Source organism: Belonocnema kinseyi, chromosome 2, assembly GCF_010883055.1.
Source record: "Belonocnema kinseyi isolate 2016_QV_RU_SX_M_011 chromosome 2, B_treatae_v1, whole genome shotgun sequence".
NCBI classification, from domain to species: Eukaryota; Metazoa; Arthropoda; class Insecta; order Hymenoptera; family Cynipidae; genus Belonocnema; species Belonocnema kinseyi.
In genome coordinates this window covers 102,609,983-102,678,815 of record NC_046658.1, presented here as the reverse complement: position 1 = coordinate 102,678,815, position 68,833 = coordinate 102,609,983, and the positions used below count along the sequence as shown (strand labels likewise).

At 27.4% G+C, this 68,833-nt stretch overlaps 1 protein-coding gene and 1 pseudogene across 3 annotated transcripts in view; one reads left to right on the top strand and one right to left on the bottom strand.

Moving 5' to 3' along the window:
- Positions 1 to 377, top strand: part of LOC117167948 (high affinity copper uptake protein 1-like) — a 15,283-nt gene extending 14,906 nt beyond the window's left edge. For all 3 annotated transcript variants that reach the window (XM_033353207.1, XM_033353210.1, XM_033353205.1), the window contains one exon: positions 223 to 377. The gene's annotated coding sequence lies outside the window, so the exon portion shown is untranslated. The remainder of the gene's footprint in view (positions 1 to 222) is intronic.
- A 24,549-nt stretch (positions 378 to 24,926) lies between these two features.
- On the bottom strand, positions 24,927 to 57,316 carry LOC117168020 (annotated as a pseudogene).
- Between the last annotated feature and the right edge of the window lie 11,517 nt (positions 57,317 to 68,833).

Genomic DNA, 68,833 nt, shown 5'->3' with positions numbered 1-68,833 from the left:
TTAAAAAGGTACTTTTAAATGTAAAGAATTATAATTTTCAAACTAACTCTGATTTACAGAGGGTAGCCCGATGTGGCCCCGAACATGTCCACAGCAGCAGCCACGATCAGGGCCAGATTGAGTTAATCCGATCGGGGCCACATCGGGAATCGAGATCAAATTAGGAAAATTCTCCACTGGATATATTAGTATAGAAAATTTTAATATATTATTGTTTCACAGAACATCCTCAGGATTTGAAATCCTTTTGTGGTCGAGATACTCCGTTGCTTCTTGAAGAGTTATACACTGCTAGGCACGTTAAAAAATCGTTCAAGAAGTGAAGGAAACATGAAGTGAATTTAAAAACTTAAATCTCTTTTATTTTAAATAAGGAAAAAGTTCAATTATGATAAGTGAATACATAATATTGTTCTTAAAACTTAATGTTTTTTATATAATTTATATTTGTATGATACATAATATTTATATTTATAGTAAATAATAGCAGACCAGATTCAAAATATAAAAACAAAATCAACATATTTTGAGAATTTTTCTCGAAATTTTTTTTTACTCATTAAAAATATTTACGATGTACATTAACGTTTGGTAGGAAAATTAATTTAATTTTATTTATTTAATGCTGTTTCCTTGTTTTAGTTATTATGATATTTTGAACTAATTATTTTAGCTAGGGGCCGTCCATAAAAGACGCGACATGGCACACTTTCCCCAATTGCCCTCTTTTCCCCATTTGAAAAGAATTATTTTTTCCCTGTTTTCAAGATACTTCCCATTTACCCCTTTCCTCTTTTTTCCGCTTAAAAGTTTAAAGTAGAACTAATTTGTTAAACATTTCTTTATTTTTTAAGAAGATTCATTTCTTTGTTGGGAAAGTGAATAATTTTTTTAAAAAATCGATTTATTTTTATTTGAAAATCAATTTTTTTAAATGAAAATTTAATTATTACATTTTTGGTGAAAAAAACTTATCCTTCTTGGTAGAAAATTGGTTTTTTTGGCAGAAAATCAATCTTCTGGATAAAAAAATATTGTCGGTTGCAAATTTAAAAATTCAATTGAATGTTGAACTCTTCTCTTTAAAATACTTTCTTTAAAATTCATACTTTTTAATAAAAATTTATCTTTTTAGTTGAGAATTGAAGTATTTTATGGAAAATTTTATTTTTGATTGTGGTTCAGAATTAATTTTTTGAAGTGAAAGTGTATTTTCTCTATATTTGGTTTCAAATGGACCAATCTGGCAGAAAATTAGGTGCTTTGGTTGAAAAGTGAACTTTTTTTTGTGAACATTCATATTTTCGTTTAAAAATTCAACTATTTTAGTTGAAAATATAACTATTTTGGTAAAAAATTCCATTTTTTGTTTGGAAGCTAAACTATTTATTTGAACATTTAACTATTTGGTGGAAAACTAACTTTCTTCTCGAAAAATCATATTTAATAGAAAATTTATCTTTTAGCTGAGGATTCGATTATTTTCTTGAAAATTCGTCTTTTTTGTTGAATTCAACTGTTTGAAAATTCGTTTTCTAACCATTTGAAAATTAACTTGCTAAACTGAAAAATTTAGCTCTAGTTCTTTTATTAAATTAATTTTTTAAATTGAAATTTAACTATTTCATTTTTGTTTGATTATTTTTTTAAATGAAAGATACAAATGTTTGTTTGAAATTCATATATTTTTATTTGAAAAATTCAGCAATTCAATTCAACATTATGCTCTTTTGTCAAAAATGTAACTATTTTGTTAAAATGTAACTATTTTGTTAAAAATGTAACTATTTTGTTACAAATTTAGCTATTTTGTTGAAGCCATATTTCCTGGTCGAAAATTGAAATGTTTTGTGGAAATTCGTCCTTTTAGATTGAAAATTGATCTTCTATTTTTGAAAACGACCTTTCTTGGTTACAAATATCACTATTTAGTTGAAAATGCATCTTTGTAGGTTGAAAATTCAACAATTCGATTAAAAATTCAACCAATTTGGTGATGTTATATTTTTTGGTCGAAAATTAAAATGTTTTGCAATTTCTGTTATTGAAGATTCTTAACTATATTTCTTTCTTGGTTTAAAATTCAACTATTCAGTTAAAAAATACATCTTTTTTGGTTGAAAATCTAACTATTTTTTTAACGAAGAGAAACGGTGCCGGCAAAAATAGTCCAAAATTGGTAACGTAGTTACGGATGGCCCGGTAGAAATGACTGCGAATTTTACATTTAGGTGTTACATATAGAATTGTATTAAAAGCCATAAACCATCCAGTTTTACATCATTATTTATCTTTGTTTAAAAATACCAAGTGAGTTTATTAGCATGAATAAATGAGAAAAACTAAAAAAGATACGAAAAATTGATACAAAAAAAAATTATTACAAGGAAAAATTATACTTTTCTGAAAAAAGATCTTCTCCTTCGCTCCGCTGAGAAACGAACGACAGAACTTCTTATTGCCGGTCGGCTGCTTTTCTAGTTAAGATATTAGAGAGTTCGAAAGAAAAATACTTTTCCAGAAATATACTCTATCTTAAGCCAGGTGTTATGTTAATAATGCGAGCAATTTAAATGAATCTGCATTATCATCAGAGGTCGTTATAAAAAAATATAATTTCTATTTGCACAGATTGTGGAATGACATCTACAATGATCCATAGTAACTTCCTCTGATGATAATAAAGATTCCTTTACATTTTTTTAAAAGCAATACAATGCATTCTAATATGCAAAATTAGTGCGATTTATTTATAAATTCACTCTGAATGTTTAATTTTTTAAAAGCTTTGTTTTGCATTATACATAGAATATACCTGTAAATCAGAATGATTATAATTTTGTCTAATTGAAATAAGTCCAAAGCGTTTTCTAATTTATTCATGTATGTAAAATAATTGATTTACCTAATTTAATGAATAATCAAGAAACTATACGTGTTTATAAATGAAAATTAATTGTTTTTCTTTTAATTTGCACTCATAATTAACGATTATTGCCTGAAGGTTGCATCATCCACTGTAGGGTGGATTCCCCTATTATAGAATTTATAACTTCAATATTGAACCGAATGTTATCTTGTAAATTCTATAGTATATAAATTTGAATCAATAAAATATCTTCTTTTGAACGAGGCTCATTGGAAAATGATAAATTTGAACAAAGTTTGGGATTTTGCAAAAGGTAAGCCTGCAGTGATACAGTTCAATAATAACTTTTCGTTGGGTGATTCTGAACCGACCTATATACATTATTACGTTTTCCAAATAGGAAAAGAAACAAACCGAAAATTTTAATTTTAATGCATTTATAAAATTGATAATATTTAAAACCTTCTTTTTACAAAAACCCGAATAAAAAGATTTATTTTAAGAAATTAAGGCAAACCTTGTTTGGACTCAATTAAACTGAATGATTTTATGTAAGTCATCTGTTCAGTACAAAATTCAACTACCTGACTGAAAGTTAATTTATTTGGAAGCAAACCCATTTTTTGTTAAAACTGCAACGGTTTGGTTAAAAATAAACTTTTTTCTGTTGAAAATTCATAGTTTTGGATAAAAATGAAACTAATTTCATAAAAATTAAACTATTTAGAAGAAAACTTACCTATTTTGTAGAAGATTTACTTTTTTATTGAAAAATTAGATTCTTGGGTTGACAATTTAACTTTTTTGTAGACTAATTAATCTTTTTTGCTTAAAAATTCGACAATTTGGTTAAAAATAAACTTTCTTCTTAAAAATTCATACCTTTAATTGAAAATGTTAATATAAGGTTAAAAATGAAACTAATTTCACACAAATTATATATTTGGAAGAAAATTTAATTATTTTGTAGAAGATTAACTTTTTTATTGAAAAATTATATTTTCGGGTCGAAAATTAAACCGTTTTGTGGATAATTTGCCATTTTCTCTATAAAATTCAACAACTCTGTTGAAAATTTGTTTTTTGGAAGATAGTTTATCTTCCTGGAGTAAAAGTCCATATGTATTAGTTATACATTTATATACCTGCTTGAAATTTGAATTTGTTAAAAATGCATATTATTTTGGTTGAAGATTTATCAGTTAAGTTGAAAATTAATATTTTTGGGTTAAAAATTGAACTGTTTTGTAGACAATTTCATTCTTTTGGCTTAAGAAAAACGCCTTGGTTAAAAAACAACTCTTTCGTAAAAATTCACATTTTTTATTTTAAATGTAAATATTTGGTAAAGAATAAAACTAGTTCAATACAAATTTTATTGTTTTGTAGAAAAATTAACTTCTTTATTGAAAATTTATATTTTTGGATTGAAAATTCAACTGTTTTGTAGATCATTTGCCTTTTTCTCTCTAAAATCCACCAACTTTATTGGAAATTCATGTTTCTGGAATAAACTTAATATTCCTGCTGAAAAAATCCATCTTTATTTGTTGAAAATGTAACTACCTGGTTAAAATTTGAAATTGTTAAAAATTTATTTTATTTTAATTCAATATTTCCCATATAAGTTGAAAACTTATATTATCGGGTAGAAAATTTCAACTTTGTGGCTTAAAAATGCAACACTTTGGTTGCGAATATAAATATTTAGTAAAAATTACACTATTTTTATTAAAATTAAAATTTTTGGAATAAAACTGAAATATTTTGCAGAAAATTTACATTTTTGTTGAAAAGTTATATTTTCGGAATGAAAATTTAACTGTTCTTTAGATGATTCGCCTTTCCCTCTATAAAATTAAACAACTTTGTTGAAAATTGCTGTATTTTATTTTTGGTTGAGAATTCCATTATTCTTTTAAAGCCTTATTTTTTGTTTAATTCAACTGGTTAAAACTTAACTTTTTGTTTGAAAATTCAACTCTTTAAAGATCAACTTCTGGGGTTGAAAATTTAACTGTTTTGTATCTAATTCGCCCTTTTTCTCTTAGAAATTCAACTTTTTTGAAAGGTAATTTCGGTTAAAAAGTCGTTGTTTTCATGAAAAATTAATTTTTGTATCTAAAAATTTAACTATTGCATTTTTAATGAGAAAATTACATTTTATGAGTTGAAAATTCAACTATTAGGCAGAAAATTCATTTTTTTTTTAATGCAACTATTTTGTTGAAAATTCGTTTTTTTGTTTAATTCCACTGGTTGAAAATTAATTTTTTGGTTAATAACTCAACTCTTGGGGTTAAAAATGTAACTTTTTGAGTCAAAAATTCTACAACTTTCTTGAAAATTAATGTATTTTGTTAAAACGTAATCTTCTTTTGTAGAAAATTAATCTTATCTGTAAAAAATTTCATGTTTTTCGTTGAAAATTTAATTTTCCGTTAAAAACTCTTTTTTGAAATTTGTTTTATCTGAATATTCCACTATTCCATTTTTCGTGAGAAATTAAAAATTTATAAGATGAAAATCCAACTACTTAGCAGAAAAATTAATTTTAGAAATTCATCTACTGTTTAAATATTCAATTATATTGTGACAAATTCGTAATTTTTTCTATATTAATTGAACACCTGTCTAAAAAACTGTTGCGTTTTGTTAAAAAAGCATGTTTTTTGTAAAAAAAATTAATCTTCTCTGTTGAAAAATCCGTGCTTTTCGTGAAGAATTTATTTTTTTGTCAAAAACTCTTTTTTTCAATTAATTTTTTTATCGAAAAATTCCACTGTGCTATTTTTTGTGTGAAATTTATAATTTAAAAGATGCAAATTTCAACTATTTAGAAGAAAAATTAATTTATTTTTTGGTAGAAAAGTCGTCTTTCAACTGTCTTCCTAACAATTCCTCTTTTTGTCTTGAAAATTCACTTGTTTTTAGTTGATTTTTAATATTTTTTTGCGAAAGATTCGACTATTTGACTTTTGACGCTTTTGACTGAAAAATCCATCATTTATAGTAGAAAAGTCACCTTTCTTGTTTGAAAATTTAACTGATTTCAATACTAATAGTCTTTTTATTTTGAAAATATAATTGTTAGGTTTAGAGAAAATTAACTTTTTGCGTTGAAAAATACTCTCTTTAATGGAAAATATTAATATCTTAAAAATTGTAATTCATTCTTATTGAAAACAATAGGGTATTAAAATTTATTTTAATAACAAGATTTATCCAAATATTTTTATGTATCTCTTTTTTTTTAAATCTAAAAATGCGAAATTTTTTTTTGTTCTTGATTTTCAACATAAAGTTTTCTGCCTCTGCTTTGTGTGGAAATTCAGTGATAATAGCAGGATTATAACGAACGTGCTCAGATCAATTCCAAACGAGGCGTCAGCAACTAAACTGGAATCTACAATCTACAATTCTACATATGTCATTAGCAACGAAATCCATGATTCAACAAAAGCCTCGACGTCTTTTATCCGGCTATTTCCAACAGAAAATACATGAACAATAGTAGTTTTGTCAGGGACATAAAATAAAACATTATTCAAATTATTTCGCTGCAGAATTTATTGTTCAACAAAATTAATTTTAAATAATTGCTCCAGTGAAAGTAACATTATAAACTTAAATGACGTTTAGTATGCTTCTTGATGATAAATTTCAAGAAAGTTTGCACCTTTAGCTTTTCCATATTCCCCTTTCTCACTTTCTTCATTCCAATTTTAAATATTTGATTGAAAATGCAACTTTTGTGTTAACAACTCATCTTTTTTAATAAAATATGCAACAACTTGAACGAAACTTGTACTGATTCGTTAAAAAAATTATTTTTTTAGTTGAAGATTTATCTCTTTGGTGAAAAACTGAATTATTTCGTTGATAATTCGATTAGTTTTTGGTTAAAAATTATAATTTTTTAACACAAAATTTAACTATTAAATATGTAGTTAAAAATGTATATTTTTTTTTACTGATTTAAATATTTAGTTAAAAATTTAGATTTTTTAGTGGAAAATTCATCTTCTCAGTTAAAAACACCTTTTTTGTCGAAAATTCATTTCTTTGCTTTAAACTTGAACTATTTCATGAAATATTTGTGCTTTTTTGCTGTATTCAATTGTTTTTTATTTTAAATTAAAATTGGTTGGTTTCAATATCATTACTTAAACTTTTAGTTGAAAATTCATATTGCTTATTTGAAAATCCAACTACCTGTTTGAAAGTTGAACGACTTTCTTAAAAATTGATTTCTTTGTCAAGATTCATCATTTTGATTTAAAATACATGTTGGAAGTGAAAAATTTAATTAGTTTTTTGTACTAAAAATATTACTATTTAATTATTGGTTAACAATTTATATTTTTAATTGAAAATTAATCTTTTATATTTGAAAATTAATCTATTTTGTTGAGTATTGAACTATTTTGTTGAAAGTTTGCCTTCTTTGGTTGAATTCTACTATATTTTATTTCTATTAAAACAGTTTTTTATTGAAATATCAAGTATTACGGGCTTCATTGACAATTTATTTCGTCGGTTCAAAAATGGAACTGGTTTGTAGAAAATTCGTCTTTTTGAATTGAAAATTCAACAATTTGGTAGAAAATCAAAATGTTTTTGTAGAGAAAACGTATTTTTAAAAATTATATCTTCATATATACCATCTTTTTTGGTAAAAAATTTTATTATTTGTATAAAAATTCATCTTTTTGCAAAAACTTCAACTATATGGCTAAAAATTAAACTACTTATTTCAAAACTTAACTACTTGGTATAAAAATTAGCTTTTTGTTAAAAATTAATAGTGTCGGTTTAAAAATACAACTATTTTGTGGAAAAATCATCTATTTTGTTGAAAATGTAACAATTCTATTATTATTTAAAAAAATATTACTTTATTTTCTTTAGAAAATTCAACTATTGAAAATTAATAATAATTGGAAATCCAACTATTTTTTAGAAAAATTCTACTGTTTTGGTAGAAAATTAAACTGCTTTTCTGAAAAATCAACTAATTAAAGAAAATCGACTTTTTTTAAAAATATTTTGGGTTGGAAAATGCATGTACTTTGTTGAAAACTTCTTTTTGGCCAGAAAATTAATCTTCTTTTTTGAGAAATCATAATTTTGGTTGATAATTCAACTTTGTTGATAAAAATTTGTGTTCTTAGTTGAATTCAACCAGTTGAAAATTAGTTCTTTTATTGAAAATCAATTTTTTAAACATTTTTGGTTAAAAACTTATATTTTTTGTTGACAATTCATTTTTCTTGATTGAAAATTAAATTCTTGGTGAAAATTCATCTTTGTAGGTTTAAATTCAACTATTTTGTTGAGAACTACGTTTTATCCAAAAATGTAACTACTTTGTTAAAAATTTAACTATTTTGTAGACAATTCAACTAATTTTTTAAAGCCTTCTTTGTGGTCGGAGTTAAAGGGTAAGCTACGAGTATCGACGTAGGGGACGGGGGAAAAATATTCCAAAATTGGTAACGTAATTTTTGGATGGTCCATATGGAAATAAATTTTCATTTTTGACTGCATTCAACTTACATCTCGCATACATTTTAATTGATATTTATAATGATAAATGTGATTATGATATTGTATAAAATTATTTAAAAGCTTTCTTATTATTTATAATATCTTCACTCTTTTAACTCTATACTGTACTATAATTTTTTTTAGTTCCTGGTAAATCTAGTAATTTCAATATAAGCCTTTGCATTTCAACCTGGGCTCAGTGACCTATAATCGATTTTTTCCGAGAAGTGCATGGGCAATTTTGCAGCGTTTATAAAACAAGTATTTAAAAGAAAATCTACTAGAAATATAATACTGCTTTCGGAAAAAAACTCAACGTCTTTTCATAATTTACTCATTTTAGTCCAGTTATTTATATGAGTCTACATTGTTAGTTAATGTAGACTGATGTATCAAATGTTCTGACAATTGCAAGAACGGTCGAACAGTTGTTGAACAGTTCTTATATTGTTTTGTTATACCTTTAGTGTATGTATATTTAATCTCTCCCTTTTACGGGTTTGAGCGCCTCCGCTCCCTGTACATAAAATTTACATTCCATCCTTAATCTAAGTTATCAGCTGCTTATCTTTTAATACTGCGCCTTACTTACAAATAAATTTGAAGAATAATAACAAAAAAAAAATACTAATAATTCTAGTAATTTGCTTTTTAATTTCCTTTTTCAGGATCAACCGTTTGGCTCTGCCCTATTCATTTGCTTTCCCTTACTTCTTCCAATTTCTTCATCCACATCACTCCCTGTCCAATACCATCCAAAATCCACCTTATATACTCATCAACACTCAACTGCCCATCTTCCCCTCCTGTGCACCTCTCTAAAACATGTGCCCATGAATCCAATTCGTATCCACATACTCTGCATAGATTCTCCTCTTTATCCATCCAATATCTATAAGCTCTCACTCCTTCTCCCATTCTAAACCGTATCACCCTACACCATTTGTCTTCCTTTTTTATTTTTTGCAGATATTCTGATTCCGTCAACTCTTTGACCACCATATACCATCTATCATACCTCGAATCTATAATCTTTGTCCATTTCTCTTCTCCTTCTTTAACTAATAGCTCTAAATCTATGTCCTGCCACTCCATAACCCCTTCTCGTATCTTACAAACCCTTATCATCTTTATCCTTTCTTCCTCCCATTTTGAATTTCCCAAATTTCCTCTTGCCTCATTGTTCCGAATTTCGCTCAAATATGCTTGAGTTATTCTGCTTCCCTCTCCCCTTTTTAGCTTCTCTTCAAACCTCTAGGCTCTCTTAATTTGTCCAGTAACCATTTTTGCCTTCCTAACTCTTCTCTTAACATGTATCCTGAGCAGCTCCAGCTAACCCCCATTACCCACCTCAGGAATCGCTCATGTAAGCTCCATAACACAACACCGCCCAAGTCAACGCATCAAACAACCAGACCCTCATTCTCCAATCGTTCTTGAACCTTCTCTTTCCTATGCCCCATACTTCACCCATTACTTTACTTGCACATTCAATTCTTTTCCTCACCTGAAGCTCGTTTCCACCTCCTGCCTCAAACCAAAAACATAAGTAACAGAATTCCTCCACCCTTTTCACTATTTGTCCGTTCATCTTCGAAACATAACCTATTATGGTGTTTCTCTTTCTGAAACACATCACCTTGGTCTTCTCTACGTTCACCGTCAGATCCTTGCTCCCACATACTCTTTGAAAATTCTCATCATTAGGTTCAAATTCTTCTCGTTGTCTGCTAACAAAACTACGTCTCCCATTTTCCTCTCTTCTTTAGCTTCTCCTTCAGATCTGACAACAGCATATTAAACAGTAGCGGACTCAAAAGCATCCTTGCCCTAAACCTCTTTCTATCCAAAATACCTCTCCTTTTTCCTTTCCTATCTTCACCCTAATCCTGGTTTCAGTAAAAATTTCCTTTATCCTCTCCACCAGCCTTCCTTCTATTCCCCTCTCTTTAATTGCCTGCCATAACACTTTTCTGTTTACTGAATCAAAAGCTGCTTTAAAATCCACGAATAACGTGATTAATTTGCCTCTCTATTTCCCTAGATTTCTGTTAACCTAATAATTCAGTATGTAAATGTTGTTTATGGTTCCCATACCTTTTCTAAAACTCGTCTGATTGTGTGGAATACTTTTTTATTCCTCTGTCTGACTGTCTAACCTTTGTCTTAAAATGTCTGCATATATTTTGTAGTCAACTGGTATGAGAGTGATCCCTCTGTACTCATCTACCTTCTTTCCTTCCCCTTTCTTGACAATTGATACCACCAACCCTGCCAACCACTCTTCTGGCCACCCTTCTCCATTCTATATCTTGTTGCAGATCTCCTACAGGCCTTCCCTTTTCCCTTCTCCCCTATACTTCAACGCTTCGTCTCCGTACCATCGTCTCCTGCAACCTTGTTCTTTTTAAATATATTTATTGCCTCATCTACTTCTTCTCTTGTTATTTTATTCCCTACCTCCCGTTCTCTTTGTCAGAACTTTCTATTTTCCCCTATTATTCTATTTTGTTCTCTCCCTAACAGACCCTTGACGCAGTCTGTCCACTCACCCAATTCTATTTCTTCATTTACGCCCTTCTTTTCTCCTATTTCCTTATTTACCACATCCCAAACCTTACCTTCTTTGATCGCTTTTTCTACTTCTTTCTTGTACTTTTCCTTTCCCCTTTGCGTTTTCCTTTCTAGCAACCTCCCATATTCCTGTTTTCTCCTAGTTTACTCCCCCTTCTCCATTTCCCCGATTCTCCATTTTCTTACACACCTTTTCATTCTCTATTTACTCACCTAACATTCCTCGTCCCACTAGCCTCTCTTTTGCTCTTCTCTTTCTGTTTATGTACCTATTTCATCCCTTACTTTTTCAATCGACCATTTACATCTTTCCATTAACGAGTCTGCTCCCTCGTCTTCTATAAACCTAGCCTTTTCCATTGTTTCTTTAAACTCCTTCAGTTTATCTACCTCTCAGGCTCCTATTTTCTTTTTCCTTTCTCTCACTCTTACTTTTCTCCAAATGCCTCGCTTCTGGCCACCACATTTCAATGTAGCTATTACCGGAAAATGCTCAGACCCAATCTCATTACCTACTTTCATGAAACTTATAAAATTCCTCATTCTTTCTTCCGCAAGGATGTAGTCTATCACTGTTTCTCTCTTCTCTACAAAAGTGATCTCTCCTTCCACATCTCCTTTCATATTGCTATTACATATAGACCACCCTGTTTCTTCTATTAAGTCTAGTAACCTCCTCCCCTCCCTGTCTATTTCCCTATTTCTGGAATTCCTTACATATGCTTATTTTTATCCACCTCAAGTCCTTCCCCTTGTTCGCTGTTTCATACATTCAAATCACCTCCTATCAAAACTAACTCTTCTTTCTTTTCCTCCATCCATTTCTTAATTACTCTCCAAACATGCTCTTCCCCTCTTCTTCTATATGCACAAACCACCGCTATTCTTACTTTTCCAACTATAACTCTTCTTACTATTGTACCATCTTTTTCGTTCCTACCCCCCTCTTTTATCTCTTTTACTGCCAATTCTTTCCTCACATCTGAGACCATTCCGCCCATCCCTCTCCGTTTAACGTGTCCCTTTCTTGCTTCTTTCATCGTCAACACATAACCTTCCAGTAACATTCTTTTCATCCCCTTCCAGTCTTTCTCATCCGCCCATGTTTCACTTATCATTATTACATCCCATTTTGTCAGTTCCCCCAAAAACCCCCTGTCCTTGCTTTTTAATCCTAAACATTCCAGAATGCCACCTTCACATGCCCATCTTCTCCTCCTGTTCCTCCTGTCCTCATATTTAGCCCTTTTTTTGTTTTGTTAACCCCGACGCATTTCTTTCCTTCTTATTTACCTGTTCTTTATTCTTCTCTTTTCCTTGCGTTGCTTTCCAAGTTCTCCATTCTTTTATTTCTTCGTCCCAGATCCACATCACTCCATTTACTCAAATTCTATCTCCCCCTTTTATTACCTTTTTACCTTTCCTTTTTTCCGCCCATGCCCTCTGCTTAATCAACCATTTTCTTCTCCTTTCCTGTCACGTCAGATCTTCATCAATTCTCTCTGATCTTCCCTTCAACAACTTCTTTTTGTCCATAACTTCAAACCTCTCTTCATTATACCCTAATGTTACTAAAAACATGCCTTCCCTCCCTTCCCTCATTCTTCCTATCCTCTTTACCCCTTCAAAGCTAATTTTCGCTCCTATATCTTTCATCAACTTCTTAACCTCTTCCTCTCCCATTTCACTATTCACTTTCAGCCCTTTGACTATCACGTTCGTTTCCCTCTTTGCTCCCCTTCTATTCATTTTTCGGTCTGTGACAATCCATGAAGCAGTCTCTTCCTCTTTCCAAAATTCTTCCCACTTATCCCATTTCTTTCGTATTTTTTGTACCTCCTCCTTTAGCTCCCGCCCATTGCCTCTTCATAACTTCCAGCATCCCACATGCCTCGTCTCTAAAACCTGTTAACATTTCTTGAATTTTTGTCAGCAAGTTCCCCTTTCCCTTCTCTCTTTCCAGCGTTTTTCTTTTTATCCCTTTCTTTGAGTTTTTACCTCCCTATAAATCTTCGTCCTCTTCCCTTTTCCTTTTTTCCTGATTTTTTCACGAGAGCGCTGTACAGCTCTTTTGAGCTTTTCCAATTTCGTTGGTCTACCTCTCCTGTTACCCCTCTCTAGGCCTGCTGCTGTTATCGAGGTTCCCTTACTCCTAACCAGCGTCTTGTACCGCTCGTCATCACTACTACTTTCGCAGCTTGCCTCGATATCCGCCTTATCCCCACTCATTTTAACATCCCGTAACACCCCACTCGACTCGTTATTCTCATTTTCGTCGTTTATCTGTCGCCCCCTGCCTGGGCTCCGTGTTACTGGCATGCACTCTATCATACTTATCTACTGAGCAAGACTCGCAGCACGTCACTTCCTTCGTGCCTAAATTTTCACAACGCAAAGTCCAATCTAACCTCAGAAACAAGCTTTAAACATTGATTTTTCACTCCATTCCTCCTTTCAACCAAACCCTTCATTCTCACTCAAGCTAAAACACATACCTCCCTCACTCATAAAAAATTCACCACTCTCACTTTTTTCCCCTTTCTTAATAACCAAAAAGCAATTGCACCGCAATAAGAACGTCACTCTAATATCGGTACCGGAAACGGAAGTCCGTCACGGCTTTAGTGGAAGAAATTTAAAAAATTTAAGTATGAAATTTTTAGTGTCAAAAACATGCTATTTCTGCTAAAAGAGATAAATTATCAAATAAAAAAGACGATTATCAACAAGTGTTGAATTTTCAGACAAAAAAAGATTTTTCAGTCAATACAAAAAAAAAGTACTTCAAAATGTTACAATTTTGAACCGAAGAGATAAGCTTCTTCTAAAAAGTTGAATCTTCATCCGAATAATTGAATTTTCAAACGAAAAGATGAATTTTCAACAACGAACATTAATTTACTACAAGAAAAGACGACTTTTTAAACTTTATAATTTTTTCACCAAATAGTTTCATTTTCAACCAAGAAACTATTTGGGTTAAAAACCATTGGAAGAATTCGATCAAATCAGGTTTTCCCTTACTTTTACAAAGTAGTTCAATTTTCTGTTTAAAAATTATTTTTAAAAAAGTATTTTCAACGTAGCAGTTTAGGTTTCAATGAGAGAGATCAATTTTAAAGCAAGAAGATGAATTTTCTATCAAAAACCGAATTTTCAACAAATGAAATAAATTTTCAATGAATTACTTGAATTTTTAAAGTAGAAAATATCATTTTTCTACCAAAAACGATATGCTTAGATTTTAATTACAAAAAAGTAATCAAAAATTTAAAAAATTAATTTATACAAAAAAAGTTGAATTTTCTAACAAATGGTTAAAGTTTTAAGCCATAAACACGAGTTTTCTACACAAATCTGAGTTTTTCACCCGAAAATATAAATTTACAACACAGAAAATATTTTGTTTTCCCATCCAAATAGGTTAATTTTAAGTGAAAAAAATTAATTTTTAACAAAAAAGAGCACCTTTTTCAGCAAAGTAGTTCAATTATTAATTAAATAGATGAATTTTCAATTACGATAATGAACCTTTATCTAAAAAAATAGACTTAAAAAAATGAAACAACGAACCATTTAGTTGAATTTTTAACACACAAAAAAAGAACATTCAACAAAAAATGTATTTTTTAAATATAGTAAAATAAAAAATACAACTATTCGAACAAATACAGGCATCTTCAAATAATACAGATTAATTTTCTGCTTCAAAAGATAAATTTTCAACAAAATACGTAACATTTTAACCAACAAGATAAATTTTAAGCAAAAAGACAAATCTTCATCAAAATACATCAATTTTTAACACAAATTTCAAAAAATTACGTAAGTTTTTGAACAAATAGCTGAATTTCTAATTTAAAAAAAAAATCATTTTTCAACCAAAAATGGAATAGTCCTATTTTTATTAGAAACAAATTCATTTTCAATTTATTAAGAAATTTTATACAGTGAAACATTGAATTTTCAACTAAATATTTGAAGTTTCAAGCCATAAACACGAGTTTTCTAATGAAAAATTGAATATTCCGCCGAAAAATACGACTTTTAATAAAACTGGTCATTTTCAACAGAAACAGTTGAATTTTCTCCCAAATAGTTGAATTTTTAGTTGAAAAATTAATTGTTAACTAAAAATGGAAACTCCAAACATATATTCAAAATGCAGTTGAATTTTCAAATAAAAAAATTAATTTTCAACCAAAAATTAACCAGTCAAATGTTCAGTTAAATAAAATTAATTTTTACAGAAAAAAAAGTATTTTTACGCAGTCGAATTTCCAACCGAATTGTTGAATTATCAACTAAAATAGATAAATTGTGTTGAATTTTTAACTAAAAAAAATCAACGAATAATTTAATTTTTAAACTTTTAGAGGAAAACATCAATTTTCAGCCGCAGAGATACATTTTTAGTCACAAAAGTGGATTTTGAACAAAGCAGTAAAACTTTGGACCAAATTATTGAATTTTTTAAATCGATAATACACGAATTTTCTACAAAACATTTGAATTTTCAACTCAAAAATATACTTTTTGCATTTTTATCGAAAACTATGGAATATCTACAAAAAGATATATTTTTAGGTAAATTACACATAATATACTGTTTTTTTCCTTGGTGATTCGCAGGCTTAAAAATATCTTACGAAAGATATGGTTTTGACAAGCCCCCCCCCCCCTTCCACTGCCCAAAAGACTTTACGCAATTTATGTATGGAACCCTTATTTACTATAAATACTTTATTCTTTTAGTGAAACTGAGCGAGAAATAGAAACATATTTTTTCGTAAGCGTCTTATCTTCAGAGAAATTTTTCATGGATTAGCCAAGTCCCCAGAGGTCTGCAAGAAAACCACGAGATCACTTTAGGGAATTTCTCAGAGTCCCGTAAGGATTGTTCTTTTATTGTTTACGATTTGAAGATTACATAAATTTACATTAATAATAAATAATTCAATGGCATCAAATGTATTAGAAAAGAAATATATCCATTCCATTGTTTGTTAAAAATAGATCGTTTTGCGTTAAAAAGTCATTATCTTATTGAAAATGTTTGTATTTTTTTGGTGGAAAATTAAACTTTATTATTATAGTTGAAACATAATTCCTTTGGTTAAAAATGAAACTATTTATTTTAAAATACATTTTAAAATTTTTATGCAAAAATGTAAATATTTTTCTTTTGATTTAAATTTATATTTTTAGTGGAAAATGCATGTATGTATGTTGTTTTAAATTAATTTCTTTGGTTGAAGATCTAACTATTTTGATGAAAATTCATTTTTTTTTGTAAAAACTGAAGTTTTTAATTTGAAAATATAAAGCCTATTTTTGGTTTAAAAAATATATTTTTTTGTTAAAGATTTATAAGTTTTGTTTAAAATTCATCTTTTTCAGTATAAAATTATTATTTATCATTATAGTTTAAAATTTCTTCCTTGAGTAATAAATTAAACCAATATTTTTCCGAAATAATTTTGTTGTTTTTGTTATAAATTAATTTTTGTTTAACTGGTAATCTAATTACTCCGTGTCTGGTAGAAAATGAAGGTAGAAATTAATCGCCTAAGTTTCATACAGTAACATCATTTGAAGATATTCCAATATTATATAATAAACAAACAAAAATTTTGTAGACAAATGATATGTTGAAAGAATTTTTTTTGCAATTTTCCATCATTTTGCGTATTTTTAATTTATATTGCAATAAATTAGAATAAAAACAATGTAATCATTAAGAAATTTCTGCTTGATATTATTATTGTTAATATTATGAATAAATTTAATAAAGAACTGCATTAATCACCATTTTTTCGACAGAAAAATTCGTTTTTTTTCTATGTCACTTTTTAAATTAGGAACTTTATGCTAAGTTAAGAAAACTTCATTAGTTTTTCATTAATCTTATGGTTTTTTAAAGAAAATTAAATAAAGGAATGCATTATTCGGGCGTTTGTTGGCAACAAAATTTGATTTTTTCAATGCCAGGTCTTTCAGTTTGGAACTTCATAAAAATTTCAGCAACATTCATAACTAGTTGATGAATTTTATGAATTTTTGAACAAATTTATTAAATAGATGCATCGAGAAGGTATTTGTTGAAAAAAAACTTCGTCTTTTGCCATGACAACTTTTTTAATTGGAAACTACGTGATAATTTCATAAAAAATTAATAATTTCTTAATCAATTTTATGGCTTTTTTAAACAATTTTAATAAACAAATACATTATTGGGGCGTCCGTCGACGGACAAATTAATTTTTTTCTCGATGTCAGTCTCTTTAATTGCAATTTCAAGATAATTTCACAAAAATTCATAATTAGTTGATAAATTTTATTATATTTGTTTTAATTTAATAAAAGGTGCATTATCCTGAAGCTGCACAGCCTTATCAAAAGAATTAGAGTAATTAGAAACTTAAACTGAAAGAACTCAGATATAAAAAAAAACTTTTTCGCACACAAATGCCCACATAATGCATACGATTATTGAATTTGTTTGAAACATCATAGAATCTGAGAACTAACTATGAATGTTAATGAAATTATCATTACACTGAAAAAAGAGATTTAACCTTTTATAACCTTGAATTCCAAAATTAAAATACAGATTGTACGACTTAATATCTATAGATTGCTGTCCTAATTTTAAAAATCGAAGGTCATAAACGGTATAAACCACTTTTCTCGGTGTAAGTTTCCAGTTAAAAAGCCTGAGATAACAAAAAAAAAAAAAAAAGAAAAAATAATTTTTCCCTCGAAAGGTGCCCGGATTTGTTTGACTTGTTTGTTAAATTCGTTTCGAAAAAGCATAAACTTTATCAACTAAGTATGAATGTTTTCGAATTTACTATGAAGATCCCAATTACAAAGTCGAAAAACGAAAACAAAAGAATTTATCCGTCAATAGATGCCCCAATAATGCACTTGTTTGTTAAAATTGTTTTAAAAAATCATAAGATTTATCATTAAATTATGAATTTTTTCTGAAATTATCATGAATTTCCTAATTAAAAAATTTCTCTTAAAAAAAAAAGAATTTGGATTTCGACAAATGTCTTATCTATGCATTTTTTTATTAACTTTGTTTGAAAAAATCATATAATTTGTCATATGGCATTGGAAAAAGGCATTGAAAAAAATCAATTTATCTGCCGATAAATGCCCGAATAATGCATATGATACGTTTATTAAATTTCTTTTAAAAAATCATAAGATTAATCAACAAATTAACTAAATTGATTTTTCTAAAATTTTCATAAAGTTGCTGCTTAAAAAAATGATTAAAAATAATAATCTCAAGAAGAAATTTCCTCGTCATTATATTATTTTTATCCAAATTTCTTGCAATATAACTTACAAAAATGGAGCATTGCGGAAAATTGTAAAAAAACATTCTTTCAACAAACATTTTGTGTATAAAATTGGTTTTGTTCATTATATAATATTGGAATATCTTCATCTAATACCTCTCTATGAAAGTTAGGTGATTTTAACAATTTTCATGTTAGTGACGAGTAGCGGAAACATCAAATAGAAAAATGGCAATTTTTTCGGTTTTGTATTTGGTGGCACCTCGGCCCTTTTCCAAACTTTTTTACAAGCCTCCCAAAAACCTTCTATGCCTTCCCCACTCGCAGAAAAATGTTGGAAAGAGATCAGGGGTGCCTGAAAGTCGAAAAGGCCCCTAATTGGGATCGTTTTAAATTCGAAGACACAACAATTATTCCGTAAGCCTTATAAAACTCTATGTTATCTAATTGGGACAAATATCGATTCAAAGACGTTTCTTACTCGACGGCACCCCGAAATTTGTTCAATGATTTTTAATGGGGGTAGGGGTGTATCATTATTAAAAGGGGTTATGTGCGGAATAGGAGAGGGGGAGGGATACTTTATGTTTAGCGTAGAAAAAGGAATTTAAGATTTTACAAATATTTAACCTGAAAGAAAAATTCATAACAGTCCCGGAAAATAAACATTTCTTCAGGGAAGAGTTTCGAAATTGAAATTTTGTAGCAAAACTTTGTTTTTTAAATAACGCACCTTAAGCTAAATTATATTATGGGTGGGGAAAAATAATACATTGAAGGGGGTGACAAGTGAGATAATGTCCCGATTTTCCGATGAAGCCGCGACCATGAATAGGTCATCCTATTTATAATAACAAAAACAATAACTAGTTTACTAAATAATTTCATAGACGAAAAGTGACCTCTGGTGACTAAAGGAGAAAGTTCTGAGCAAGCGAATTATGTAATCTTTGTAGGATACAATAGGTTACTACCACTAAACTTACCGCCAACAAATTCTGCACATTTTTTGTTTGTTATATTAGGTCTGTGTGTTGCTTTACAGTTAGATAAAAAAATATTAGCATAATGTCTTTAGAAAAATATGTAATTAATCAAAAATGATTATATTAAAAAAAATTACGGTTTAATTTAGAAAGCTCTAACAAATTATATTGTAAGAAATAATAATAAAAATAATACTAAAAACCTAACTAATCAATTTTCAAATTTGTCTATAAAATCCATGAATTTAAATCATTATTATTCAAACACATTTTGATTTTATATTCTTATACTTTCAATTTAGTTCACATTTAGTTAAAATTAATGTGACTACTACATTAAATTCAATTTAAACCGATTCAAATCCCTACCTTTTGAAGTAAGAATACTTCATTTTGAACAAGTTGAATGCATTTTTAAGCAAATAAATGAATTTTCAGCCAAAAAAAAAAAAAAAAGAATTTTTTACCAAACAGGGAGGATTTTCAATCAAATATATGAACCTCAACCTAATGGTTAAATTTTTATCTGAAAAGATCAATTTTGAACCAAATAGTTGAATTTTAAACCAAAAAGAATAATAATTCATTAATTGATCTTTAATGTTTTAAAATTAATTTTCCACCAAAAAATTACAACCATAGTGATGAAGATTTCAACTAAAATGATAAATCTTTAACTGTAATAGATACATTTTCAAGAAACAGATGAATTTTTAATAAAACAATTTAACTTTCAAACAAATAGTTTCATTTTCAATCAAAAGATGATTTTGTTCAATTATGAATATTAAACTGAAGTACTTGAACTTCCAAACAAGAAAATTCGGGCAAAAAATATGATTTTTCAACAAAATACATATCTTTCAATAAAATATATGTATTTTCAACGAAATAGTTGAATTTTCAACTAAAACAAACAAACTTACAAGCAAACTTTTAAGCAAACAGTTGAATTTTGAATTACAAAAGATAAATTTTCAACAAAAAATGGAATAGCTAAATTGTCAGTTAAGAATATTAATTTAAACCGAACTGATGAATTTTCCTGTAAAATTATGAATCTTCAACTTACATTTACATTATCCACCAAAAATGTAAATTTTAAATAAAGAAGTTTTCAATCAAATACATGAAGTCTCAACCAAAATATAAATTTTAAATTCATAAAAATCAATTTCCAACCAAATAGTTGAATTCTGAATTAAAAAAGATCAGTCTTCAACAAAAAACAGAAAAATTAAATTTCCGTATGAAAAGTTTACTTTTTCACAAAAAAAGAAAACAATTTTAAAATCTGGTGCTGAATTTTTAATTGAAATGCTTAATTTTTAACAGGAATAGATGAATTTTCAACAAAATTATGAATATTAAAATTGATTACTTGAATTTTCAACCCAAAAGATGATTTTTCAAATAGAAAGATTAACTTTGTGCCACAAAATATGATTTTTCGGTACAATACATTAATTTTTAATTAAAAAAGGATACCATTTCAACGAAAAATTAAACAGTTTAATTGTATGTTTAAAAAATAATTTTAAATTAAAGATATAAGTTTTCAACTAAAATAATAGATTATCCAATTAAAATGGTCACATTTTTATTTAAAAAAGTAATAATTAAAAAGAAAGTATTCTTCTTTTAAATAGTCGTATTTCCAAAAATGTGATGAATTTTCAACAAAAGTGATGAATCTTAAACTGAAATATGTGAATTTTAAACTAAAATTATGATTCTTTAAGTAGAATAATTTAACAATTTCTACCAAAAATGACGAATTTTCAGCTAAAAGAGATAATTTTTCAACCAAAAAGTGAATATGTACGTTTTTTGTTAAAAAAAATCATTTTCAACCAAAGAGTTGAATTTTTGACTAAAATGGTGGAATATTCAACTAAAGTAGATACATTTTTAGTTAAAAAATTCATTTTTTATAAACAAACAAAAAATTTTGAAACAAGATAATTAGACTGTCAACTAAAAAAGTTAAATTATTGGGAAAAAAATAATCTTCAGTCAAATAAAAAACGAATTTTCATAAAAGACTTCATTTTTCAAGCAAACAGAAGAATTTTTAATCAAAATTATGCATCCTTGACCAAAAAATTAGTTTTTAACAACCGATTTTAACTTTCAACCAATTAATTAAATTTTCATTGAAAAAGAAGTTAATTCTGAACGAAAAATGTAGTAATTGATATTTCAACGAAAAAAGATGATAATTTTGAATGAAGAAACGTTGAATTCAACCAAAAAAATACGACTTTCAACATCACTTCAAACATTCCATCAATTCAACATCAATTTTCCATTCAGTAAGATTTGTTATTCAAGAGAGAAAATTCCAAACAAATTGTTGAATTTTCAACCAAAAATAGAATAGTGAATTTTTAGTCAAAAAGTTTTTCAAAGCAGGGAGAAAAGGAAAACTCAACAAAGTAGTTAAATACAGTAATATGCAGTTACTTTTATAAATAAAAATCGTTGTTATTACCTGGAAAACCTGGGTCTTCAGGTTGGGTAGAGACCCTGATCATTGAAATTACCTTCCTCTTAAAAATATTTTCCAAATGGAAATTTGTAGTAGAAAACTTATTATTTACGTTGAAAATATATTAGTATACAGTGTAATATAACAAATTAGAAAGGTATTTTATTTCTTATTTTTAATAATAAAAAAATCTTATTTTAAATTTAAATTAGTGTATTTCATTTTTACGTTTTTCGTTTACAAAATGATTAACGTGTACATGAACACATTGCTTATGTGCAACTTAAAACTATATTTCACTTGGTACACTTGTTTCTTAGAATTAATTTCATAAAAAATTACAAAATTATGTATAAAATCTAGTCTTTTTGCTGTACGGAACTAATATTTAAAATATGATCCTTCAGTCTATTAGTGTGACAAGTTAATTTTTCTTTACAGTTATAAAAACCCATATATTATAGCATATAGATATTGTTTTTTCCGAAATATATATTTTTGTAAATTTACATTAACACCTGATAGAAATTTGTATATGCATGAGAATTTCTAAAAGGTTTACTCGTATGAAGCAATAATATGTACCTCAATGTCGGATAATATTAATATTGTATATGTACCTCATATTATAAAAATGTCACATAATGAGATTTTTGATATATAATTTAGTGAGGCAAAATCAACATTTTCGAAATTTATATCAAAGCATATCAAAACCGAATTTTTTTGTTGGTCTCGGTTTTTAAATATTGTTTTTTGTTATGAAGATATTGTGAAACTATGTAAAATAACTGTTTTCTAGGATATTTTGGTTTTGATAAATTTCGAAATATCGACAAATGTTGATTTCGAGATGTCTTATTTAACATTGAAACTTTTGTTATTTCATAATATAAAATAACATTTGATAAAGTTCTCAAAAAATGGAATAGATTTATATTTTGCTTTACTTTTTACATTTCCGATTTCGAGTCGCACCTACTGCCCTTATTAAATAATGGTACGCAAATCCTTAGATATGACTTTCGGTGGTTATGAAAAGAGACCGAATTAATCTGTTCAAATATGTTCCATGGAGGTGATACAGTTTAATATTCTGCACCGAATTTCATGATTTTTTTGGGGGAAAGAGCATTTTGGAAAACAGTACCTTAGGTAATAAAAAAATTAAAATTCTTATTTCTGTCATGAGTGTCTAGAATTTAAAATGCTTCACAGAATAAAGTAATGATAAAATTTTTTGCAGGAAATTTTTTAGATAGATTAAGTTTTATTCCGAGAACTTCACGTTTTTCAAAACACATGTGTTGTCATGGAAGACGAAAGAAAGTTTAACCGATATTTCGTTAAAGTTTATAATGTAATGTTAATTTTTGTTGCAGCAAATCTTTCATCGGAAATCCATATAAAGTTTATCTTCTGTTTTTTCTGTATTGGAAATAAATCATTTTATGATTTAGTTTTTAATAATTGAAAAAATCAGAGCTAAGATTGGCTTATAAATTTATCTTATTTAACCTATATCTACTCATAGTACAGTGATCCTGATCTGGGTAAAATACTGTTTCGAAAAAGGAACGGTTTATTTGATTAAAGTCAACATAAAATGTATAAACTGTATCGCCTCCTAACAAACTTCAATTTTTTATACGTTTTTAAGTACCGTCAACCGGGGCTATTTTGAATTATGAGCACGACTTTGCCGAATATTCTAAGAATATTGTTTATAAGATTTACAGAATGTAAAAGAAAAAAGTAAAATTTCACTGAAATATGGAGTATAAATTGACGTGTTCAAATGAAAAGTTTCCGTTTCGAAGTAATCAAACGAAAGGGCCCTACAGAGTGGAGACCAAAGTTCCAGAATCTCTCGGGGTGAAAATATATTGTTTTTTTAGAGAAAATTAGGCGTATTTGAATTTTTACCTGTTATTGAAAAAAAAACGAATTTTTTCTTTAAACCTATATAATTTTTGACTTAATTAAGAGATTTTAGGTTTCTTTCCAGATTCTGATAAAGTGCATTGCCTTATTTCGAAATCCACGAGAAAAATTTTAAAATGTTGAAAATTAATGAAATGGCGACGGTTTTTCCGAAAATACTAACAGTCGATTTTCTCAAAAAAAAACCCACACTTATATTTTTGCCAATTTTTTGTTGAATTTTTGCTATGATAAGGAAAAAACCTTGTGAGTTTTACACGGGCGAGCAGAATCCGAAAAAATGTTTACAACATATTTCGTACAGTTAAGAGAGTTCTACAAAAAGTTATTTTATGATATTTTGCACCATTTCCGAAAAAAAAAACAAAAAAAATTAATTTTCATAAGCAAAAAAATTCTCTTTACTCTTGGCTTATAGAAATACTCACCAATATTTAAGAGAAATATATGTTCTAGAAAATTAAAAAAAAAATCGAATTTTCACATTTTTTTCCAAAGCAATTTAAGTTACAAAAATAATGCCAAGACAAGAAATTGTTCGACTAAAAAGTTTTTTAGTCAATAAATTTAAATATATTTCACATTTATCCAGATATTTTTTTAATAATGTACAAAAACTTCGTTTGAATCTCATTTTAAAAAATAAATAATACCTGGACTGAAATTTTCAGATTTTTATTATCCATTCAGATTCTTTATCAGTTTTCAGGATCCGAAGAGGAATCATTGTCTGTTGTCGAAAATTTGGTAAATCTTGTGTAGAAAGTAAAATTAGCTTAAAAGCAGGAACGTACTTTTCCAATTCAGTCACGAAAGTTTTAACATCGATAATGGCTTCCAAGCGTGAATGTTTTAGATTGTGATCAGTAGCAAAATATTAAAAAATTCCCTCGATTAAGAAATTTTAGAATTTCAATTGTTCATTTATATATCAAGTTTAAATAGAATTTAAAGGACTTGAAACACAATTTATGTGTTTCTCTCAGAAATGGTGCAAGATATCATAAATGAGCAAAAGAAATTTTTGTAGGACTCTTTCAACAGTGCAAAATATTTTTTCGTATCTATTGTTGTTTGCAAGAAAAATGCAAGAATTCGATTTTATGAAAAAAATTCTCCTGGCCACAAAATTTATTTAGCCCGCATAAAACTCACAAGGTATTTTCCTTATCATAATAAAAATTCAATAAAAAATTGGCAAAAAATATAAGTCTGGGTTTTTTTGAGAAAATTGTTTTTTAGTATTTTCAGAAAATTTGGAAACGTCCAAATATTGTCCCAAATTTGTACCAAATTGTAACACGATAGCTCCGATAAACGGTAGTTAGAATTTTTCGATTATGTTTTCAGGAAATTTTTTGGAATTTAGCATCTTCTGTACTTTGTACAAAATATGTGACTCATTTTTACAGCCGAATTTCTGATAGTATTATTTTTCCCAATAATAACAATAATTAAGGCGAAAATCTGGGTATCCAAGAATGGACTCTCCTATGTCTGCCAAGGTTGCATTTTGGTTTGAGTACAGCTAATAAAGCAAGTGCTGCACACAAAATAGAGACTCCACATAAAGCACCTGCTGTTATATCGTGCAGAGCGGTTCCTGGCTTCGGAGCTTGGACAGCCAGGAGTAAAAGTCCTGCGCAACTTAAGGCTGCCAATCCAGCTAGTCCTAGTCCTGTCCAAGTTTTTCTCAAACTCCTAGAAGCACCTGCAAGTGCACAGCATGCTCCACATCCAATAGCACTGTCGAAATAGTATCTGAAAAAAGAAGAAAAAGTTAAAGATTCAGATAAGTTTTTAAGCAAGACCTCAACAAATGAAAAAGAGTCTTAAAAATTCCTTTTTTTTTATTTATTAAGAGGGAAAGAAAATTTAAAAAGGCATTTCCCTCCTAAACGGAGGAATTGAGCAGTTTTAACCCTTAAAGTGCATTGTGGGTGTCAGACACCCCAAGCAATTTTCAAACTCTTATAAACCATACTTGATTCGAAAAAATTGAGTAAGTGTCGCCATCTAGCCTTAGTTAGTGACACTAACCGTAGGGAAAGTCGTTTAAATTTAAGTTCAGGTTATATAACCGAGAATATGACAGAATATAGGAGAATTTAAAAGAATTTAAGAATTTATTATTTTCAACAATATTTTTATTGTTGAGGTTATATCAGTGGCTGAATATAAATTATTTTCTAGTCCAGACACATTCAGGAATTACAGCTTATCATATGCAAATTTAACATTTTCATATATTTTAATTTATTTTAAAAAAGACAGGTTTTTCTACTTTAAAATATAACTCTTTAACAAAATACTGGAATTTTCATCAAAATACTTGAATTTTTAACATAATAGGTAAATATTCAACCTAAAAACATAAATTTCCAACGAAAAAGTGTTATAGTTTATGTTGAAATAAAAAAAAAGAATTAAATTTATACAGCAAAAGAAAAGAATTTAAAAACCAAAAAGACGAATTTCCAACGAATAAAGATTTTTTACTCAAAAAATAAGTAAAATTTTATCTACATTATTGAAACTTCAAACCAGAAGACAAATTTTCTTTATAAAAATTCAATTTTCAAGCAAAAAATATGATTGTTCAATAAAAAATTATTTTTCTACGAAACTGATGCATTTTTGCACAAAAAAAAGGAAATTTCAAACTAAAAAATAATTTTGTTACAAAAAAAAACGCGAATTTTTAACTAAAAAATATCAATCTTAAAAAATTGAAAAGTTCCATTTTCGGTTAGAAAATGAATTTTAAATAAACAAAGAAGAAGTATTTCCTACTAAACAGTTAAATTTTAATCCAGACATAAGCCTTCAATAAAAAAATTTCACAATGTAGTTTAAGTTTGACCCAATTAGTTGATTTTTCAATTTAAAACTATTGAGTTATAACAAGATAATTAAACTTTTAACCAACGGGATAACTTTTTAACTTAAAATATAAATCTTTAACAAAAAAAGTGATTTCTTTACAAAGCGATTCAACCAAATGTTTTGAACAAATTAGTGGAATTATCAAGCAAAGAAGAAGGATTTTTAACCAAAAAGTTGCATGTTCATACAAAAAATTAAATTTCTTCTACAACAGATGAAGTTTTAAATCAAAAATAAATTTTCAAAATAATAGTTGAATTTTCAGTTGAAAAAGATTTTAGTCGAGTTTTCACGGTCAAGCTATGCATTTTTTAACAAGAAATAATTTTTTACTAAAAAAATTGAATATTCAATCCAAAAAGACGAATTTTTAACTAGAAAGGATGACCTTTTAAGATAATTGTTGAATTCTCTAGCAAATAGTTGGATTTTTATCAAAAAATATGAAATTTTTCTTAAAGCAGAAAGTGTTTTTATTACAAAAAAAGTTGAGTTTTCGTCCAAAAAAGATTCCAGTTGATTCACTAACATCAAAAAATGCATCTTTGTAACAAAAAAATAATTTTCTACGAAAAAAATTGAATAGTCAATCCAAAAAGACGCATTTTTCAACCAAAAATGATGAATTTTTAACAAAATAGTTCAATTTTCTACCAAATAGTTGCATTTTTATCCAAGAAAAATCAATTTTCTTCTAAAACAGATGAATTTGTAATAAAAAACAAAATTTTTTTTACAAGTGCAACTTTCATCCAAAAAATATTTCAGTTCATTTTTCAACACGAAAATACAAATTTTAAACAAAAAGAAAATTTCTACGAAATAGTTAAGTTTTCAAGAAAATAGTATAATAGCTTAATTTCTAATCAGTTGCATTTTTATAAAAAAAATTTAATTTCTGCTAAAGCGGGTACACTTGAAATAAAAAAGACAAACTTACAAAAAAAAAAGAGTTGAATTTTCAACCGAAAAGTTAGCAAAAAATATTCTGAGATTCTCCTAAATTCTCAGAGAATTTATTTCCCGGTTATATTCTCGGTAATATTCTCATTCTCATTACCGTTCTCAAAGTAATATAACCTGCTCAGAACTCTAAGCATACTTCGTCAAGCGTCAGTCTACTAGCAGCAGCTGCTGAAGGTGAGGTAAAACAATCGCGGGGTACCTTACACCCAGTGTGCACTTAGTGAGTGAAAAAGTCATTTTGGAACAATTTTTTGTTTTTGAAATTTTATTGATTGATTTCTTGTATTTTTATAGTATTACATGTCAAAGTTCCTCAATTTTTATAAAAATAAATCGATTTAAAAGCGAAAAATAAGATTCATCATTTTATCATAAAATTGACTTTGCAACTGTGCAAATAAATATTTTTTTGAAAGCACCCATGTTGAAATTTGTTTCATGAAAGTACAGTATTTGAAAAGTATAGTGATAAATTTTCAGGTTTAAATAATTAAAATTGCGTGAGTTATGCATTTTTAAGTAAAAAAAAAAACATTTTTTCACTTTTTTAAAATAATTTTTTAACAAACTTTAAATAAATAAATGGCTATAAAATCAACTCTACCTTATAAAAGAGACCTTAAACTATATCGGATAATTTTATTCGGACAAAATATTCAATGGGGGTTAAACAATACATGATTAAATACGCTGGGGTGTTGAAGACCCACGATGAATTTTACCGTGATTTTTACCATGTATACACTTTGAGGGTTAAAGTGTGTGAGATGAGCGTTCTTATGTAAATTTATAAGTCTAAGGTCCATGCATAAATGACGTAACGTTTTTTCCGCATTTATAAACCACTCATCTCCTTTTGTTTGGGTCCGCAATTTTTTGAAGCCCCCCCCACCCTGCAAAATTTAAATAAAACGATTTGGGGAAGTGTTGAAAAAAATTGACCGTTTCTTATGGATTAACAAAGTAGTTCAAATTTCATTTTAGTAATTCAACTTCCAAACAAGTAGATCAACTTTCAACCGAGTAGTTCAACCAAAACGGATTCATTTATAATCAGTTGCATTTTTAACAAAATAAAAAAATGAACATTTAATCAAAAGTGTTGAATTTTCACACCGAAAGAGGCGAATTTCCAACAAGAGTTGTATTTTCAACGAAGACAATGTTTTCAGTGTATAAAGAAAGAAAATGTAATCCATAATGTTAAAATTTGGTGTTAAAAGCACGAGAATTGCAAGAAACAGTTGAATTTTCAACCAAATAATTAGATTTTCAACATGATAGATGAATTTTGAATCAAAAAAATTAATTTTTCACTAAAGAAGACGAGTTTCCAAAAAATATAAATGTTTTACCAAATAGTGGCATATTTAAATTAAGAACTACAAATTTGTAACATAAAATGGAAAATTTAAATTTTTGTTCAAAAAAATTAATTTTCTATATAAAAAAGTGTTCTAGAAAAAAGATGAATTTTTTACCAAGTAATTGAATCTTTAACCAAATAATTCAATTTTCAACCAAATAGACGAATTTTCAATCAAAAAGATTAATTTTCTAAATAAAAATATGAATTTTCCATACAAAATGGAATAGTTGAATTTTCAGGTTAGGAAATTATTTTTTACGTAAGCAAAGACGAATCCCAGTGGGCAGAAAATTTGGTGACGTCTTTGCTACATCGTTACGACATATTTACGACAACTTTACGACATCCTATGTCCATGTCGTTTCGGTGGCTTGGCGATATGGTAAAGACATCGTCAGATCATACGACTCATTTACGATATCGTGAAGATATCTTAACGACATGGACACAGAATGTCGTAAAGTTGTCGTAAAGATATCGTAACGATGTCGTAAAGAAGTCACCAAATTTTGTGCCCAATGGGATCTGAAAAAAATAGCTGAATTTTCAACCATGGATATGAATTTTCAACTAAAATGATAGATCTTCATCTAAAGACATTCATTTTTAACAAAGCAGTTAAACTTTCGACTAAATAGTTAAATTTTCTACAAAACTGTTGAATTTTCGAGCCAAAAATACGGAAGAGATTAATTTAGTTGCATTTTTTTGAGACTAGTTTAATTTCTTCAAAAAGAGATGAATATCCAAACCAGAAACAGAAAGATATGTTAGTCAAATGGTTAAATGTTCAGGCTAAAAAGTCCACTTTTCATCAAGAAACTTAATTTCCTACCAAAAACAAATATATTTTCAATACAAAAAGGAAAAGTAAGTTACTGTTCAACAAAATCAGAAATAGTTAAATTTTCCAATAAAAAAATTAACTTCTGACAAAACAAAAACAAATATTCAACAAAAGAGTGCAATTCTGAACAAAGCGGATTAATTTTCCGTCAAAAAGAGACATTTAAAACAAAATACATGAATTTTGAACAAAAAATGAAACAAAGTAGTTTTGTTTAAAACCAAAAACATGAATTTATAACTAAAAGGATGGATCCTTAACTGGAATAGTTGAATTTTCAACCAAACAGATTAATTTCTAGCAAAAAATATGCTTTTTCTGAATTTTTTTAAAACTAAATAAACAATCAATTTTAAACCAAATAGTTGATTTTTAAACTAAGCAACCACTAATGGAATATGTAAATTTTCAGTTAAAAATAAAGGACAACAAAAAATTCAAACACAAAGATTAATTTTCGACAAAAAAGAAATAGTAAAACTTTCAATTAAAAAATAAATTTTTAGTCAAACTAATGAATTTTCAATTTGAATTGTGAATCTTCAACTGAAATAATTGAATATAAGAAATATATTTTAAATCAGAAATAATAATTTAATATAAAAAAATGAATCATTAACTAAAATGATGGCTCTTTAGTTGGAATAGTTGATTTTTATATCAACCAAGCAAATTAATTTATAGCAAAAAATATACTTTGTCAACAGAATACTTGAATTCTCGTCTAAATGCTTGAATTTTCAACTAAATAAACTATAAATTTTAAGTCAAATAGTTGAAATTTGAACTAAATAACCACTAATGGAATAATCTCATTTTCAGCTGAAATATTAATGTTTTACAAACAAACAAAAAGATTAATTTTCGACCAAAAAAGAAATAGTAAAATTTTCAGTTAAAAATTTAATTTTCAACGAAACTGACGAATTTTTAACTTGAATGATGAATGTTCAACTGAAATAGTTAAATATAAAAAATATATATTTTAAACTAGAAGTAATAAAGACATACATTTTTAACAAGGTACATGAAATTTTAACAAAAAATGGAATAGTTAAATGTTCGGTTAAAAAATAATTTAATTTTAGGGAAAAAAAGGATTTTTAATCAAATTAATGGCTTTTTAGTTGGAATAGTTGAATTTGCAATAAAAAAGAATAATTTTTAACAAACCAGTTTTACTTTCTATCAAATATTTTTGCCTGAATCCCAAAAATGAGTTTATAACTAAAAGAATGGATCCTTAACTAGAATAGATGAATTTTCAACCGAGCAGATTAATTTATAGAAAAACTATGCTTTGTGAAGGGAATACTTGAATTCTCAGAGAAGTGCTTAAATTTTTAACTAAATAAACTATAAATTTTAAGCCAAATAGTTGAATTTTGAACTAAACAACTTCTAATGGAATAATTAAATTTGCAGTTGAAATATTAATGTTTTACAAACAAACATAAAATTTCAAACATAAAGGTTAATTTTCGACCAAAAAAGAAATTGTGAAATTTTCAGTTAAAAACTAGTTTTCAAACAAATTGATGCATTTTTAACTTGATAAATTTTCATCTGAAATATTTGACTTTAAACAAAGATTTCAAACCAGAAATAAGAAATAGATACATTTTTAACCAGATTTTTGCATTTTTAAACAAAGTGTGAAATTTCTTAAAAGTGAAATGAATATTCCAACCAAAAAATAATAAAAAAATTATTCAAACTGTTGAATTTTTGAGTTAAAAAGGCGACTTAAAAAAAGTCTAATTTTTATTCAAAAAGGATGACTTTTAAATGGAATTGTTGAATTTAAATTAAAAAAATAAATAAATTTTGACCCAACAATAATATTGTTAACCAAAACGGATAAATTCTTAAAAAGAATCAATATATAATAGAATAAATATCCAACAAAAAATAGTTGGTTTTTCTGAATGGGTTCTGTTAATTGAATTTAAATTATTCATTGAATATTAGTTAAGCAACATTTACAGTAAGCACTAGATTGCGCTCACAAAGAGCTATTTACAATCAAATCTGTTTAACTTTTGTTTTTCAGTGATTCGCAGACCAGAAAATATCTTACGTAAGAAACGGTTTTGAGCACGTAACCCCCCCCCCCCAACCCAGAAAACTTTACGTAATTTATGCACGGCCCCTTATCCATTGAAACAAAATAATTATGCAACTTATGTTAATTATATAGGGTTCGTTATTACAAGATTATTTCAAGTTCTGCGATAATTATTGTAGGTAGAATTCGCTCACCTTCTTCCCTGTGACCAGGATAGGTAGAAAGCCAATCCGCAGGTGAGAACTCCGACGAGCAGCAAAATAAGAGGAGCATTCTTTTTGTCGTACTTATCTGCTGCACTTGCCAAGGTGGTATTTGCTTCGCTGGTAGGTGGTGATAATGGAGGAACCTTAAAGATAATTGAAAAAAAAATTAATTTGATTTAACGAACAAAAAAATTTAAATATAATAATCTACTTTTTATTTAGGATCGAAATCAAATCTGCTTCCTTATGAATAATTTCATGCATCGAAATAAGAGCATGAAAAAACTTCGCAAATCAAAATTTTATTTAGAAAAAACCTCCTTTCCGGTTTATTAGAGACAATTACATAAGAAAGGGAAAAAGAGGGAGAAAAATGACAGAGTTAACTAAAACCAACCTCTTACATAATACTTGAAAATAAAAACGATGGATATTTTCACAAAAAGTTACTTGATCTAATTCTCCATTCATTGATTAATTGATTTACTGACAAAAATTATTTTACAATCCCGCTGAAATAAATAATTTAAGGAAAAACGGTCAATAGCAAAAGAAAATAAAAAAAATATATAAAAGATTAATTCTCTGCGCATATTTCCACGTAATAGATTTAATTATTTTTCTCAAAATCGCCACAGCAATAATTGAGAAATATATTTGATAACAAATCTTTTTTTTTAAATCGCGAAAAATATTTTTTAAAGTCACAATCACAATCTTAAATTAAGAATTCATCAGATGTTCACCTTAAATGAATTTTTAAATATACATGAAACTCAAGATTTGTATCAGTCTATCCATTTAACTGTAAATTTAAATTAAATTTAAATTTAAAACATTAAGATAAATTTAAATTTAAATTTGCATTTAACTGTATATAAAAGGCAAACTCAATTGTCTATTCATTAAAAACTAAAAGAAAAGTTTTCTTTATCTTTTTCCAAAAACTTTTCAACTGAGGATAAATTTGTATAACGACATGCATGTACACAAAATTAATCGCAATATTTTTATAAATTTGGCTTTAAAAATGTTAAAAATTGAACAATATAACATTAAAATTGTCCTAATAAGAACATTTAAATCTTGTGCAATAAGAAAATTTCAAATTTAAAGCTTTAAAATTGATATATTTCGAATAGACCAATCTTATAAATGTTATTTCTTCAAATCCCTATGAATCCCTATAAATCCCTATACTGAATGTTTTATATTTTGTGTTTTAAATGAAACAATATGAACTTTTAAGTAATTTTAAATACTAAACGTGATAAACTTACAATCCTTATTTAAAAATAGTAGTTTGAAATCTTATTAAATTGTCCTTAACACGAAGTTTTTCCTCTTGCATGAAAATGCTTGACCGTTGATTTTCAAGTTATTCAATTTCAAATTTTAAATTCAAATAATTTAATTTAAAAATTTCTAGATGAAAAATTTGAAAATTAATCATTAATATTATTATTGGATTCCGAGATCCTAATTTAAGAATAATTCAATTTTTAAACGAAGTTTAGAATTGTTTAATTCTTAAATCATCAAGTTTTAATTCATTAATTTTACATTTCTAATTAGAAAGTATGTAATTTAATAACGTTTAATTATTAAAATTTAAATCTTTACCATATTTAAAATTGTACAGTTTAATTTTGAACTGAACAAGATCAGTTTTCAACCCAAAGTGGAATTGCTAAATTTTCAGTTACAAAAATTAGTGTTCTACATATATAAAATAAATTTTCCGCCAAAGTGATGAATTTTTAACTAAAATGTTGAATCTTGAACTGGAATAGATGATTTTAAATACAAAATATCAATTTCCGTCTAAAATATTTGACTGAAATACTAAAATTTTCAACTCAAAAGATGAATTTTCAACCAAGAAAATTAATTCCTACCAAAAAAGACAAAATTTTCACTAAAATAATGAACATTCAACGGAAATAGTTGAATTGTAGACCAAAAAGATGAAATTTTCAATTAAAATGACGAATCTTACACCAAAAAATTGATTTTTAAGCAAAGAGATGAATTTTCAACCAATAAAATTAATTTCTACCAAAAAATACAAATTTTCAACTAAAATGATGAATATTCAAATGAAGTAGTTACATTTTAAAGAAAAAATATGAATTTTCAACCCAGAAGATTAATTTCAACCAAAAAAAGACGAATTTTAACAAAATAGTGAATTATAGTCACATAAAGTTATTTTTTAAATGAAGAATTTTTTTGATTCAAAATTCTACTTTTCGGTTACAAATTTTACTATTCAATCAAAGATTTAACTATTTTATTGAAAGTTAAAGTCTTTTGTTAAAAAGTAATCATTTTTGGACGAAAAATTATATTGTTTGACAGAAAATTAATTTTTTTTATTAGTAATTTTGTTTGTTTGTTGAACATTCATCTTTTTTTATTTAAAATTGATTCTTTTTATTTGAAAAGTCTATTATTGTATTTCTGTTTAATACATAATCTCTTTAACTTAAAAAACATACTTTTTGTGAAAATTCAACGATTTTTTTGAATAAGTCATTGTTTTTGGTTCAAAATTTATGCTTTTGTAGAAAATTCATATTTTATTGTTAAAAATTTATCTTTTGGTAGAAAAATCTATTTTTTTTTAGTTGTTGAAAAATCACCTTTTATATTTGAAAGTTATTAATTTTTATTAAGAAGTCTACAATTATGTTTTTGGTGTTTAGTTCAAAATTTTACAAATTGTTTGAAAGTTTACTTATTTTATTGAAAAAATTGTTTGAAAGTCATCTTCTTTGGTTAAAAATTGATCCTTTTCGATTGAAAGTTAATTATTTTTATTAAAAAAAAATTATATTTTTATTTTATAATTAATCTAAATTCAACTATTTTCTTAAAAAGTAATCTTTTTTATCAAAATCTCAAATGATTTATTAAATACTTGTATTTTTGGATAGAAAATCAATTATTTTGGTGTAAAAATCTTCATTTGTTAGAAAAGTCATATTTTTTAGTTGAAAATCCGTCTTCCTTGCTTCAAAATTAAACTGGCTTGTGAAATATTCATATTTTCAAATTAAAAATTTAAGATTACGTTTGAAAATGCAACTCTTTCTGGTTGAAGTTTAATCTTTCTTGTTTGAAAATTCGATCATTTGGTTCAAGATTCGTAGATTAGGAAAGTGTAATGAAAACTGTGTTTGGTGTGCAAGCTGTAATTTTGAATAAAATTGTACTTTTTCAACTGAAAAATGGCGAAAAAAGATGAGAAACCCCAAAATAGGAGAAAAGGTTGACAAATTCCTAAAATAGGTGACAAAAGATGACAAAATTGAAAATAGGTGACAAAAGGTGAATAGGTCACAACTCTGTGATGACTGTATTATGTATAATCGTAGATGTTTAAACAAATTGAAATTGTTTGAACATTTAAGAGTATTCTTAAAAAGCAAATTAGAACATGAAAATATTTGGATATTTCGAAAAATAGCAAAAATAAAATATGTAAACAAAAAATTAATTAAAAAATTTAAATATGTTCAAACATCTACGAGTATTCATAATAAACAAATTAATAGTTAAAAATATGAAAATTTGCCGAAAATTTAGTGAGATAAAATGTTTCTCCTGCTTTTTTTTTTAGGTAAAATATATACTTGAACAAATACGTATTAATTAAATATTTGTGAAAATATTTAAACAAATTATTTAATTGTTATCATTCATTAAATAACTCATCAAGTCTATAAAATATGTACATTTCGCGAGTTAATTGAAAAAAATATTTAAACAAAGTTATATTGTTTTAACAATTGAATATTAGTTAAAAAATCACTGTCTATTCTTAAATAATCGATTAATGCTTTTTCTTTAACTTTTAGAAAGCGTCAATAATGCTCGGAATTACGTAAAATTCAAACTTGTCACTTATGGGATTTTCTTTGGGGACCCATAAGAGTGGTTTAAAATTATTCAACCTCAAAATTTATAATTGATTCTTATTCTCTGACGAATTGTGAACAATATACTGAAACACGGAATTATTTGTCACATCTTATCCCGTTTAAATATTAGATTTACAAAGACTGTCTTTTTCCCATGTTAAATCAATGGGAAACTTCATGGTGTTTGTGCCACCCCTAAATATTAACCGATTTTGCTGAAATTTGGAGATTTTTTTGACATTCGAACAAAACTGGGGGGTGAGAGCAGACAAATCCGAAAAGTGATAAATAAGGGCCACTTGAGTAGACACTCTTTTTAAAAACCCTTTTATTCAGAAGTAATGCAAATTCAATTTCTTTTCATTGGATTTTAAACATTATCCTTCTTTAAAATTTCAGCTAATCTAAAATGGTTTGATTTAAAACTCTTTCAATTTAAAATTTCAATTATTGTCTCAAAAATTGTTCAAGCTTATTATTTAAAACTTTGTACAATAAAGGATTCCTAAATTGCTTATATTTTCATTGTTGTGAAATGATTCCAATAAGTATTATTCCATTATTTCTATGCAAATAAAAAATAATAATGTATATTGTTTCAGATAAGATCTGAGATGATTGGCCCAGAAATGATTTAGTTAATTGACTTTTGTTTTCCCAGTTCCATCAAATGAAAGTTAGATCTACCGCAAATAAAAAACGTTCCCTTTTAAGAAATCTTCTATTCATGGTTTGTACTTTCATTGCAAAGCAGAAACCACTAATGGAGGTGGTTAACAATTTCTTCAACTTACCACAGCAGTTCTAGCTATGAATGCACTTTCTACACTTTGATAGCCATTTCGCTTTTGTTCAGGTGGAACCACTTGGTATTTCAGTGAATTTGGTACCATGGGTACTGTGTCTGTTCCATTTTGTAGATACTGATATCGAGATATTGAATATCCGTGATCCATTTGAGATAGATCCATGGGTGCAGTGCCTACGTAACGAAGTTTGCCGTAATTGGTGGCAGGGTAAAGGTCATGTTGTCTGGATGAACTTTCATTGAGTGGCAGACATCTTCTTGCTGATGGTTCTTTATTGGGCGTTGAGGTTTGGGGTCCATTTGGTGAAAATGCTCTATTTTGAGGCGTGCCTAATGGTGATCCTCTGATAGTTGGACTTAAAGCTCGACCTAGAAAGAATTATTGCTTATGTTGGCTGTTTTTAATCTCCTACCATTGAACAGCTTTGTTCAAAAAAATTCACGGAAAAAAATTGAAGTTTACCCTTAACATCCAGATGTTTCAGGTTAAGATATTTAATGTTTAACTATAGGACTGCCATCTAGATTTTAAAGGCTAGTTTCTGTGGAGATTAGAGATACACCGAACTCTCGCTTTCAGTCACCTCGTTCTCAGTCTTCCTAGAATTGCTGGCTCTCGCAGTTTCTCAGGGGAGCAGGGTGCGAGCGGTTCAAACATTACGTACATAGATGCATGTTCCAACTGGAAATGAGTTAAGCGGCCCTAACTGTTTACGCTTCGATCCCCCGAAATCCCCCCCCCCCCCCAAGGTTATTTTAAGGTAACCCCCGGCACTGGACTGATAGCGATAGTGTGGTGTATGTGCAATACAAAGCGTTCTTAGTTGGTTTACTTTGTGTACACGATTATGTGAAAACCATTTGACCTATCGACTCGATTCAAATTTCATTTTGTAGAGTATTAAAACCCATTCTATATGAACCACAGTTTTATGCAACTTTAATTGTTTTTCATAATTAAAACAAAAAAAATTATTAAAAATTTGAGTTAAAATTTAATTTTTGGGTTCAAAACGTTGAAAAATACGACACGCATCAGTTCACTTTGGATCACTCCGCCATTTTCTAACTTTTTCAAGTTTTCTTTTTTTTAAATATTATTAAAAAGTTGCCTTAAATATACCTTTTAAATAAACTGTCTATGCCACTTCCTTTTCATGAAAAAAAACCTTCCGAAAAATTACATTTTTTTTAGCTTCACACCAAGAGACTTCCTTAACCTTGTAGAATTTAGAGAAATTTTTGTTCTAAAATTATATACGGTAAAGTTTTAATAGGTCTGCAGATGATCAATGTTTTTGGTAGAATATTAATCATTTTGTTTAATAGATTATATTTTTGGTTGAAAATTTAATATTTTCGTTCGCAATTTTTAAATGTTGTTAAAAATTAATTTTTTTTATTGTAGTAAATTAATCTTTTTGTTTGAAAATTCACCTTTTTTTTAAACTTCAACTTTTTGGTAGAGAACTCTGGAATTTTATTAAAAATTCATATTCTTTGATAATAAATTAATACTTTTGTTAAAAAATTCATCTTTTTTATTAGAAAATTCAATTGTTTGGTTACGAATTCTCGATTTTTATTTAAAATTCGTCTTTGTTGGTAGTAAATTCATATTTTTGTTTAAAAATTCATCTTTTTGGTTAAGAATTTAACAAAAAGGTTTTAAGCTTTGGACTACTTTCTTAAAAATTAAACCATTTTTTTTCTTAAAGATTACACTTTTCGGTTGAGGATACTTAAATGTTATTGAAAATTGGCTTTTTTATATTAAATTAATCTTTTTGTTTAAAAATTTGTTGTCTTTAGTAGTAAGTTCATCTTTTTATTTATAAAGTTGTCTTTTTTTTGAGCAAATTAATCGCCTTCTTTGAAAATTCATACTTTTTATTTTAATACATTTTTTTTCATTAAAAATCCTTCTTCCTTAGTTGAAAAATCAACTTTTTGGTTCAGTTTTCATGAATTTTGTTAAAAATTCGTAATATAGTTTACAAATTCATTTTTTTAGATGAAAATTTAAAATTTTGATTGGGAATTCTTCCATTTTTTGGATTGGAATTGGAATTTCGTCTTTTTTTAAAATAAAATTAACTTTTTTATCAACATCTTATATTTTATAATTCAACTGTTTCTTATAAAAAATTCGTCATAATTTCGTGAAAGTTTAGTAATGTAGTAAAACAAAAATTATTTGGTAGGAAATTAGTTTTTTTCATTCTTTAAAATTATTATTTTTAATTAAAAGTTTATGCATTCTATTCTTGGTTACAAATTTAGCTTTCTTAGTGTAAAAATTTAATAATACGCAGATTAACTGTCACACAAAATTCAAATAAGAATAGTATAAAACACTTGCTCTGACAATCACTTCTTTATTTTAGATGTTGATTTATTACCGAAGTTTATAATTCACCACACTGTTACGTAGACAATTTAGGTATATTCGCAACTTCACTAGCTATAGACACAAAAAAATCTGTATAAACTTAAAAGCGGCAATCAAAGTTCTGTGGTTCGATTCCCAGCGGAGCAAAAAAGAAGATCTTTTTAATAAAAAAGTTAAATATAAAAATTCTATCAGGAGTGAACCTCGAAAACCTGGAAGTCATGGATTTTTGAAACAGGATTTATGCAGCAACCTTGAATACCTGCTTTTTGTTAAGATGTTTAATGATGAAATGTGAGAATTTACCCTTCCTGCGGGTATGTTGTTTAAGTTTTAAAAAAACTTTAAAACATAAGGTTTTTAACTTATTTTAATGAGTAAGAGAAAATTCATCACGAAAAAATGATAGTGTTAAATTTGTGACAATTCAAATGTCAACGGTTATAAACTAATTATGTATATTTGAGGTTCTTATGCGCTACTTTTTAACAGAGTTATGTTTTTAATTAAACTTTTTTTTGAATTTATAACTTTTTTCCTTGTGCAAAAGATACTGCGAGGTCTCACGAAATGAATATTGGTGAAACTTAACTAATTATTAGTAAAATTTTACAAATTGTTGATTCCGATGACATAATAGCTAGGCAATATTGTGAAATTGTTAACTTGATGTAGCCAGTCTCCAATTTAAAAACGTTATCTTCTGATTGCTTAAACAAAGTTACGAAGAAAAAGAATTTTTTACAATGTAAAAATCACAAGGAATCAATGCGCTCTAAATTAATTATATACATGCAGAGTCTTCAACCGATACTTTTAAAAAGAGTTGTATTTTCGATTTTCAAACTTTATTTTGTTTGCACATTTTTTTAATTCGGCATAGAAAACTACAATTATATATAGCAAACTTTGTAAAAATTATTTGCCTTGAATAAGGATGAACTTAAGTGTCTAGAGTAGTTTATTTTATAGCTTTGTTCTAAATCTCAATTGTTACAGTTAACTAATTACTAATGAAATTTTACAAATTTGATCAGTGTGGTTGTGTAACATTTTTAACTATATTAAAACAATAAAAAGGCCGTATTGAGAAATTTTTAACGTGACCTAGTCTGTTTCTGTTTCCATAATATTTGCTTCTGATTGTTTTCACGAATTTAAGAAAAACAAGAATTTTTTACATTAAATGCATCACTAGGCTATAAGTTAATTATGCACAGTCAGGGTCATTATGCACTTCTTTTTACCAATATATGTTTTCGATTTTCAAAAGGGTCTCATCGGATTCAATACAAAAACGGCCCCCAAGCCAAATGAGATTTCTTATCAACTATTCGAAGGCACTTATCTTAAGATTGTTTTTTGAAAATCTTCAGCTATATAGCCGCCATATTGGATGAGTAATCGTTAATTATACAAATTTCGTTTTTCGCAATTTCTGGCTAAACTAATCAGAAAAATCTGAAGAAAATCAAAGTACTTCTTGACATCAAAAGACAGAATATGGCTATTATCATTATTTTTAAGTATCATCCACATTGTTTAAAAATCTAGAAAAATGAGCATATAAGCTCCTTTGGGGGATTCATCCAGGGTGAAAAACTCGACTTTTCTAAAAGATTTAAAAAATTTTTAAAATGCATTAAAAAATTTGTGCAATTTTTTTCATTGTGAATTTTACACGAAAAAAATTTCCAAATATTTATTGAGATGTCTCTTGATGTCGAGAAATATTGTGCATTTTTTAAAAGATTTTTCCGATGATTAGTTTAGCTCAAAAATGCGAAAAATGAAATTCATATAATCAGCGATTACTCAGCCAATATGGCGGCTATCGGGCTGAAGATTTGAAAAAAAATCTTAAGTCTGTAGTGCTTGGAATAGTTGATACGAAATCTCATTTGGCTTGGGGGCCGAGTTTTTATTGAAACCCGATGAGGCCCTTTTTTACGGTTATACATTTTTCTAGTTTTCGATGGAAAAAATATCGTGAAAGTAATTTTTTATCTAGTGTCAAAGATTAATAAAAATATTTATTAAAATCAATCATAATCATTCAGGGTTTTTATTCATAAAATTTTTTTAAACAATGAAGCAAGAGAGTTGATGAAAAAGAAAATATTTTATTAATGATAAGGTTTTGCACATTTTTTGGCAAAATTAAGACACTGGTTGGCCTGAATGATTTTTTTATTTACACTTGAAATGTCTAGACCATTTTTTCTGTTAAAAATAACATCTTTTTAACAACAACTTGTGAAGAGAAGTATTCATTCGATCGGAAAATTTTGTTTTGGTTTTAAGAGATATAACCTCGATGTAAATTGTCCATCATTTTAGAATTTTTTAGAAAATCGTCTGACGAAAATCTCGAAATCATTGTTGTTGCTTTTTCTCAATGCCAAATTCATAGCCACAATTTAAATCAGTTTGAGCTGAAGAACAATGAAAGAGATTATCTCATTCGTCTGAATAATAAAACTAACAAAAATGAAAGAATGACTAATGTAAGATTTTCTATTATCTAATAAAAGCCAGACATATTTAGCAACATTCTAATCTGTATTTGACATAAGCAACAGCAATTTTATTTAAAATATAAATAAAAAGATTTGTTTTTAAAACAAGTAAAAAATTACAATTCTTAAGGTTTTTCATTGCATTTTTTAAATTGAAATAATTGCCTTTCAAAATCAATGTTTAACCTCTGAGGTTAAGTGTTGAATCTTTAGTCCAAAACTGGCTTTCCTGTTTAACTTTTTGATCTTGCAAATAGCTGTTTTGAGTTTAGCATTTGGCAAATTTAATTTTCTTTACAAAAATGCATTAATTTCAAACCTGCTGATTAAACTGCTTTATTATTGAGTTCTGAAATTAAGTTACTGACTGAAAATTAAAATCTGTAAACGATAGTTATTTTGACATTTTCCAAGATTAAAAATGCTAATTAAAAAAAAATCTATCATTTAATCAGTAAGTTTATGATTAATGTCATTTTTTGTAAGAAAATGAAATTGATTAAATATTACAACATTCAAATTTAGCAGTGTCTAGTAATCAAATTCGCACTTTCAGTGTTGCTACAAAATCCAAACTTCGAATTTCCCTTACGTTTGCAGACTTTTTTTTACAATTTTTTATTTTACCTGAACGTTATCAATTTTTATTTAGGGTATAAAAACAACCTTGCACCTTTGATTTCAATAATGATAATGCAAAAATATTTTAAAATACTTTTAAACACTTTTAATGACAACAATCATACAAAAAGTTGTAAGGGGATTGAGAAATTACGTAAAATATAAAATACATTAATTATCAACCAAATAGTTGAATTTTCAACACAGAAAGATAAATTTAAACAAAAACGGGAAGGATTATATTTTCAGCTAAAATAATTGATTTTCAAACAAGAAAAAGGAAATTAAAAAAAAAAAGTTAAGTTTTTAAGCAAAACGATAAATATTCGAATGAAACAAATGAATTTTCAAACAAAAGTGTGATAGTTGATATTTCCACTAAAAAAATGTTAATTTTTAATAAAAACAGTTGAATTTAACTTAAAAAGACGAATTTTTAGTTAACAATGATCAATTTTCTGGAAAAAATAAAATAGATAAATTTTCAGTCTGCAAAAGTAATTTTCAAGATTAAACAATAACAATAAGATAATTTTTTAACACAATTTAAAAAATTTTAAAAAAAGAAATGAATTTTGACTAAAATGATAAATATTCAAGCAATAAGATGAATTTTTAACCAAATAGTTGTTTTTTCAACCAAAGAAATAAAGTTTCAACTAAAAAGATTAATTTTGTATAAAAAAAATTGATTTTATATTAAATAAGATTAACTTTTAATGCAATGCATGAATCTTTTATCAAACTTTGAATTATTTAAAGAATTTCTAACCTGATGGTAAAATTTTCAACTAAAGAAATTAATTTTTAATTGAAAGGATGAATTATTCACCACAAAGATATATATTCTACCACAAAAGACATAGTTTCAACAAAATACAGAAATTTTTAACCAAGTAGTCAAATTTTCAACTGAAGAAGATTTATTTTTAACAAAATATGAAATACTTAAATTTTCAGTTAAATTAATTAATTTTTGATGAAAAAAAAAATATGAAGCCAAAGAAATGAATTTTGAAACAAAAAGATTAATTTTCCACCAACAAAGACAATGTTTCAACAAAATAAAGAAATTTTCAAACAAATAGTTAAATTTTTAACCGAAGAAGATCAATGTTTAGCCATGTATAGAATAGTCAAATATTCAGTTAAAGAAATGTTAGCAAAATAGTAGAATTTTGAAACAAAAAAGATTTTTCAGTCGTTATTCACGATTAGCGAAATTCTTGATAGAATAATTTGATCAAAAACCGATTGAAATATCCCATAAATTCCATAATTTTTCGTTTTTTTTTCTATGAGAAATTCAGCTTGAAAAATATGGAAAACCTTTAAAGTGTAAAGGTGTGAAGTAAAATTGGTCATATTACAGGATCAACATGTAAAGAAAAAATGTAATTTTTAATAGAACTAGCAATAATGGACCGTTTGTGCTCAATTTCATCAAGAACATAAATGTCACATTTTTCCTACTGTTGACAGTTAAAAATAAATTTTTGATGTGAAAACAAAATAATTTAATACATTTTTGTGACAAAAATGTTCAGAAAATGCGTAAAATTGTATATACCTCTTTTCGTAGTATTCGTCTATTCGAAGAATTTATTCTCAAGACTTGGAAAAACAAAAAATGAAATTATCAGAGTCAAAAGAGAAAAAAGTTGCTTGTTGAAAGCCCTACAAGATTACCATAACAACTTTTTTAATTTTCTTAAAAAATAGACAATTCAAATATTGATCTCATAAAAAATAATGAAAAATTCAATTTTTCTGTCAAGCTATGCAAGATACAAAAAAATGAATAGACAAACAGGTCTATAGGCTCTTTATTAACCACTTTTTGGTTTGACGCGTAGGTTGTTATACTGGCGACAAATGACATTAAAAATAAAAGAATACAATTTTTAAATAAACGACAGAAGCTACGAAAAAAATAAAAAGATGAAATTTTTTCACCCAAAAAAAAGAGCTACAATTTGGTGATTAATAATTTTTTGAAAAGACGCAGCGTTGTTTTTATGATCGTAAAAAGTGATAATAAAAAAAACTTGGATAATCGAAAAAAAAAGGTAGACGAGAGTTGTTCACACAACAAAAGAGCTGCAAATTTGTTCTTAATCGTTCTTTGAAAAGACGTATAGTGGTTATAATCGTGAAAAATGGCATTACAAATAAACAAATTAAATTTTTGGACAAGGCAAAAGGTACAATAAAATGTATAATGAAAAAATGGTTTTTCAATTAAATCTGAAAATTCAGCATTAATTTTTTTTTCTCATGAGGCATAAGAATGTGTTCGTTAAAGCCGGAAGAGCTTTAACAAAAGAGAATTCAAAATTACTCAATTTCAATTGTCGGCTGGCAGATTTTTAAAAATTTATTTGAATAGTTAATTGCTGATAAAAAGTAAATACCTGTTGGTGAGCTACCAGGAGTGAAAGCTCTTCTTTGAGGGGTACCAGTTTGGGGTGCTGTATGTTGCCTTCTTGGTGATAAGGTTCTTTCTTCTGATCTTGATCTGGGTTTCCTGGGAGTGCTCAAGATTTCGTGGAGTTTTTGTGTGGCTAAGTTATTTCGGGGCGATACAGGAAATTCCTGAAGGTTCCTATCTGGCAGGGAAGGCGGCTCCTCCAAAGGCAAACTGATGTAACGACCTGGAAAGAAATATACATATTTCAGATAAGAAGACAATTGATAACATTATTTAAATCTCTGTTAATTGCATAATATTAATTTATGTAAATGTTAACTAGGATGGAAATTCATGAAATTACAATCAGGACGGAAGAGCGCAAAGGAGATTGCTCATGCTATATAATTTTAATCAAAGAAAGCGAAACGTTCGTGTAATTTGCTGAGCAATAACCGCGACTAAAAAACAAAACTAAAGCTATTTTAAGATTTTAATTGCAGCATACCTTGTGTTCAACAGGCCATTATTAGCAATTTGTTTTTTTTTTCACTACTCATAAGATTATATAACTCTGATGGTGAGGAATGGTTCATAAATCCCGGTTCATAGCTAATGAATATTGTTCTTTTTATTCTTATTTGTGAGACTGTTAAGATTTTATTTAATTTTTACGTATACAGAAGTGGGGAAATTTAATTTTGCTTTGATCAGTGTATCATAAAATTTCAGATAAATTAAAGAGAGTTCAAATTTGTTTAATGTAGGTGAAACTAGAGGACAGCCTATCTGAAAAAGAATACTTTTTCCACAAGTCATCCAATTTTTTAAAATCCTTTTTAAACACTATTTCCATACGAGACAAATATAGCTTGAAAAAGACTAAATGTTTCCGTTGAAACAAGTAGGTTGTTTTAGAATCAACACAAAAAGAAAAAAGAAAAGAAAGACAAAATAGTTAAAAATTAAACAGGAAAAAGATACACCTCAGGGTTTTGAATGTTGACTTATTACAAATGTTTTAGAAAAAGTAGCTTCTCGTTTTTTTACCTTCTCATCATTTATGATTGAGAAAGTATTAGAATTGTCGGAAATTTGACATCACACTTTTTCAACGGATCTCCACGTTTCGAGACCCCCTGAATCCGAAAATCAGGTTTTCACGATGGCTTCTGCCTGTCTGTCTGTCCGTCCAGCCGTCCGTAAACACGATAACTCTCGAAAAAATGAACGAATCAAATTCATCTTTGGCACACTTTTTCTAGATCCTAAAAGAAAGGACGAATTCGTTAATCAGCCATTTTTGATAAATATTCAAAAAGTGACCGCATTTTGAAAATTTTTGAGACCACTTTTTTCTGAATTTGAAAATTCTATGTACGGATATTTATAGTATTGAAAAGAACAAACAATTGTTCCTTATAACTTTTTTCGATGAAAAGAAAATTCTCAGAGTTGTAGCGTTTTCAAAATTTCTTTAATCAATCGAAAATCAAAATTTGAAGCCGAAAAACGCACGATATGAAAAAAAGTCGAAAAAAGAAAAACATTTCTTTTTGAAATCCCTACAAGATTATCACAACCAATTTTTGGATTTTCTTCAAAAATCGAAAATTCAAATTTTGATTGCACAAAAAATAATGGAAAATAAAAAATTCCATTTTGTGGACAAACTATGTAGGATACAAAAAAAGATGAATTAACAAAAATGGTTATCCCAAAAAAGATCTACAATTTCGTTAAGAATCACTTCTTGATAGGAGGCGTACTTTTTGTTTTATTCGTGAAAAATAACGTTGAAAAAAGTAAAATAAAAAAAAATCTAAAAGAGATCTTTTTGATAAAGTATTTTTCAAGCATTCCAAATGCAATGAATAAATATCCGAGCGCGAAGCGCGAGATCCTACCGTCGCGCGCCCTAGGCGCGCTCAAACTTGCGAGCGAAACGAGCCGCGCGTATGTTAATTTAAATTTTCATAATTATTAATCTGTATATTCACTTTTATATGCATAATTCACATGTTCCATGTATATAGATACGAACAAACTTGAGAAGTGTTTGCAGCTCTTTAGGATATTTTTTAGTCTGCGAATAACAAAAAACAAAAGTTGAACAGATTTGATAAATGTAGTAATAATAATTTAACAAAATAATAATAAATAAATAAGCAAATAAGAGGTCAGCGAAAAATGGAAAAAATACTGAGATTTTATAAACTTAGGGAACGAATATACATGTAAAATATAATTTCTGTTAATTAAATAAACATATTTAAAGGCACTTTGTATAATCCAAACTTAAAAGTGTATCCGAAATCAAAAATTTACTATACAAAATTAATTTTATTTTTCAAACAAAATTTCCAGTTTTCTAACCAAAAATTTAAAAAGTAATTATAATAACTTCAAGTTTTTAATTAAAATATTATTCTTTGGCCTATTTTTTTTTAAATTTCTATTTATTTATCGCAGAATTCTTTGAAACTTCATTCTTTTTACAGTTCAAAAGTCCAAAACTACATTTTTGGTTGAGAATTCATGTGTTGGCAGAAACTTTTATTCTTTGGTTAAAAATTAAATTATTTTGTTAAAAATTTAACCGTTTGGTTATAAAGTTAACATATTTGTTACAAATTTAACTTTTCTCTTAGAATACGTCTTTTTACAAAAAATTAGATCATTTTTTAAAAATTTGGTTTGCAAATTAATCTATTTGTAGACATTTCATCTTTCTGGTTGAAAATGCAACTGTCTAGTTAAAAATCAATCTGCTTCGATTGAAAATTCACATTTTTGGGCTGAAAGTAATTAAAATGCTTTATAAAAAATTCTTATTTTTGGCTAGAAAATTCAACAATTTGATGGAAAATTTCACTACATGGCCCAAAGTCGAAAAACTTGGTATAAAATACATTTTTTTAGTTTCAGCTTCATCATTTTAGTTAAAAATTTATTTCTTTGGATGCAGACTTAACTATTTTTTTAAAAATACAACTTTTTGGTCGAAATATAATGTTTTAGTTGAGGATCAAAGTTTTTGACTGAAAAATCGTATTTTTTTGTTTAGATTTGACTGTTTTTTATTCGAAATAAGAATTTTTTAGTTGAAATATCAAAGATGACTATTTTTGTTGACCATTTATCTTTTAGGTTGAAAATCGAACATTTTGGTTGAAAGTTGAATCATTTCTTGTTGTCGTTGAAGATTCATAATTTTAGTTAAAAATTCATATCTTTGGTTAAAAATTGTACAAATTCGTAGAAGTTTCGTTTTTCAACTCAAAATTAAACTATTTGTTTCAAAACTCATTTCGTTTATTAAAAATGAACTTGTTTGTTAAAAATGAAACCTTTTTTATGAACAGTTCTTTTTTTCTCATTAGAAAATTCAATAATTTGATAGAAAATTTATGTAATTTGATGAAATTTCTTCTTTTTTGGTAGAAAAATAATCTTTTTATTTAAAAATTCACTAGTTGGGTTAAAGTTTGTTGTATAATTTGTTGAAAATTCGTATTCTTTTTGTAGAAAATTAATTTTTTTGTTGAAAATTCAATCTATTTGGGTAAAAGTGGGTGCACTTTCTTAAAAATTCGTATTTTCTCTCGTATTATTTTGTACAAAATTATTCTTTTTGTTTGAAAAATGAATTATTTAGTTAAAAAATGTATGTTTTCGCAAAGTTGCCTTTTTGGTACAAAATTCAACGTGAGTGGTTTAAAATAGCAGGAAACAAATTGGACATGATTTAGGCACGGCCCCTTATTATCATGACAAACAAAATTTTTTAAACGTATTGTTTTGACAGATGCTTGGCTTATGATAAAGGATAAAAACAAAAATTTTAATTCTGTCCTATTTTTACGGGCGGAAAAAATGCATAGCCCAGACAGGCAAATACTGAAGAATGAGATAAACAAAGATAAAATATATTAAAATAAAATAATTTTTCAAACAGCGATCTGTAACCCCGATTCATGGATTTTCATATATCATTATATCTTTTTCATACATCTTTTTTATTTTTATTTATATTTTTTATTTACATATTTGCGCTCAAGCTGTTTATTAGAATAAAAATCAGAAATTGGAAATACGTATAGTTGCAAAACATGTTTGACTCATAATGGAGAATCTTTTTTTGATATTTTTTTACCTTTAACATAATTAAAATGCTAAGTTTTCATGAGAGGATTCTAGAATGAATGTTTAAAATTTATCGTTAACATCGCATTCAGAAGGAAGGTCAAAAACATTGCGTGTAATTCTTTATTGGTCCACATTTTTTAGTGTATAAGGCTAAATTTCAAAAGACATTAAAATTTCTTATTATAACGGTGTTCAGAAAAAACTACAAGAGGTGAGTAAAACTTATTCTACATCAATTTTTCCCCATAATCAATGTTTTTTATTTTGAGTGATAAAGTTCAATCTTTATTCGCAAATATGTTTGCAATTTCATATATTACATTTAATGTATACAGTTAAATAAACGAAAAAATGTTATAATTCATTGCAAAAAATCTGTGAAATTTGAACAAAGATTTCTTTTGAAAATAGAGCTTTTCATAACCGACAGGGTGTCCAAGAACTTCATTTTCAAAATTCCCTGCGTTTTCCTTGACTAATTTTTCATTTTTCTTCATCATTAATATTTAAACAAAATACATAAATTTTCAAAAAAAATTAAAAATTTAAATTACTAGTTGTATTTTCCACCTAAAAAGATATATTCCCAACAAAAACTGTCATAATTTATAAATCAATAATAAAGATGGAATTTATGCAAAAAAAAAGAAATATAAAACCAAAAAGACGAAGTTTCAACAAATAAAGATTTTTCACTATAGAAAAAAACAAAAGCTTATCCAAATTGTTGAAACTGATGCATTTAAAAAAAAATTTAATTTTAAGGCAGGATTATTTTGTACAAAAAAAAAGAATTTTCAACTAAGAAATATCAATCTCAAAAATATTGGATAGGTTATATTTTCAGTTAAAAAATTAATTTTAAACCAAAAAAAGGCTTTTCCACTAAACAGTTAAATATTCGATCAAAAACATAATCTTTTAACCAAAGAGATGAATTTTTAAATAAAAATATAAATCTCAAGAAAAAAAATGATTTTTTAACAAAGTGATTCAACCAAATCTTTCCTAAAAAAGGAAGAATTTTTAACAAAAAAGTTGCATTTTCTTCATAAATGAAATTTCTACTAAAACAGATGAACTTTTAAAACAAAAAGATCAATTTTCCAAAAAGTTTGTACAATTTCCTGTTAAAAAAGATTTATATTGACTTTTTACAATAGAAATATGAGTTTTTAAACAAGAAATAAGTTTTTACGAAATAAATTGAATTTTCAATTCGAAAGGATGGATTTTTAAGCAAAAGGATGACTTTTTAATCAAATTGTTGAATTCTGTATCAAAAAGTTGCATTTCTGTCCAAAAAAGATTAAATTTTTCTTAAAACAGATGAATTTTTATTCAAACAAAAATGTCAAAAAAATAGTTAAATTTACACACACAAAAAAAAAGATTCCAGTTGACTTTTTAATTTTTTTGGATTCTCTACCAAATAGTTACATTTTTATTTAAAAAAGATGACATTTGTAATAAAACAGAGGTATTTTTAATAAAAAACGACTCGTTTCTTAAAAGTTTAAATTTCATCCAGAAAAGATTTTGGTTCATTTTTTAACACAAAAATATATATTTTGAACGAAAAGTAATTTTTAATCGAATTTTCAACTGGAAAGTATGACCTTTCAACAAAATAGTTTAATTTTCAATCAAACGGTTGTATGTTTACCTAAGAAATTTGAAAATTCTCTTACAACTATTGAATTTGTAATTTAAAAATTATTTTTTTAGTAGTTGAATTTTCATCCAGGAAAAATTTTTGTTCTCTTTTCAACACCAAAATATTAAATTTAAGAAAAAAAATAACTTTATACAAAATTGTTAAATTTTCAACAAAAAGGCAGAATTTTCAAAAAAAGTATGACTCTGCAAAAAAATTGTTGAATTTTCAACTAATCCAAAGAAGATTCAAGTTCACTTTCTATCACCAAAATACGAATTGTAAACAATAAGTTAATTTTCTGCTAAATAGTATCATTTTTAACCAAAAAGTATTCATTCTTAACAAGAATGTTAAATTTTGCACCAAACAGTTACATTCTTGCCCGGGAAACATGAAAATTCTATTTAGGCAAATGAATTTTCAAATAAGAAAAATTCAAACAAAGAGTTGAATTTTGGACCAAAAAGATTTCAAATTGACTTTTCAACAAAAAAATACGAATTTTGAATAAAAATGAAATTTGATAGGAAATAGTTGATCTCTTAACAAAACTGTTGAATTTTTATCTAAGAAAGATGCAATATTTCTACTAAAAAAGATGAGTTTTAAATCAAAAAGACCAATTTTTTCAAAAAAATATAGCTTTCGCCCAAAAAATATTTCAGTTGACTAATCAGCAACAAAATATGAATTTTAAACAAAAGGTTAATGTTTGACGAAGAGAGTTAAAGTATTAACCCAAAAAGAAGAACTTTTAACAAAACAGTTATAAATTTGAAAGCAAGTGATGTTAGTGTAATTGTGCGAAATATTTTGTTTACTTTTTAGATAAACGTTTAAGATGTGGAGCTTCTTATCAATTTATATGCTGTTTGCTGCTTTACTAGTAGCAATATATGTTGCTTCAATAACTGCAGTAAAAAAACCTCCTCCTGTGAACTGCCCAAAAGGGTCAAAAAAAGATCCTCCCAGATGTTAAATATCCTAAATATGTCCCCGCGTGTATAAAAAATACGCCAAACTTGCCAAGTCCTCCCTATAAAAGAGATCAACCCCCCGGCCGTTAATTAACTCAAGGTAAATAACAAAATAAAACAGTTCTTTAAATTACAAGTTTTCGAGGAATCTTTATTATCATCAGAGAATAACAGAAATTCTTAACGTCTTTTCAGACTAGATGGATCAATTATTAAATATTTTTTAAAATTAAATTTTGTCTGAAAACGACCTTCTCCTTCGCTCCGCTGGGAATCGAACCACAGAACTTCCGATTGCCGGCCGGGTGTTTTTTCTCAAGCTACTAAAGAGATCAAAAGAAGAATAATTTTTCAGAAATACTTTTCTCTGAAAAAAAGTTAATTTAAAAAATGTTTCATTCATAGCTTCATGTAGTCGGAAAAGACATTAAGAATTTCTGTTATTCTCTAAAGATAATACAGATTCCTTCACAAATTTGAGTTGAAAAACCTGGCAAAATAATCTGTGTACTTCCGAAAGAGGATTCTTCTTCCGATCTCTTTAGTAGCTTAATGGAAATGCACCTGATCGGCATTCGGAAGTTCCGTGGTTCGATTCCCAGCGGAGCGAAGATCTTTTTTTAGAAAAAAGTTAATTAAAAAAATAAAAATTTTATTCTTTTCAGAAAAATTTTATAAATTAAAGCGTTTGAAATGTGCTTAAGAACATTATTAAAATTACCTAATGTTAATGATTAATAAAATTTAAAAAATGGTTTTATGCTGATATTGGGAAAGACGAGAATTTTGGACGCATATTTACAAAAATCTTATTATGCTTATGTTTCAGCATCTCTAAAAATTGGTGAAGATAATACAAATCTAGATCTGAAGCTTGAATTAGGAGAAAATTGAAAAAACAGTGTACATCTCATCTTCTATGTTGCCACGTCCTTGTATTAAAAATTGTTTGTACTTGTATTCCATCATCTATTATACATACTACACCTAAACTGAATGAAATTGTTATAATATAGAAAAAATAAAATCTCCGTAAAATAAATGGTACTTTGTTTAATTACTGATTATAAATATCCCATAAACTTAATAATAATAACGCAGTCATGCATGTTTCTAACATCCGAAGATTGATTTGATGTAGTTTTTCATATTCTAAAAAAGAACCTACTATTTTTTAATTTGCTATTATCTTTTGCTGGCAAAATTGTTTATTTAGATATTTATAGCTTGTTTATTATAAATTTCACGGCAACGATAAAATTTTATTGTCAGGGGACATTTTTAGTTTATATAAAACAAATAAAAAAGAAGTCCTTAACTTTTCTTAGTTTACTTTTCTGATCATTGAAAAAATCTTATTATGACTTTTAATTTATTAAAAAGGGGATCAGCCTGTCTCGATTCACATTTTCTTATGATTTTTATGCTTAAAATCAACGGCGATAAAAGATAAGGCTGTGAAACACAGTATGCACTTAAAGCTAATTTAACGAGAATCATGTTCATTAAAGAGAACCTGTATTTTGTTCAATCGAAATAAAGTTATAGGCGCTTAAATTATGTTTATCGATTTCGATATCTCCACCGTTTTTCACATAATTAAATATTTTTTTATCATCAATATCTGAAAAAAATAATTAAAATTTAAGAAATTTAGGTAAGATAAACATCAAGTTAATGTGCAGAATTTCTGAAAATAATACTCAAAATCTAACTACTTTGGACAATTTTTATAAAATCTTCCTATTGAAATTTGAAAAAGAAAATTTTTATAAAAAAAGAAAAGAATTTTTTTTTAATAAAAATAAAAAAAGAGAAAAGAAAAATGAGCAGGTAACCAAAAAAACCCTCTTCTTTCTCGTGTTATTTCTTTCGTCTCTTTATTTTCATTATTATCAAAGCACAATCAAAAATATTTAACAACGTGTCGGCACTCATAAAGCACCCTTATCAAGGCAAAAAATATAAATGAATAGAAAGAAAAATTAATTCATAAAGGCAGGAACAGCAACAAAACCAGGATGCTCTCTCCCTGACACCCAAGAATGAAGAATCACTTTATGACTTGATTCTTGGGTGTCAGGGAAAGAGCATTGTGGTTTTGTTGCTGTCCCTGGTTGCTCAAATTCTTTTTTATTTAAAAACAGGTTTTGCCTTGATAAGGGTGCTGTATGAGTACAGAAATGTTGGTGATTATTTTTTACAAATTTGTTTTAAATTGTGATTTGATAATTATAAAAATAAAAAAGACGAAAGAAATAAAAAGAGAAGGAAGGTGATTTGGTTATTTACCGTCTCATTTTTATTTTTTCCAAAATTAGAATTTTTTTTCTTTTTTTAGGAACATTTTTTTATTTGCACATTTACATTAATATCTATCTGGTATGATTAGTTTTTATCTGTCCAAATCCAGAATATCATTAATAAGCTTCAGTCATGTGCCCATTTAGAGTAATTAAAAATTCGTGTCAGATCAGATGTTATGGTTACAACTTGTTTTTGGCCAGTACCTTCTGGAACTAATTAGACGATATTCTCATTATTCCAATTTGTTCCTTTCAGTTTCTGGTCTCTATTTTGATTTTCAAAATTTGGGTTTGAATTAAAAAATTTGTTACCTTTTTCTGATCGATGTTTTTAGGCCAGAAAGATATTAGATATACACAAAAAAGTAAATATGATTCCATAAGGTCTACTAGAATGAAATGAGATCGGGATGATATTAAATTATTTGAAAATGTTTGAAGAATCAGTTGTTATGAAAAAACCTTAAATTGCCAATGGATGAATAATGATCTGCATGCCAAACCATGCTTTAAACTTTAAAGTGATGATGCTCAAAACAATAGTCCCGGGTCATTTGGACCCAGGGTGTAGTTAGAAGGTTAATTTTCATATTTACCCTTACCAAATTTTTTCGAATGAAAAAAGTAAGGTAAATACATTTTTTTGTTTTGAAAAAAATATGCATAGAGGTTTCGCAAAACCATAAAGTTTAATGCGTATTCCCCATAATAAAACATACGTTTTTGTACATTTTTGACCCTATTTATAGGGTCATAAAAAATCCCCCTAAGTGAAAACTTGGGTTTGGTGAGATTCTAGCACTAATCCTAATTTTTCAAAAGTTTGTTTCAGTACAAATTGTTTCTATTATATATCATTCTGGATTTTTAAGTATTCAATTGGAGCAAAGAAATAATAAATTATAGTTGCAAAAACAATTGTTAAATTTTTAAAAAATATTTATAACAATAATCTCATAGAATAATTATAGAAAGTTCGGGTTATTTAAAAAGAAATATTAAAGTTATTGTCAACTTCTGTTCATAAATAAACATCAAAGAGAATCATTTGATTAAAAAACCTCTGCCTTTTTAAAAATAAAAACTCTAAAATTCTTCATTACTTTTATTTATTATTATATTATATATATTTATATATATTATATTTATTATTACTTTGTAATAATATTTTTATAAATAATAATAAATTGTTTAAACAATTATTTTTGTTAACATTAATTAATTATTACTTCCACTTAAGCGATAAGTTAACAAAAACGTTTAAAATTTCAGAAAGAACCTTACATTTATAGGATTATTCTAAGAGAATATTGTTATAACTAACAAAAAATTGTTTAATCAATCATTTTTGTTGATTTGAATAAATTATTTTCTAGCTCTAACTGGAAAGTTGAAAAAATTAGAAAAAACCGCGTCTTTCTACCTCTATTCTATAAGAGAAAATTTCTTTAAACAATAAAAAGTTGTTTAACATTTTCGTTGAAACATCTAATTATTAGTCTGAAGTTATATTTAAGCATTAAAATCAATTTTTACAACAAAAAATCGAGACAAAAAATTAGTTGTAAATCTCACGAACCCCAATTTTTCACTTATGGGTTTTTTTGGAAACCTATAAAAGAGACTTTTGGGAATGAAATTCAAAGAGCAATGTACTTGTATTCTATGGCTATTAAATAATTGTAAAGGAAAAACATTGATGGACAACTTAACAATTCTGTTCAAACTTCAATAAAACGCTTTTTTTCTTACGGGAAATACGTATAAAACTTTATGGATTTTTCAGAACCTCTAAATATCACAACATTTTTTGGGGAACAAATATGTTGTTTTTTAGAGGCAAAAACAAAAAAAAAGCTGTCTAAGAATGTATGCGCATTTTAATGTTGTGCCTTGTTTTTTTTTTAAACCCGATTTTTTTCTTTAAACCTCTATAAACTTTGGATGTAATTGTGATATTTATTATTTTCTGTTTGATTTTAATAGTGTTCATTTTTTTCTTTAGAAATTTTCCAGCAAATTAAAAAAATCAGGTTTTCAAAATATTAGGAAAAAGTAAAAAAAGATTTTATGGAATGCTCCATATTTTTTACTTTTCCAAATATTTTTGAAATGTTTCTACAAATAGTAGAAAGGCAAACTTTTGCCTTAACATTTTTTCGCATCTGGCATTATTTTTCAAGAAAATGCACAAAATTAGATTGTGAGAAAAAAGAATTCTCCTGGCCACACAAGTTATTTAACATAAATCAAACGTACAATAACTTCATTATTAAAGTACCACCTAAAAAAAAATATTTAAAGGTGAATTTTTAGAGAAAATCTAGTTTTCATACTGTCAGAAAAACCGTTGCCATTTTGTTAATTTTAAACCGTTTTTAAAATTTGTTGGCAAATCAATAAGAAAAGAATAAACATTGTTGCAAATTAGAAAAATACGTATCGCCTAATTCCCTCTAAAAAACAACATAATTGGTTCGCCGAGAGATTCTGCAATTTCAAATCTAAACCCTTGTCTGATTTGTAATGGATTCGGTCTATTGATTCATTTTCGTATTCGAACAAATTTGGGGATTGAGATCATGAAAATAAAAAATAAAAATCTAATGCGTTTTGGTCCATCCTGATACACATACTGCAGTTCAGTAACCATTCCTTTGCGCTTATATAGCAGTTACATCACATTCGCATAACAGTAACACAACAAAAGTGGAAGTACAATAATACCTTGAGGAGTGCTAATTTGCCTTCGAACAGGGGAAATAACTTTGGCAGTGTTCCAAGAAGCCTCATTATCCTGATAGTCCTGATCACCCGGTACAACCTCATATCGTGCCCCGTTGTTTCTCGTCGTTCGCAACTGCAGTTGTGCATTGTCTTGGTTGGTCGGTGGTGCAGAACGTTGCACCTGCTGCTGCGGAATGAACCCATACCTTGAAGACCCGGTTCTCTGCAATTGCATTCGCTCATCGTCCTGGATATAGTCGTATCTGGAGGACTGGCTGTGTCTGTATGTCAGCCTCTGTTGATCCTGGACCGGAAGACTGCCGTATCTTCTATGACTAGGTGGTCTCGACTCCTCAAGATAACAATACCGATCCGGGGTGGCGGTCCCACGTGGTTGGACCTCCGCGGGGGTTTCGGGTTGGCTTTGAAAAGCCAGATTGGTCTGGCCATACTGATTTTGCAGCTGTTGAGGCGACGGGGGTGGGGGCAGATCATCACTCTGGAATTGTGGAGGTGGCGGAAGGTCGTTGCGGTCATCAGAAATGTACTCGGATTGTCTGCAGAACGATGGGTTCGTGTAACAATGTACGGGGGTTGGTTCCGTTTGATGGTTCATGATTGTTGATGTTTGCTTTCCAAATCAGGTATTCCGCTAAATCTGGTCGGGTGGAATCAATTTATGAATATCCAATCACCTCAACCGGTTCACACGAATGACACCGCATAGCCGATCGTTGAACCGCACTCGATCGAAGAAAACACTTACGTTTGAGGCAATGCACTCGCAGCCACTCGTCACCCACTTGACCGCACAAGCATCACTGACGTTGGTTTATCAGCACGATGAAGACACTGCTCACGAACGTGGGTGCCTGCCAGGACTCCAGGGCCAGGGTCACGGACTGTGGCAAAGGCACGATCGGTCTGTGAATTCCCGAGGGGTGCTTTGTACACATTTTTGAAGAATGCACCTCAGGAATGTGGGATGGGATTTCTGGCAGTGAGGGATTTTGTTGTTGGTGGATTGTTGATTTTATCCGTAGGAAACGTTGAATCGAGAAACGCTGGTGGATGCGCGAATGTGATGGTGAACGCACTTTACTGGAAGTAAGGTTCGTTAAAACATTACCGTTATTTTCTTGACCCGAACTCGACGGTTGCCACGGACAAACTGCCTGATTCCCTTGCAGCAGATGCGCAAAGGGCGTTTCTCTGGCTTTTAGTACGTCCAGGATGCAGAGGGGTTGTCACGGGGTTCACGTAATACGGGCCCGACGTCCTTGCACGGGGTGGGGACTCAACAGTCTATAGTCGACTCGAGCTGTTCCTCGACTATGCAGGAGGGGTGCATTTAAAGCACCCTGTAAAAGGAAAATACGTTGGAACTCAAACGGCTTCTGTTTGATCTAGAAAATTGATTGAATCTTATTTAAATATTTTGCTTGGTGTATATTTGTGTGATAAGAGACTTTTCAGAGTTTCTTTGTTGTGATATCAATATTTGGCGAATAACATACGGTTAATAAGTTAAGAAATAATACAGCTTATTAGTTTGCTGCAATAAGATACAATTTTTGTCATATATGCAACAATGTTGTAAATAAACCGATTTTGAAAATGATATTTATGTGTGAGAATACAAAAAATGCTTAAAACATCAAGATCTCGATATCGATTGCGATTCCTTTTAAACTGAACTGGTGAAATATAATAAACGTTGTTAAAATTTAATATGAGACTAGATTAAACAATCTTCTAAGGTATTTCATCAAATTACTTAAGTTTATATTTTTAACCACAATTTAGAAGATCGAAACCTTTTAATTTGAATGAAATTCTTTAAAATTTCATTAAAATGCGATAAAATCGCTTGAAGTTATATGAAATCTGATGAAATTCCTTAAAATTCCTAGCAATTTTTTTAATCTCTTGAAACTTCCATGAAATCGTTTAAAATCATTAAAAATTTCTTTAAATCCGTTGAAATTCCTTGGAATCTTTTAAACATTAAAAAATTTAATAGTTAACTTTTAAAACATTTTAAAATGTTTAAAAATTTTCAAGTTATTTTTTTAATCTTTGCAAATACCTTAAAACATAGAAAGTATTTTCAAATCGTTAAAATCCTTAAATTCTTGAGAGAAAAATCATTCAAACTTTATCACGATATTATAAAATTCCTTTGAATGTTATGAAGTGACATGCAATCTGAGGATATTCCTTGAAATTCGTCGAAATTTTTTTAATCTCTTGAAACTTTTATGAAATCTTTTTAAATGCGTCAAAACATTTAAATACCTTTGGAACTTTAAAGCGTATGTAAATTCCTTCGAATCTTCTCAAATATCTTAAAAACTTTAAATTTTTCAAGACTAAATTTTTTTAAATCTTTGGAACAAGCTTTAAAATTTAAAAATGTTTTCAAATCTTTGAAATGTTTTTAATTCCTCAATTCTTCTTAATTAATTTCTTAAACCTTCATTAAAATATTATAATATCCCTTAAAAAGTTGTGAAGTTACATGAAATCTGATGTTTCTTAAAATTTCTTTCTTCTTTCAAGGCTTTAATTCCTGTATGTTTTAAAATCTTAAAAATCCTTAAATATTTCTTTACATCTGCTGCAATGACATGGAATCTTTTAAAATATCCCTAAATCCTCAGAATTGCTAAAAAACTTTCAAATTTGGTAAAATATTTGGAAATAACTTGAAATGTTGAAATTATTTCGAAATCTTTGAAATGCTCTAAAATCCTTTGATTCTTGCGAGTAGAACACTTGAACCTTCATTACAATATAAAAAAAAATCCTTTAAAATGTTGTGAAATTACAAAAAATCTTATGAAATTCTTTGAGATTCCTGAAACTGTGGGATTTCTTAAACCTTCCATCAAATCCTTTAAATTACCCTGAAATCTTTAAATTTTTTCACAATTTCTTTATGTCTGTTGAAATGACTTGGAATCTTTTGAAATACCCTAAATTTTTTTAAATCTTAGGAAACTCCTTGAAATATTGCAATTCTTTCTAAATCTTGTAAATCCTTGAAATATTGGGGGCAAAGTCCTTGAACCTTCTTTATAATATTAAAAAATCCCTTGAAATGTTGTGAAGTTACCTACAATCTGATGATATTCCTTAAAATCCTTTAAAAAATTTGTAATCTTTTGAAATTTCCATTATATCTTTCAAATAACCCTACAATCTTCAAAAATTATTTGAAATCTCTTCAAATCTGTTAAAGTTCATTAAAATATTTTGAACTATTTAAAAATCTTTCAAGTGTTTTAAAATCTTTGGAAATGCCTTTTAATATTGTAAATCCTTTCAAATCTTTGAAATGCTTCGAAATCACTGCATTCACGAGAGAAAATTTCTTGAATCTTTATTAAAATATTATAAAATTCCGTAAAATTTTGCGAATTTACCTGAAATCTTGTAATATTTCTTGAAATCCATCGACTTATTCGTAATCTTTTGGTAATGGTTTACTTTTGTTTAAATCAATGGAAATATCTTGAAATATTGAAAATTTTGTCAAATTTTCGAAATATTGTTAAATCCCTCAATTTTCTGATTATATTCCTTTATATTCTTTAAAACTTTTAAAATGTTTTAAAAATTCCTTGGTATATTTTAAGCAATACTAAAATCTTTAAATATCTTTAAAATCTTTCAAATTTCGTAAAATTTTGGAAGTATGTTGAAACAATGAAAATCTTTTCAAATCGTTAAAATACTTTCAAATCTATGGAATGTTCCGTGAAATATTCAAAGTTTTATGAAATTCTTTAAGATCCTGTGCAATTAATTACAACACCTAATTGAAAGCCTTTAAAATCCCTTAAAATTACTAAAATCTTCGGAAATCTGATAAAATCCATTAAAACTCCCTTGGTATCTTTTGAAACACTCTAAAATTTTTCAAATATTTTGAAATCTCTTAACACGTTTTAGATTATTCCAAATTCATTGGAATATTTAACAGTACGTTTAAATCTTTGAAATTCACTGAAATGCCTCAATTTTTATGAATACATTTTTTGAAACATTTAAAAAATATTTTTTTGAAATTCTATGAAATTCTTTCAGAGCCTGAAAAATTCATAAAACCTTGTAAAAATTATGTAACTTTACTCATAAGCCGTTATAAATATAAATATAAATTATTTACCTAACTTATAAGCCTTAGAAATTACTGAAATCCTTTGAAATCTTATCAAATTAACTGAAATTCATTCAAAATCCATTAGCATCTTTTCAAACATCTTAATTTGAATACATTAAAATTTTGAATCATTTTGCATGTAGTAGTAATTTTAAACAGTGTGAAGAAACTTTGGTTTTTTAATACTTTTTTTTTGCATTATATACTATAATTTTGTATACATGGTTTTCCTATAAGGTTAATTTGTTGAAAATATTACGTGACAGTATAAATTTTCCCCTTCCCCAGCGTACTAGACCGTAACATTTTGACAACGCACACCCCACCCGTCAAAAAAAAGCTTTTTCGTAATTTATCGATGGCCCCTAAGCACTAACTCCTTGCACTTCCGGATTTTAATTTAAAGACAGCCAAAAATAACCCAGTAGTTTCCGGAAGGATCCTAACCGGAAAGAATACCATTTTTCGACGAAATTTTAGTTCTTGAAATTTTTTTCAGAGTTTTGTAATAGACAAATGTTTAATTTACAAGAAACATACTGCAAACATAAAATATTTATTTTTCCTAAATAATTACTGCAGATCGGAGTCTTATGAAGTTTTTTCCAGAATATTTACAAAATATGAGATTTTAAAGAATTAAGTTACATTTTTCTTGAAATTTTAATCTCTATTGAAAATTAAAATGTTAAATAATATTTAACTAAGAAAAATGTTTGAGTAAAAAAATTTGATTGGCTATATTGAAGATAGAATTTGTTTGAATAAAATAAAATTTGTTTGACCCAACTGTTCAACCAATGATTAAATAAACAAAATTTGTTAAATTAAAAGTTGTTTTTTCAATCTATAATTCCCCTATTTATTTAAAGGATTAACATTTCATTAACAAATTATTATATCTTAAACCACCAAAAATATTTGCGATGCAAAAAATCTGTTAGGTACAACTACATGCGTTTGTGAAATGAAAGTTGGCCAAGTAATTTGGAAAAAAATATTCATAATAAAATATATCAAGAAACTTATTTCATAAAGTACCCTCTAAAAATGTGTTTATAGCAACATTTCAAAATACATTTCTGACATTCTAAAGATTGTGGGAATCATATTATACCATCAATTATTTAGCAATTAAAAAAATCATGTTTTCCTTATACAATATACATTCAATCTCGCCAAGTTTCAAAATATCTATAATTACTGCGCTTGAAGATTCCTATAGGATGTTTTTTATAAAGTTTCCCAATATATTTTTTTATAAATATTTTTTGTTCAAAATTACTTGGCTCACGTTGACATCACATATTTATTTATTGGCAAATTTTTCGCAGTAAGGATATTTTTGATAGGGTTTCATTTTTTTGTAATTAATAAAAGAAAGATATGGTGCTTAATGAATTAATTTAAATTACTCATTTACTAAATTCAAAAAAATTACTGATTTAAATAATTTTCGTTAAAAGTTCATAAAATAAGTCAAATTGATTTACTCTTTAATTAATTTGAATAGTACAATTAATAAGTTTAAAATTAGGTTGGATTTTTCTAGTTTTGATCAAAATAGAAAGGGGGGCTAAGTTTATAGTGGAATGCTCGAAATATTCTTTCATCATTTTTGACTTTAAATATGTGAAATCTTAAAAAACATATTTAATATATAGAAAAATTGTCAATATTTGTAAAAAATCTTCCGCCGCTCAATTCTTTTGAAAATTTAAGTTTATACTTGTTTATTGGTTTGATAGATTATTAGATTATGATGCGTGAATAAAAACAGGTGATGGAATTCTTAAAAAAAATATATATGATTTGTTAAAAGTTTTAAATTATTAAGGAGATCCTTTTTCAAAAATAAATATCGAGGGCTTGTTACCATAGATTTCTAGATGAAATATTAGGCAGCAATTTTAAATAGAAGATGCATTATTTTTGAATGTTGCTTAACAAATGTTTTCTTCGCCTGCGGTAACCTCTACAGCCTAACTTATCCATATAACTTCAAAATGGAGAAAATCACTTTTTAAAGGAAGAGTCATTTAAAGAATCATTAGAAAAATTGTGTTTGAATCAAAAGAACTTTTTTCTGAGTTTTGATAGAATAGTATGTAGAAGTAAGTACACTTCTTTTCAAGGTTTGTTTTGTATTAATCAACAGGTTGTAAGGCATGAACATAAAATCACGATTAAACTTATGTTTTAATGGTTGGTCATTCAGCTGCAAAGTTTTATTGAAATCGGTTGAGAATTGCCTTGAAATTCCAGAGAAGGTCCGAAATACATGATTATTCCAGATAAGGATTCTTAGTAGCTTTCTTTTTTATTTAGCGACAATTCGCTACCGCAAATATTGATTTTACGAAGGAAAATATATTTTTTATTAATTCTGATTTTTAGCATATTTTAAATCATTAGAAACTTTGCAATTGTCCACATTTAATAAACCAATGATGGTTTATTATAAGTGAAATTATATAATCGTAAAAAATATGTTTCATAAACAAATATTGTTACTTTAAAATTATTTTTCTAATTTTGATTTTATTATATTAAACTTTTTATTATTTGTTATAAACTAGTTAAATTATAATACAATGACTTTGTACAACATTTTAGAAAAATGAAAATTGCTAGTGCTGAAAAGTTGATACGTTTTATTTTAAATGAAAAACTCTAATTACTGTTTTAAAATAAATAATTATCTTTCTTTGTCGTAATGGGGTCAAAAATTCTGAATTTGTAAAAATTAGATACTAAAAGGTAATAAGAATAAAAAAATTAAAATAGCTTTTGTTAAAATTAGAATTTGTTTAAAATATGCAAAGATTTTTAGTATTATGTATGACATTTTTTTAGTTCGTAGATACTGTAGATTTCCTTAGACTTCCTCTAGACTTTACAGATGTAAAAAAAAACCTACGACAAGATTTTAATGAATTTATTAACTGAATTTAAAAAATGTAATTTTATCCCACTTTAAAAAATATAAAATATGAGAAATTGAAGACAAAAACTTTCAATAATTTTTTAAACCCATAGAGAAATTGTATAAAAATGCGAATTTTTCAACTTAATTGCTATTTTAAATTTTCAAAAATGTTGTATTTTCGGCTCATTCTGCTTTGTAATACATAGATCAAGAATTTGTCCATAAAAATTATTTTCTTGATCTTAGTATTTTCAACTGGTTGCGTCCTGTTTATTTCCGCATTATTGAAGCTATATTTGAAAAAAAAACTTTTATCTCGTTATATTTCTGAAGCAATTTTTTCTATGTCTTTTCTTGCAATTACAGAATGTCAGACATGTGCCATATTTTATCATTAACACCAAAGGCGCGTGGAAGACGTTTCTCACGTCAGTCCTTTATTGCAAGAAAAAATAATTGTAAAACGTGCCAATGTCGTAGGAAATAGTTATTGGAGAAAGGAAATTTGCAAGCTAGGCCATAAATATAAAGGGTGGCACGTACACCGCATTAACCTCTCTAACCTCCCGTCGATGCTCATGCATTTCTTTTCCTGGACTCCAGGAGTCATGGAACTTGGGATGAAGGGACTGTAGGAAATTTTCTGACAGCTGCTGCGACCGTTGGGTCGCGTGCCCGAATCGGGGCAGCTGCTCCCATAGTCTATAGCCATGTACGTTGAACAATAACACCCGTACCGTACATCTAATTCTTCATCGATATCGATTGCGAGTCTTTTAAACTGAACTGGTCCAACTGCCGAAAAGCCATCAAGGAAAATAAGCAGTAACTCCTTGCACTTCCGGATTTTAATTTAAGGACAACCAAAAATAACCCTGTTATATCTTCAAGGATCCTGCTGGAACATCCACAGTTTTTTGCTGGAATTTCAGTATTTGAAAGTCTTTCAAATTCAAAGATTTGTAATTTCGCCAAATATTATGGAGAAACTTAGTGTGGAGATTTTATTTACCCTGATGAAAATAATCGTTTATAATATTGGATGCTAATTTTGGCTTTCGGGTCAGGATACACAATTAAATAAATTTTTAATTTAACCAAACGCTTCGACGCACAATGGTGGCCCTCATCAGTGGTTAGTTTTTATTATGTAAAACCATTTACAAACAGTACAGTCTTAAATCTCTTTGGCAATGTTTAGACAAATTAAAAAAATTAAAAAATGTATTGTATTTTATTATTGTGCCCAATTATTGTAAACATTACCCAATAAATGTAAGACTGTACTAAACCAAATTTTAAATAATTTCCTTATTTAAACTACATTTTTATTCGTAAAGTGCGTCTCTGATAAAAAATTGTAAATGTTTTGATATAATAAAACCTAACCACTGTTGAGGGTCAACATTGTTTGACGAAATGTTTGGTTTCATTAAAAAATTATTTAATTATTTATCCTGGCCCTGAAGCCAAACTTAAAATCCAATATTATAAACGATTTTAATGTATGTATATGCATATTAATAATATTAATAATATTAATCAGGCATGTATATGTGAAATACAAAAATAAAATTTTCTATTTCATAGAGATGTTTTGTTTTATTATAAAAAGATTGAAATATAAAACACATTGGCACATTTCAGTTTTAGACAACTATATGATTGAAGTTTTCCTAATAGTCTCATTGTTTTCAAAAACCGCTCAAATTGAAGAATTTGGGATATATATTATAGGAATTAAAAATAAAATTGTCTGTGTTAAATTTTTGTTATTTTGTTCTCAGCATGGAAAAATTAACTATCTTACCGAATTTTTTGTTTAAATTATGACAGAAAACTGATTCGACGTGAAGGTATCAAAGATCAAAAAATCTCCCTGACAACGAATTTGTAAACCTTACATTCTGAAGATGTGCGAAATTGATGTTTTATCAAAATTTTTCTTTGTGTGGCTCCGCTAACTATAAGGATAATTTGTGCCTACAGTCACATATTGGATGATTACACTTTGTGTAAAAAAATAACTCCCATGAAAAAACTCCTATAACTTAAAAAAATGTTTATAACAAATTTAAAATAGAAATATAATATCCATAATAATAAAATAATATACATAAATAAATAAAAAGCTTTGCCATGAGTAAAGTAATCTGATGGTATCGATAGACAGATCATACTATTTTTTCCGTGAGTGGTTGAAAAATATAAAAAATGAGCAAATTCCATTTTTTAGACCATTATACTGGAAACTTTACTTAACATTGAGCTTCTTGAAATATTGATGTGCATAACAAAATAAAATTTGCTATATCATATAACATTACTATCTTTATATCAGTAGAAGAAGAATAAAAATAAGTTGGGAAATTTCGTGTTTAGCCTACTATACTGGAAGTTTTTCTTTTAGTCTAACCTTCCCCTTCACCTGGGCTGTTCGGGGAGATCTCAAATTGAACGTTTCGGCATGATAGATGTGCTTAACAAAATTAAATTTGCAATATCATTTTGATTTTCCTTTTTCTATCAACGATTAAGAAATAAGAAAAGTGATGAAATAGAATGAAGAAAGAAACATTAAATAAACATTATACATATTTACCAAAAGAAATTTTTTTTTATAAGTGGATGAAAAATGAAAAACATTGGGAAGTTTCACTTTTTAGCCTATACTATGCTGAAAGTTTTTTTTTAGTCTAATCTTCCTTTTCTTGCTGTATCATTTTGATTTGCTTTTGTTATTTTAGATTGAAAAATGCGCAAAATGAGGAAATCTGATTTTTTTGGATTACTATGCTGGAATACTTTTTTTTTAATTGATATTTTTCAGGGATTGTTAAAATTGAATATCTCGAAATGTAGATGTTCATGAATAAATAAAATTTGCTGTATCGTAGCATTTTTACATTCTCATCAAAATGATAAGGTATTGTCTTTATATGAAAATGACTGTAGTGGATTTCTTTTAAATCTCCACGCTTTGAGGGCTTTGAGTCAGAAAAAATATTTTTTACGCTGGTGTCTGTCTGTCTGTCGTTGTCGTTGTCTGTATATCGGATAAATTTTGAAAGACTAATCGGATTGGATTTTGCTTTGGATCCCTTTTTAGGGGTGTAAACAGAAAAAACAAGTTCGTTAGCTAGCTATTTTGGATGAGAATTCAAAAAGTTGCAGTATTTTCAAAATTTTTGATACCAGTTTTTTTCAAGATTTACAAATTTTATGCATGTCTATTCATAGCACTTGAAAGGTAAAATAAGTTATCCCAATTACTTTTTCCGATAAAAATAAAATGATCAAAGTCATAGCATTCTCAAAATCTAAATAACAAACGAAAATAAACATTTTAAGCCAAAAAGTGCACAATATGAAAAAAAAAATCAGAAGAAGAAAAACATTACTTTTTAAAGAACCTAAAAGATTATCATAACAATTTTTTCGAAAAAGAGAAAATTCAAATTTCATAGCACAAACAATAATGAAAAATAAAAAATTCTATTTTGCGGTCAAACTATACAAGATACGAAAAAATATTACTTGAAAAAAAATGTGCAGTCATAAAAGATCTACAAATTTTTTAAACTAATTTGGATAGGACGCGTACTTTTTCTTTTATTCGTAAAAAACACATATTAAAACTTAAAAATTAACTTTGACAAATGAATCAAGCTAGGAAAAAACAAATGAACAATATTTATTTACTCGAAGAAGAGCTACAAATTTGTTATTATTAATTTTTTAATAGGATGCGCAGTTTTTTTAATAGTGAAAAATAACATTAAAAATAAAATAATTAAAATTTTGGAAAATCGATGCAAGGTGCGAATAAAATTGATTGAAAATGGTGCATTTAAAATAGATTCGCAAAGTTTTTAGCAGACACTTTTTAATAGGAATCGTTGATTTTGTTTTAATCGTAAAATTGAAATTGAAAAAAAAAATCAAATTCTTGCAAGAAGAAAACAAGCTATAAGAAAAATGGATGGAAAAAAGTTTATCACCTAAAAAACAGCTACAGATTTTTCTAGAATAAGTTTTCTATAGGACGTGTAGATTTTTTTTATTTGTAAAAAATATAATTGAAAATAAGAAATTAAATGTTTAAAAAAAGCCACATAAGAGGCGAAAAAAGAGAAGACAAAATATTTCAACCAAAAATATCTACAAATTGGTTATAAACTGTCGTTATAAAAATATATTAGAAATACAAAAAATTATTGAACCAAATTTTTCGCCTAAATTATGTCTAAAAATGTGCTTAGAACCCCCTTACGTTAGGATGCGTATTTTCAGTTTCAATCGTAAAAATTTCAATAAAATAATAAATTTTGTTATGCAATACTGATGTGCTTTTCTTATTAAAGATGGAAAAATAAAAAATAAGACATTTCGTTTTTTCAAATCACAAAAATGAAACCTTTTCTTTTAATATTTGATCATCTTCGCAGGTTAGAAAAGTGAGGAAATTTAATTTCCTTAGATAAGTTTGTAAATGTTCATTAAAATGACTGTATAAACGTTCAATAACCACTAAAAAATATTTTATAAGTGATCTTGTTTTTTTATCTAAGAGTAAAAAATTAGGAAAATGAATCATTTCCGCTTTTTGGACCACTATGCTGTATTCTTTCTTGGTATTCGATTGTCTTTCGAGATGACTGAAACTAAAGGTTATAGCATATTGATGTACACTAAAAAAAAAGACCGTCTCAATATGTTTTTTGTTGTTGACGTTCGTTAAAATGCGGATATTTTACAGAGAAAGAATGTTTTAAGAATAAGTTCTTATCGAAACAAAGCCAAAGAATAATGTTTTCTATTCGACATCCAACAGAATAAGGTTTTCTATTTCCCTATATTTTTTTCCAATTTTCAAATCTTGAAATTTTGAATATTTTAATCATTAAAAAATATACACGAATATTTAAAATACCTTAATGAATGAAATGATGTTAATCTTAAAAAATGTAGGAAAATTGTTTAAATTTGGAAAATATAAAATTACAAGCACTAGGGAAAAGACTTATTTTTCTTTTTTTACACCAACTTATAATTACTACAAGCATTTTTATATTCACGTATATTTGTGTGCAACTGGAATCTAATAATAAAAAAATGATCGCGCGTTTTTATTAAATTTTGGACTGTAATTAAAACTCGATTCTTAAT